Source organism: Acomys russatus, chromosome 29, assembly GCF_903995435.1.
Source record: "Acomys russatus chromosome 29, mAcoRus1.1, whole genome shotgun sequence".
Taxonomy (NCBI): domain Eukaryota; kingdom Metazoa; phylum Chordata; class Mammalia; order Rodentia; family Muridae; genus Acomys; species Acomys russatus.
Window position 1 is genome coordinate 47,270,631 of NC_067165.1, and position 56,260 is coordinate 47,326,890.

Here is a 56,260-nt window from a genome sequence, read left to right on the forward strand (position 1 = left end):
TTTCATACAGTTCTATGGCTCAGTCCTTCAGCTCTGGGGATGTGGTCTGCATATCTCCCAGTCCACGACTGAGACTGGTAGAGCGGTGATAAGCCCCCATGAGTTGGACTGGATGTCCGTCACAAGTTCCAGACCTAGAAGACGGGCTCACCTTGTGTTCAGGTGTCAAGGACAGCTGTACCTGGGCCTCAGAAAGATGGCGACGGCCTGAGTCTTGCAATACACCCTCCTCTTAGGGCCTGTGTGCTGTCCAGTGGGCAAACAGTCTCTGAGGCCCCCCCTACGATTCACTTTGGCCACCTAACAATTCTGCGGCTAGGCCTTTCTGCCCAGGGCCTGAGCCAGACGCCAAGTAGCCTCTTAGAGCTGCCCGCGGTAAACTGGCAAGAACAGGAAGGGAGGACAGTCCACCAGCTCCCGGAAGGTGATGCAGGACACCTTTAAGCCGCCCCTACAGAAGATCAAGCTAATCAGGATAGTCAGCCGGGAGGAGGCCCACAAGCCGGCACATAGCACAGACACCTAGGCGTAGCAGGGAGCCGGGGCGGTGCAGAGCAGTCTGCAAATCTCACCTGGTACGGGTTTCCTGTGGCGGGGGACCGGGTCGTCTCTACTCCGGCGGAGGCCAGTGATGGGCGATCTAAGTTACAATGAGATTGCTGAGGGAGCCGAATCTTTGCCCGTGTGTTACAGACACCCGACTCCGCCGCCAGGATCTGGCCATGCCTTCCTCCGAGCTCGGAGCCGGCTCCGAGCCTGCGGTTGGGCAGAAGCCTTGAGTTGCAGCCCACAGCTCAGCCCCTGCCCCGCCCTTCGCTGCCCCGCCATCCCAATTGGTTGCTGGCCATCCAATTAGAACTCGACCTCTCGGCCTGCGTTTCCGGCGCGAGGGCAGGAAGGAGGGGGCGGGGTCTTGGCGGTTGCGCCTGCGCGGCGTGTGGAGGTCGCCGTCGCCGGCCGTGGCGGTGGAGCGGCGCGCGAGGTCCGAGGCCTTCCTGCGGGCGGTGCACGCGAGCTGTGGAAGCCTGGCCCGAGATGCCTGAAATCAGAGTCACTCCGTTGGGTGAGTGCGAGTCTGAAGCGTCTTCTGCGGCGTCCCGTTCCTCGCCACGGTCTGTCAGCTGTGCGCCCCAAGGAGCGGAAGTGGTGGTCGAACATTTCGGCGCTTCCTTGTCTCTGCCTGGCACGGGAGCCGGAGGGGTGTGGGCTTGAGTCCTGGCCCTGGAGCTGGGTATGAGTTATGGAGGCCCGGCTTCTGTAGCTCAGGGTGGCCGTGAGGCGGAGTGGGTCTTGGGCAGGTGTCGCCTCTTGTGTTTAGCCCGTCGTTGGTGTTGCACCCGGCACAGAGCGCGTCCTGGCGACTTTTCTGTCCTGACCCCCACCTCCACCCCCATCACGCGCCTCTCGTGCTCAGGGTGCTTGCTATTACCCCTTAGTTCACTCTTGGTGTCTGGCTATATCCCGGATTTTTGTTTTTGTTTTTCGAGACAGGGTTTCTCTGTGTAGCCTTGGCTGTCCTGGACCCCTTTGTATACCAGGCTGGCCTCAAACTCACAGCGATCCGCCTGCCTCCCGAGTGCTGGGATTAAAGGCGTGCACCACCACGCCCGGCTATATCCCGAATTTTTAAAAAGTGTATTTGTTCATCGTAGAAAACATAAATCTAGACCTCCAAAAGCCCTAGCAACGTACTGTGGTGTGTAGAAGGAAACAACCGTTTGAAGTCTGGGGCTCCCAAACCTCCCCAAATGTTCTAAATGTTCCTGCCTGCGTTGCCAGGGCGTTGGATGCACCTTCTCGTTCATATGCTCCGGGTCTCCAGGTCACCTTGGCCAGATCTGGGAGTTTCCCCTACACGCTGCATCACGGGATCTTAGCGGGACCAACGTCTCATACCGACTAACACACCATCCCGTCTAAGTATTTACTAATTAGCTTACAAAATCACGCATCCTCATAGGCCTGGCTCTCTGACTGCTAATGTTCTCTGCCACAATTCTGAGATTTTTGGCTTCATCATCTAATTGCCACCTAATGTACTCAATATTTAATCACCTCATTTCCCCCCAGGGTACAAATCTGCACTGTGCAAAGATGAATGGACAACGTAGTACCCTTTGCTTTCTCCTCAGTTTTTTTGTTTTTTTGAGACAGGGTTTCTCTGTGTAGTCTTGGCTGTTCTAGACTCACTTTGTAGACCAGGCTGGCCTCGAACTCACAGCGGTACGCCTGCCTCGGCCTCCCGAGTGCTGGGGCTAAAGGCATGCACCACCACGCTCCGCCTTCTCAGTTTTGTCTTCTCATATGTCTACATTTCAGCACAGTATAGGCTTCTTCCTTGTTTCCTGGAATTGTTAAGTCTCTTTGGGAAGAATGTTTTTGGTTTGTTTGTTTTTGGTTTTGGTTTTTGGTTTTTTTCTAAAGATTTATTTATTATTATATATACAGTGTTTTACCTGCATACCAGAAGAGGGTATCAGATCATGTTATAGATGGTTGTGAGCCACCATGTGGTTGCTGGGAGTTGAACTCAGGACCTCTGGAAGAGCAAGACAGTGCTCTCAACCTCTGAGCCACGTCTCCAGCTCCCTCTTTGGGAAGAACATTTACCAGTGCCTAAGAACTGGGCTTTGTAATTCAGAAAAGCATCCTTTGGCACCATTCTTGGTAGCCGTGTGATTGTAGGGTCCTCTCTTGTAAGGGTGTAGCCATTCCCCATCAGGGCCTAGCACAATCCAGGGCTAGGGATACTATGAGGAGGGGTGCTGAGACCTTTCCTGTAGGAAGCACACATCTAGGGACAGGAACAGGCCTGCAGAAGAACCTGAGATCAACTCCTCACCAACCTCGTTGTGGCTGGCTACATAAGGAAAGCAGACTGGGTGGTGGCTGGTCACCATGATCTTTGTGGCACCGATAATGGTGGGGCAAGGGTGTTTGTTCTCAGACACCTGTTGAGGCTTGGACCATATCTCCTTATGGACCCAGATCCCAGAGGAGATAGCTAAATGGGGAGATAGGTGTGTCCTGTGTGGTCCGTGCCCTGGGCTGAATGGCTGGCGCGTTGCCTAGTCATCAGGAGCATGGGAGGAACTCCCATTGAGGCTGAGCTAGGGATTCAGTGGTGTGGGGCCTGTGCTGCCCACTGGCCAGCATGGGCCATCTGTGTGGCCGAGAGTTATTGGTCAGTCATGTTTCTTTACGGCTCGACTGAGGCTACGTGGATATGGCACCACTCAACACTAGAACTCAGCATCCAGGGCTCAGCCCCTTAATGAAGAAACCTGAGGGAAGATGGCCTCATCGGTTTGCAGCCCCATAGAGGGTCAGGAGTAATTTGACTAAGGTCTGGGGAAACAGGAGTGATGTTCCACAGAGCAGTGGCTTGCTTCTGTTCAGCGCTGGGGACCACAGCCAGTGCTCAGTGCTCTGCTAGCAGTTTGCTGCAACTTTGAGATGTGCAGGAAAGCATGGCAAGGGAGGGCATGTGACCCAGCACTGTGGCTCCCTATTGTGCATGCTCCTTATCCGTGTGCGAAGGCAGCTGTTTCCTAGCCCATGATTCCATCTACCCAACAGTCTTAGCGTCTGCAGAGCTGAAAGTAGTGAGTGGTGCAGTGGACGTCAGCCTTGCAGTAGTGAGGGAGGGAAGCTTGGGGGGAAGGAGGGAGGAGCCATGGCTGGCCTCTCACCTGTCCTTCTCTTTGAACAGGGGCTGGACAGGATGTAGGCCGCAGCTGCATCTTGGTCTCCATCTCTGGCAAAAATGTCATGTTGGACTGTGGGATGCACATGGGCTACAATGATGACGTGAGTGCTTTGGGTGGGTGGTCTGGAGGGCAGTGAGGGCCGTAGTTTACTTCCTAGCCATGCTCTTTCTGTCTAGATGTGTGAACCCTGGGTGACAGTGGGGGGAGTGGGCAGTAGGGGCATGCCTGGACAGCTATATCCATGCAGGTGGGCACAGGTGGCCCCGACACACAGTACTGAAAAGAAGAGCCCAGCTGGGACCAGCCTCTAGAGGGTTCTTGAGGCTGGTCATAATTGGACCCTTTGGGCTTAGGTACTAGTTCAGATAGTAGTTTGTGAGGTCAGCTAATTGCCTGACCTTCCCAAGAGGTTATGAAGAGCCAGTGGCCTGGGTGACACCCACCAAAGCAGGGTTCTCTAATCCCTTGCTGGGGTCACTCCCTGCAGGGGGGGTGGGGGAAGCACCACTCTTGCTGGATGGCCTGTTGTATTCCAACTTTTCTCTTGTCTCCTCATCAGAGGCGCTTTCCCGACTTCTCCTACATCACCCAGAGTGGCCGTCTGACTGATTTTCTGGACTGTGTAATCATCAGGTAGGTTTGTCAGGGTTTTGATGGTCCTTCCTTGTCAAAGGCCATGTGTGCTACCCAAGCACATTATGGGTCACTCTTCAGGATGGCCATTATCCCCTCAGAGCCACCACCCCTGGCTAAGACTTACTTATTTATTTATTATGTATTTTAAAGATTTATTTTTATTCTATGTGAATGAGTATTTTGCCTCCAAGTGTATAAGGGCACCACAAGCACACACGCCTGCTGCCTGCAAGTGTGTAAGGGCACCACAGCACACACGCCTGCTGCCTGCAAGTGTGTAAGGGCACCACAGCACACACGCCTGCTGCCCGTGGTGGCCAGAAGTTGGTGCTGATCCCCTGGGACTGGGGTTATGGAAGTCTGTGAGCTATCATGTGGATGCTTAGAACTGAACCAGTGCCCTCCACCAGAGCAGCAAGTGTTCTTAAATTCCAGTCCCCGCCCCCTCCAGCCCAGAACTCTTTGGAACTAGAGTGACATGGTTGTGAGCCACCAAGGTCCTTTGGAAGAGCAGCCAGTGTTTCTAACTGTTGAACCATATCTCTAGCCCATTTTTCTTTTAAAATTAGCATGTGTGTCTGTGTGGGTATGTGCCTATAGAGGTCCAAGGCTTTGGATCCCCCTTGGATCCTCACATGGGTGATGGGAACTGAACTTAGGAATGGAAACAGGATTCTCTACAGAGAGAATGAGTGCTGTAAACCTGAGTCAACTTTCTATTCCTTGTTTTGCTTTTTTTTTTTTTTTTTTTTTTTAAAGACTAGAGTCTCAGTTAGCTCAAGCTGGCTTGAATTCCTAATCCTCCTGACTCTACCTCCCAAATGCTTGGATTACATGCATGTGCCACCACACCCTATTCTAGTTGATGTTTAATTATTAATTGCATGTTGTTTTGCTGAGCATCTAGACTGTTCTTTTGGGAAGGTTTGCAGCTTTTGTGTTTTGTTCATTTTTATTCTTTAGTACCTATGATAGTGATACACATTAGGTTTCAGAATGAGAGTGGACGGTGAGCTTAGGGCTGGGTGGGACAGCTGGGCGAGGAGAGGGTGGTCCCAGGCTGGGAAGGAGAGGGTGCTCCCAGGCTGGGAGAGGAGAGGGTGGTCCCAGGCTGGGTGAGGAGAGGGTGGTCCCGAGTGGGTGAGGAGAGAGTGGTCCCAGGCTGGGAGAGGAGAGAGTGGTCCCAGGCTGGGAGAGGAGAGGGTGGTCCCAGGCTGGGCGAGGAGAGGGTGGTCCCAGGCTGGGCGAGGAGAGGGTGGTCCCAGGCTGGGCGAGGAGAGGGTGGTCCCAGGCTGGGCGAGGAGAGGGTGGTCCCAGGCTGGGCGAGGAGAGGGTGGTCCCAGGCTGGGCGAGGAGAGGGTGGTCCCAGGCTGGGCGAGGAGAGGGTGGTCCCAGGCTGGGCGAGGAGAGGGTGGTCCCAGGCTGGGCGAGGAGAGAGTGGTCCCAGGCTGGGCGAGGAGAGAGTGGTCCCAGGCTGGGCGAGGAGAGAGTGGTCCCAGGCTGGGCGAGGAGAGGGTGGTCCCAGGCTGGGCGAGGAGAGGGTGGTCCCAGGCTGGGAGAGGAGAGGGTGGTCCCAGGCTGGGCGAGGAGAGGGTGGTCCCAGGCTGGGAGAGGAGAGAGTGGTCCCAGGCTGGGCGAGGAGAGGGTGGTCCCAGGCTGGGCGAGGAGAGGGTGGTCCCAGGCTGGGAGAGGAGAGAGTGGTCCCAGGCTGGGCGAGGAGAGGGTGGTCCCAGGCTGGGCGAGGAGAGAGTGGTCCCAGGCTGGGCGAGGAGAGAGTGGTCCCAGGCTGGGCGAGGAGAGGGTGGTCCCAGGCTGGGCGAGGAGAGAGTGGTCCCAGGCTGGGAGAGGAGAGAGTGGTCCCAGGCTGGGAGAGGAGAGAGTGGTCCCAGGCTGGGCGAGGAGAGGGTGGTCCCAGGCTGACGAGTGTTCCGTTCCCCCAGCCACTTCCACCTGGACCACTGTGGGGCACTCCCCTACTTCAGTGAAATGGTGGGCTACGATGGGCCCATCTATATGACCCACCCCACCCAGGCCATCTGCCCCATCCTGTTGGAAGACTACCGCAAGATCGCAGTCGACAAGAAGGGCGAGGCCAATTTCTTCACTTCTCAGATGATCAAAGACTGTATGAAGAAGGTGGTGGCTGTTCACCTGCACCAGACAGTTCAGGTCAGGGTCCCTGGCCCGCTCTGCACATAGTCTGGAAGTCCGTGGGGTCCTGGTCTCAGGCCGCCTCATCTCACTATTCTGTCTAGCACTGTGCAGTAACGAAGCAACAATAGTGGGCTAGTGTCCAGCCACGTTTGGCATTTAGTTTGGGAGAATATGCATGGTATGTCTGCATGTTTGTGTGCATACCTGTCTAGTCAAGGCTCTGCCCAAGCAGCTGTTCACAATCCAGGCTGCGTCCCTCCCAGGGAGAGAAGGGCTCTGAAGTATATGCAACTTGTTGGTCTGTTATTTGTTTTGGTTTGGTTTGGTTTTTTGGTTTTTGTTTTTGTTTTTTGAGACAGGGTCTTTCTGTGTAGCCTTGGCTGTCCTGGACTCACTTTGTAGACCAGGCTGGCCTTGAACTCACAGAGATCCGCCTGCTTCTGCCTCCCTGAGTGCTGGATTATAGGGGTGCACCACTGTGCATGGCTATTTTTCATGTTTTTTAATCTTAGAGAGTTTTATACATGTATATTTGATTATATTCTCCCCCCAAACCCTCCCAAACACATCTCAATTCTAACTTTATGTTCTTTTATTTAAAAAAAAAACCCAGCCCTCAATTCCCAGCAACCACATGGTGGCTCACAGCCATCTATAATGTGATTTGATACTCTCCTCTGGCCTCCAGATGTCCACGCAGGTAGAGCTCTGTATATGTAATAATAAACAATAAATCTTAAAAAAAAGACCAGCCCAACTCCCACCCCACCCCACTGAGTCCAGTTCATATATCCAGGGAGTTGAAGCCACTAACTGGATCATGGACCTCACACCTTCAGGGGAAATGACCCTCTCTGTCCCAGCAGCTATCAACTGGCCAACATCTGAGCCCCTGCCTAACCCGTGTTGGGATTGTGGTTGTACAAATCTTGTGCAGTTATCACAGCTGCTGTGACTTCATGTGTGCAGCAACTTTGCTACATCCAAAGGAAGGGTTGCCTAGTGTCCCTCCCCATCCATGGGCCTCCCCTTCTTCCCTCCCCTCACTGTCCCTGAGCCTTGGGCGCAGGGAATGTGATAGATGTCTCGCTGAGGGCAGAGCACTCACAGTCACTTACTCTCAGCCCACAGGGTGCTTCATTTATTTATTTTGGTTTCCTGAGACAGGGTTTCTCTGTGGCCTTGGTTGTCCTGGACTAAGTTTGTAGACCAGGCTGGCTTTGAACTCACAGTAGTCTGCCTGCCTCTGCCTCCTGAGTGCTGGGACTAAAGGCATGCGCCATCACTCCCAGCCTTGTCTTGCCTTCTTTCTTTCTTTTTTTTGATATTAAACTTACAAAGATCCACTTGGCTCTGCCTCCAGAGTCCTGGGATTAAAGGTGTGCACCACCACTACCCGGCTTTGTCTTGCCTTTTTTCTTTTCTTTCTTTTTTGCATGGTTTCTGAAAATTCTTTTTGTTGTCTTAGTGACTATATACTTTTACAATTAAAATTACTTGGAACTTTTTCTTTTCTTTTTTTTTTTCTTCAGGATAATACAAAAGTCTTAGAACATCTTAAAATGTATAGCTCTCCTGGTTTATTATTTATTTTTGAGACAGGATCTCATCTATGTAGCCTGGCTGGTACAGAACTTGGTACGTAGAGTAGGGTAGCTTCGAGCTCATAGAGATCCAGCTGCCTCGGGCTCCCGAGTACATCACCACAACTGACTCTTTATTATTGTTTCCATGTGTATGTATGTTGATTTTGTTGGTAGGGAGAGGTAAGGGAGCAGGAGACAGGAGTGTATGTGTGTGCTGCCTTTTTCAGACCATGTTTTGCTGTGTTGTTGAGGTTAGGCTCAAATTTGTGATGTTTCTTCCTGTATTAGTCTTGGGTATTAGGACTGTAGGTTTCTGCCATGCCAGGTTGACTCTCCTTATTCTAATCTGCCTGCTGCCTTCTATGGAAACTTTGCTGCAAGGACTCCTTTGACAGTCCTAAAATAGAGACCAAAGGTACACACCTTGTTTTTCTGGTCTAATGCCAGGATGTTTGCCTGGGTGTCTGGTTAGGATAGAGGTTTTACTGGGGCCCACAGACCAGGAACTGGTCCCAATCCCATCATTCTTTGAGTTATCCCTTCCAGGAGTGTATTTTTTAGCCACTGCCCTAAGTCTAGACCTCCTGGTGATGCCCTGCTGCTGATCTTATGGAAGCCAAGCCAGCCTGCGGTTAAGCTAGCTGCATGCTGCTGAGGCCCTTTGGAAGGGGTGGCCAGCTTGGATTTTAGAAACTTTATTCTGTTCTCCCATTCATCGGGATTTCTGTTTTTGAGTCTTGGTGGGGAAGGCCTATATCTGGAAGGGTCCACGCTACTAAATAAGAACGGTGAGGCCTGGTCAGCTGTTGGGACATCATGTGCTCTGGCCTACAGAAGACGACGTGTTACAGTGTGCTGGAATCTTACATGCTCTGGCAGACATTCCTCTCACCAGCCTTTGTGTGGCAGACTTTCCTGAGGAGATACCACACACATGTCTATGTGTTCGTGTCCTGAGTCTGGAAGGACAATCAAAGAAAGAGAGTCACTGAAGGATGAGTTAAGGTTTGGCTGGCAACAGGGAGAGATGCCTGTGGACTGTGTTAAAACTACCACACAAAAGCATAGTTATTGACTGTTACACAAAAGTTGTTTTTTTGGGTAAAACAAATTATTTATATTAAATCTAATCTAATCTATATGTTTCCTAAAAGGAAACCTCACACTCGGCAACCTTAGTCCTTATTGGGTACTGTTTGCCTCATCCTCTCTGCAGCACCCAGTAATGCAAGACATTCCGGGGTGCCAGGACTGTCTTATGACCAGAGTCACGCAAAGGCTGTGAAGTTCCTTTAGAAAAACAACTTGTTAATCACAAAAAGAAAAGTAACTGTTTTCCACAAATATTTGTTCAAGGTCTAAGCACCTCTAGGAAACAAGTGTCATTCCGATGTTTACCCTAAATATAACGATTCTGTTAGAATTCCTACCACATCTGTGCACCCTAGAAAAGCTGCACCAAAGTCCAATTTATCGATCCAATGAGGTTTTTTTAATTGGGTTTACTAACAGGAGTATGGCTGGGATAGGGATACCTCAAAAATTGCTACTTCACCAGAATATGCATGACGCTTTCTTGGCAGTTTCTATCCAGCTTGGAGGCAGCTCCACCAACGTAACCCAGCAGGCCATCCAGTGACAAGGGCCTGAGAGAGAGTATGAGGAAATAAGATGGAAAACCTTGGGATCAGGAGGTCTTCGTAAGCTGTCTTATGCCAAGCAAGATCATTCAGAAGTTCAGCATCTTATATGTCCCCTCTCCAGGAGAGAAATGGGGTAGAGTTAGCAGGAGTTATACACCTGATTAGCAGGAAGCTAATCAAGCAGCATTGCGCAGAGGGAACACAGGGTACCTCAAGGGCATTGCAGCAGTGCGCTGTGTCTCTTCAGGAGGAAAAGCCACGTTCCTAGGAACTGAAACTTCACTTGGAGGTGCAGGTCCCAGCCCACACAGCGCCTCACCAAGTCTGTTCCTATGCAAGGCCACAGAGGAGTTCTTTTTATCCCTTTCATCAGGGCCTCTGAGAAAGCCTTGAAACTGGCTCTCAGCACTCCACAGTCAGACCATTTCTCATCTCTGATATCTTTGTTTTTGATTTTTGAGACCGGGCTTCTCTGTGTAACAGCTCTTCCTGTCTTGGAACTTTATAGATTTATAGACCAGGCTGGCCTTGAACTCACAGAAATCCACCTGGCTCTGCTGGGATTAAAGGCGTGTGACACCATGCTTGTCTCATCTGATTTCTTAATTTCCCCCCCAAGATAAGGTTTCTCTGTCCTGGACTTGATTTGTAGGCCAGACTGGTCTGAAACCCATAGAGATCCGCCTGCCTCTGCCTCCCGAGTGCTGGGGTTAAAGGCGTGCGCCACCAGCCCAGCTTCTGATTTCTTTTCTTCTCACAATTTGGCTGATGGGAGTCTCTAACCCCAGCGACTACTCACTCCCTTTTATGCTGCCTCCCAAGGGCTGGGATTAAAGGTGTGCGCCACCACAGCCTGCTCACCTATTGGATTTTTAACTTGGGTCACTGTGGTTCCTAGTGTGAGTGTTTTGTTTTGCAGTATTTGGGGCTTATTTGTCCTCAGTGGTCGAGAAGTGTGGTTTCTAGACCCTTAGATACTTAATCTGGCTTTGTTTGTTTTTACTGTGCTACAACCCTTAAGCTCTAGACTTCTTGTGAGAAACAGGAATTGACTGGACAGGCTTAAGGTAATCACCTACTTCCTGCTGGTCCCTGCCCTGTAGACCTGACAGCACTCTTCCTTCTGCAGGTGGACGATGAACTGGAAATTAAGGCATACTACGCAGGCCATGTGCTGGGGGCAGCCATGTTCCAGATCAAAGTGGGCTCCGAGTCCGTCGTCTACACGGTCAGTGGAAGGACTTGGCCTGGCTGGGTTTGCTGAGAGTAGAAAGACACCTTCCTTACTGACATTTCCTTTCCAGGGTGATTACAACATGACCCCTGACCGGCATTTGGGGTGAGTAGGCCCGGGTCCCACCCTGTAGGAGCATCCTGGGAGTTGGCAGCTCTAAGAGGCATTATGTGGCATCTGAACCCTCCTGTGTGGTGTGGAGAGGCCCGTCCTCCCTGTTGCTTCCCCAGACTATGTGGCCATGATGTTTGGTGCCAGGGGCTAGAGTCTACTTGTCACTCTCAGTTGTTTTTTGTTTTTTGTTTTTTTTAATATTTTATTTAATTTTAATTTTTATGTGCCTTAGTATGAGAATGCCATGTGGGTGCTGGGAATTGAACCTGGGTCCTTTGGAAGAGCAGGCAGTGCTCTTAACCCCTGAGCCATCTCGCCAGCCCCGTCACTCTCAGTTCTGTCCTACCTCTGTTCTAGGGCTGCATGGATTGACAAGTGTCGCCCCAACTTGCTCATCACAGAGTCCACATATGCCACAACCATCCGAGACTCCAAACGCTGCAGAGAGCGAGATTTCCTAAAGAAAGTTCATGAGACTGTGGAGCGTGGTGGGAAGGTACTGACTGTAGGCGGCTTCGGGCATGTGCCCACTCTGGCTACTTCTGCAGGCTTCCCTATCCTACATGTGGTCAGGTTCTGGGTTGGGGTGGGGGGTGTTACAATTTGTTTAGGACTAAGAAGACAGATTCCAGAGTCTTCCATTTTCTTATGTTTGTATCCTATCCCCATATGAGCCCTATCTCGAGGGCTGCTCAAGAGCCTCCCACAGTTCCTGCTGTCTCTACATATGGCTAGGGTACACACAAAATCTATATTTCTTAGATGTCTTAGATTCCTTTGCAGTAATGCTGTCTCTGATCTCTTAACTTGCCAGCAAGGGTATAATGAGCATTTCGCTACATGCTGTTTTCAGGGAACAGTAGCATGGCAGCGGCTCCCCCTAATCCAGCCTCACCTACCCTCAGGTGCTGATCCCTGTGTTTGCACTGGGCCGAGCACAGGAGCTGTGCATCCTGCTGGAGACCTTCTGGTAGGTACAAACAGGGATCCCCACAGGTAGGAAGAAAAAGATGGAATACACCCTGCATAGGACATAAGTCTCACACTGTTAAGCACAGTGGAACTGTTAAGTCAAGACAGCTGGGCAGTGATGGCACACACCTTTAATCCCAGCACTTGGGAAGCAGAGGCAGGTGGGTCGCTGCGAGTTCGAGGCTAGCGTGGTCTACAAAGTGAGTCTAGGACAGCCAAGGCTACACAGAGAAACCCTGTCTCAAAAAACTAAAAAAAAAAGTCACGGCCGCACTGACTACCGCTGGGTGCTGTTCTGTGTCTAGGATACAGATCTATTAGACCTGCTGTCCTGGGTGGAGCTGTGTGTGTGTTGGGACATCACACTTGAACCATCATTTGCAAACTGGGGACCCCATCACTCTAAGAGGCCTGGCTTAGTGGTCATCAGTGTAGAGACAGCACAGATTTCAGTTTAAGGGACAATGGACTCAGCCCCGGCCATAGCTACTGAGCTATCTGTGCAGCAGAGGGTCACATGTTGCAGGCTAACCCTGGGCCCCTGCACTGACTGGGCTGGTGGGCACACAGGGAGCGCATGAACCTGAAGGTGCCCATCTACTTCTCTACGGGCCTGACGGAGAAGGCCAACCACTACTACAAGCTTTTCATCACCTGGACCAACCAGAAGATCCGGAAGACATTCGTGCAGAGGAACATGTTTGAGTTCAAGCACATCAAAGCCTTTGACCGGACATTTGCCGACAACCCGGGTCCCATGGTAAGGCCCTGGCAACGTAGCTTCTCCACCTCTGGTGCCAGGATCCCTGCCGGTGGAGCTCTGGGAAAGACGGCTGGCCAAAGGCCTGGAAAGGTCTACTCTTCTGACCCTTGTCAATCCTGCAGGTTGTGTTTGCCACACCTGGGATGCTGCATGCTGGCCAGTCCCTGCAGATCTTCCGCAAGTGGGCAGGAAATGAGAAGAACATGGTGAGGCCTTGGGGCCAACTCCCAGGGGCTCCTTACAGCTTTAGGGAACCAGAGTACAGAAGGACTGGCTCTTGAATTTCGTGTGTCCTGACCCCATGAGATGCCCCTGCTGCTGCTGCTGTGCCCTGCCACAGTGGTTGGCTGAGGCATTCAGGTCAGAGGTCACCTCTGTTTGCAGGTCATCATGCCTGGCTATTGTGTGCAAGGCACTGTCGGCCACAAGATCCTTAGTGGGCAGCGCAAGCTGGAGATGGAGGGGCGCCAGATGGTGAGTGTCCCCCTGTCCTGGCTCAGCAAGCCTCCCAGGCTCTCAGCTGCTCTAACCGTGCCTGCATCTTGTGATGCCACAGCTGGAGGTGAAGATGCAGGTGGAGTACATGTCCTTCAGTGCCCACGCTGACGCCAAGGGCATCATGCAACTGGTGGGGCAAGCAGAGCCAGAGAGCGTGTTGCTGGTGCACGGCGAGGCCAAGAAGATGGAGTTCCTGAGGCAGAAGATCGAGCAGGAATTCCGTAGGCAACCGGTGGGCGGGGTGACCTGTGAGATGGTGTAGGCAAGGCTGGCGCCTAGACTGAGGCTCTCTGCACATCTTTCCTCAGGGGTCAGCTGCTACATGCCAGCCAATGGTGAGACAGTGACGCTGCCTACAAGCCCCAGCATCCCCGTGGGCATCTCCCTGGGGCTGCTGAAGCGGGAGATGGTGCAGGGTATGATGGGCAGCCTGGGGCTTGGGTCAAGGGGGGCAGGTAATTGGTGGCTTGTGTTGACTGTGTTGTTCCTTTCCTCATAGGGCTGCTCCCCGAGGCCAAAAAGCCTAGGCTCTTGCATGGCACCCTAATTATGAAAGACAGTGTAAGTGTATAAAATGGTAGTGGAGTGGGGACAGCGTTCATTATGTCCCCTGACTTGTTGGCCTTTACCCTACAGAGTTTCCGGCTGGTATCCTCAGAACAGGCCCTTAAGGAGTTAGGCCTGTCGGAGCACCAACTGCGCTTCACCTGTCGTGTGCACCTGCAGGACACACGCAAGGAGCAAGAAACAGCCCTCCGTGTGTACAGCCACCTCAAGAGGTGCGCTCTGGCCTTGGCCCACCCCTACAGGCAGGGCGAGGCAGGGTCTCACTATGTCTCTCCACAGCACCCTCAAGGACCACTGTGTACAGCACCTCCCCGACGGCTCTGTGACTGTGGAGTCCATTCTTATCCAGGCTGCTGCCCACTCAGAGGACCCTGGTACCAAGGTGCTACTGGTTTCCTGGACCTACCAGGTAAGGAGGATGGGCATCACTAGTACACCTTGAGACCCATTTTCTTGGTATTGTGCTGTCTGTGGTGGGTAACTGCTTCCCTTTCTTACAGGATGAGGAGCTAGGAAGCTTTCTCACAGCGTTGCTCAAAAATGGCCTTCCCCAGGCTCCCAGCTGACATGTAGCCACCGGTGACTCTTGTCTCTTGCTGTTTGCCCAGCAGGAGGACCAGGGCTCCAAGACCGGGTCACAGACTCTGTTCTAGGGATGAGACCAGAGTCACAGGCTAAAGAAATAAACAGGCTTTTTTGTTCTCTATGTCTTTTATTCCTGCCCCCCTTTCTTCAAGATGGGCCTTCCAGAAAATGCTTACAGCTGTTAACCAACCGGTACCCCATGTCAGTCCCTTTAGTAACAAAGGGATGTTCAGGGTAGAAAGACTGGGGAGGTGGGAGCTGCTGAAAGGTAGACAGGACTGCCAGAGCCCCACACAGTTGTGGAATAATCTTTCCTGAGTGCAGTGCCTGTTGGACAAGGCTGACGGCCAGACTTAGTGTGGCTCTTCACCTCCACTGAGTGTACAGTCAGCTGGTTTCCAGTGTGGACCCCATAGGGGTCAGGATATAGGACCTATGGATAGACCCCAGGTCAGAGTACAACTCCTCCCACATTTGCATTGGCTTACCCCCCAAAATCTGGCCCTGTGGCCCACTCAGTCCATGCCACCACGCTCTGACCACCGGTCCCTAGCTGAAGTCCGTTCTCCCTGCCACTGGCTTCCCCACTAGGTGCCTGGAGTCTCATCTAGTACGAGGGGCTTTGACAGCCTCCAAAGGCCGTCCTCAGTGAGAGCCCAGCTTCGGGGAGCCAGGCTCTTTCCCACCCACCCCTCTTACCGAAGTTCTCGTATAGCACTGACTTCAAGAACAAGCCTCGGGCAGGGGCGACTTGAGCCTGGTACTTGCCCAGGGGATCTTGACTCTCCAGAATCCCTTTCACCTGTGTGGGTGTCAGGGTCCCTAGTCCCACAGCCACCAGCACAGCTGTCATCCTCCGCACCTGCAGCAGAGAGCTCAGGTTGTCACAGGTGTCTGCCTGAGCCACCTCGGGAGGGTCTAGGATGGCTTACCTGTCGGTATAGGAAAGACTTGCTTTCAAACTCCAAGGTCCAGAACTGCAGCCTCCTAGGAACACAGACAGCTTTGAGGTCCAAGCCACAGGCCAGCCTCAGCCACCCTAGCCCACCATGTGGCCTCAGACAAGACAAAGGTTTAAGTGCTGGTTTAAAGGCTCAGCCATCCAGGGTGGGCTCTTGCTTCACTGACCATCAGATCCAGAGGATGAGAGTTTTGCGTGATTTTTCTGGGAGCCTGTACCTACCGTATAAGGAAACAACTGTACGACAGCATTAGCCTGTGCATGGGAGGTAGCAGTGTGCTGAAGCCGGACATAGCTAGCCTACCATCAAGATGGAACCCTGGTCACACTGAAGCCCTCCTGCCCTTGGGGCCGGTTGCTGGTGGGAGGCCCACTAGGCAGTGCTTGAGGCAGAGCAGTCTGTCAAACTGGACTGGAACCTTTTCAGTGACTGCCAGAACCCATCTGCTACAAAGACATGTAAGGCAACATTTCTTCCCCGTGCTCCCAGCCACAGAGGGACCCTAGCCCAACAGGAAAAAGACAATTTCTGGCCAGTGCCTTCCCCTCCGGGCCCAGTGGATGACAGTAACCAGATCACTTTATTAGGTTATTGTGAGAACTAATTTAGCCCTGGTGGCCCCTAGACCTGCATGGGGCCACAGTGGAAGGCCACTCTTCTCACCTGCTCTCCTGGGGGAGGACAAATGGGCTGGCTGGACCAGGAGACACAGAGAGTCTTTGTAGTGTGCGCACAGCGCTTGTGGACGGGCTGCCAGCAGACTGGAAAGCACTAAAATCGTGTGTCCCAAGGAGATGCCGGGCAGCTTCCTGCATGGCAGCCACATCCAGGGACCTGTGGAGCCAAAGGAGCATTGAGGAGGGCGTCGCCAGATGGATGGCGAACCTTTCCCTTCCCATTCTTACTTCACTCACTCTGTCGGCAGGGCCCAGCATACATTTTGTTCAAACACAGGCAGCTGCTCTGGCCGGGGGCAGCCTGTGGCCAGGCGGTATAGGTAGGTTCTGGATGTAGCTGCATAGCGAGCGTGGAAGTCGTTGGGCACTCGGAAGGCTTTAAGTACACTGTGGCAAGCAGATCTGGTTCAGGCCAGCAATGAGTCTACCCAGCACTCTGGAAATCTCCCGCTCATCTCCAAGTTGCTCAGAATAATGTCTTTCCGGACCTCAACCTCCCTCCACAATGGATGGTGGGGTGCATCAGTAAAGGACAAACGGCTCAATCCTCGGGCTCACCGAATGGCCGGGTGCTTCAGGTGGGTGTTGAGGGCCTGGGTCACGATCTCCGGGGAGAAAGGCGGCAGGCCTGAGCGGCGCTGTATGTCCAGGTGCGCCGCGTTGCTCAGGGCATGCACTCCGGCATCAGTGCGGCTGGAGATAGTAAACCTGACCGGCTCGACCGAGTTCAGCCGCTTGGCAGCCTCCTGCGGGGACACGGTGCAGGCAACCAGCCAGGCACAGCGAAGGCCGCAGCCCGTGGAACAGTGCTAGGAGTGCGGGCAGGGACTGGAGCTACGGGCGGCTTCACCCTTCCCGAACCTGTCATCGCAGTAACCAAAAGAAAACAGTTTACCTCCAGGAAGTTCTGCACCCCAATAGCGCGATGATTACCCCTCACGGCTGCGACCCCACTGCGGAGAGAGACGGGAGTGAGTTATCCGCCGCGGCTGTGGGAGCTGCCCCAGCTGGGTCCTCGGCCCTCGAGCGCGTTCGTAAAGCGCAGGCCAGTGTTCCTAGGCTCCGGACGCCCCGGTGCGGATCGTGCCTCCCTTGGCCGTCTTGCAGACCTCCCGTGAGCCCAAGTGGAGGAACCGGAGGTAATAGCGGGGAAACGTACTTGAAATCAGTGCCCAAGTACTGGAAGAACACAAGGTAGCGCGCACGCACGGAGCCCACTGCCGGGCAGGAGCCCATATTTGAGTGGTTGGCGGGCGGGGCGGTTGCACGTGGCTGGCGGTCGGTCCTGCCCAGCTGGGACGGCGCCTGCGCACTCGCTCGGCCCACCCCGCCCGGCCGCCAGGACGGGAGGGACGGAGGCGGGACCAAGCTTAGGGAGCGAGTGCGAAGTGCTGTCCTCTGCCTCACAGGGGCGGGTTGCTTCTGCACGACTCTCCATAGTTCGTTCTTTCCCTTTCGGTCCTTCAGTCCGGATCTCCCCGGCGCCGTCCCGCTCTCCCGGAATGTGTCTGTCAGCCGCGTTCTAGCCGAGCGCTCCCAAATGTAGTTCCTGTAAACTCCTCGAGTTTAACCATGGCAGGCATGCCCAAAGTCAGAGAGCCGTGTTCTTTCCTTTCCCGCGACCGGGCGCCGCGGCCCACCCCCCTCCCAGACCCCGGCGACTGAGACCCGAGCGCACGGCAGGCACGAGAGCGCACGGTGCCTTTAGCGACGCTCCCCAGCGCCGCGCCCCCCTCCCGCCCCCCGCGAGGTGACAGCGGGCGGCGCGGGCGGCCGTGGACTTGAGCGACGCTCCCCGGCGGTGACAGGCGGGGCGGGGCCGCGGCGCGCCGGCCTCATTCCGAGGCGGGCGGGCAGCCGGGCGCGGAGCCCAGCGCGGGCGCGGCGGACGGTCTACCGGCCGGGGATGCCGCTCGATGCGCCTTGGTCCTCTGTCCAGTGAGCGCCGCTCACCGCAGCCATGACGGTGGAGTTCGAGGAATGCATCAAGGACTCGCCGCGTTTCAGGTGTGTCGCGGGCCTCGGGTAGGGCGCGGGCGGGGATGGGGAGCCGCCTTTGTGCCAGAGACGGCGTAGGGGCGCCCAGCATGGTGACCGTTCCGAGTCCAGCTGGACGGAGCGGAAGACTTGGCCTAAACAAACCGTCTGGAGCCGGAGTCGCGGTCCCCTAGCTGCGCAGCTCCGCCTCTGGCCTCCGGGGGGACCGGAACAAAAGACGCCCCTGTACTGATCACCTCGCGCGCGGGGAGGGGTTGAATGCTCGGACTGCCTTGGGCAGCTGTGTGTACCACGGGGCATTTGCGCGCAGTGCCATCTCTAGAGCTGTCCACCCTTCTTTGTGTGTGTGTGCTTTCATGTGCCACAAGTACTGAGCTCCCCCTGGGCCCTGTAGTGCAGTTCTGGTTAGGAATGTCTGACATCCTGCACCATCAGTCTCTGTCTCTGTCTTGGTCCATATGTCCAGCGCAACAAATAGGTGGAACCAAGGGAGGCCATCAAGGCCTGAGATGGACACCTTGGTGAAAGTGAACGGTGATGTGATGAGTGGGCTGTGGGGATGAGGAGGCCAGGGTTAGGTGGGAGGAGGGTATGGGCCTTGCTCACTTAGGAGTTTGTTTCTTTTGTTGTTCCTGGACATACAGCCATGCACATCTGTGTGAACCACACGGACACACACACACACACATCTGTTTTAACTGGGTGGCATTTGACAGAAAGTAATGGAGTACCTCTCCTGTGTGTCATTTGAAATTGCGCACCTCCCCGTATGTGCTCCTACCTCCATATGTGCTTCAATACAGGGGAGCGCGTTCTGCCACTCTGCCCCTCCTCTGAGGAGGCGCCAGACCACGCACATGAATGTGTGGGTGAGCTGTGACATTGGGTTGGTGTGCTTGATGCGTGCACATAGCCTAATGAGGGCGCACACATGTGTGTGCATGTGCCACTTCTCTGTGGATTCATGAGTCATGCTACTAGATACGTGTTAATGTATGCAGGTGTGTGTTTCGTAGCACGGGTGCACACTTCTGTGCACGCGTGTGTGCCATGTCCCTGGAACACGTCTGTATGCCCTGTGCTCCTATGTACATGCATGTGTTTATGTATTAGCATGCATGTGTGGACATGCGTGTCTGACCACATGCATACGTGCGGGGGACTACCTCAGCAGCTCTTTTGCAAGACCACCTTGCAAGGGAGTCAGCAAGACACACCTCAGGAACCTTGGAGCATTACACTTAGTCAAGAGAGTCTGCCGACTGTAGGCAGGGGTCTTGAGGCAGTCGTCTGCGCTCTCCTGTTTCCTGTTGCTGAGTGATTGGGAGGAGTACTCTGAGAGCCTCCGATACCCCACAGTCCTACATCCAGGCTTGTTAGGAGTCATGGCCAAGATCGCTGTGCTGAGAACTTGGCCCAGAGTTGAAGCGCTCCTTTTGAGAAGCTCTGGCTCCGCCCTGATGTATGGGGGGTTTGTGCCTGAGCAGAGAGCCAGTCACCTCTGGGCCTTGGTTGCCACAGCCAGCCAGTTGGACTTGTGGGGCCACAGTAGGCGTGGTTGCTACCTAAGGCTCAACATTACTTCTTTTGGTGGGTGGAGGTGGGGGGTGTTGAGGTGAGGGCTGAGGATGACTCTCTGGACCTTGGTCTTGGGGTCATGGAGACCTGGCTTTGTGGGGTTTGGTGGGCTTTGATTTGATGGGTGGGAAGAGTCCCTGTCCACTCTAAGGTGTTACCGAGGTTATAACTTGAGCTTTTTGGCCAAGAACCTGTAGGTGGGGCAGGATAGGGCTGGCAGGAGGACGTGGAAATGAGGTGGCGCGTAGACCCTAACCTGGAAATGGCTGGTAGTTTTGCTTTGGAGCTCTCGGCCTAGGATAAGGGCTTGTGACAGCCTAGGAATGCCTCATAGTCCCTGGAGCTGTGGGTGGGGGTGCAGGGGAGCCCAGGAAGAGGAGCCAGCCCAGCCTTGACTGCAAGCCCTGCCCTGGGTGGGGCTTCAACCGCTGAGTCATGGCTTTGGTGAGGGGGCTCCTCCCCAGCCTCCAAGCTGCTCAAGTCCCTGACTGGCAAAATAGGCCTAGGGCAGGCAGGAGGGGTTGCCCTCAAGTCCTTGTCCGAGGAAGGGAGCTCTGAGAGACTCCTAGGGCAGAATGATGCCCAAGTGAGCCTCTAGTAAGTGCCCACCACATTCCCACGTCCCTGTGAGTACTAATGTCAGCTCCTGGTGCAGCCCCTCCCAGTTCCTGGCTCCCTGGCCAGCTGCAGCTCTCCATGCAGCTGCCTGGGCTGTCGGGCCTGCCCTGGGAAGCCCTGAATCGCTCTCTCCAAAGTAGATAGTTACATCTGTGTTCTGGGAACTGCTGGCTCTCCTAGTGGCCAGAGTCCCGGAACAGAGCCTCCTGTGGTGGCCTGTGTTAGGGCTCATAGCTAAAGGGCATTTTTCCCTCCAAGCAGGACAGGCTGTGTAGCATCCTTCAGAGACATGGCTGCCAATGGTCCAATCAGATGCTGCAGCTCCAATCCTGTCCCCTTGCTGCTTTAGAATTCGTGGCCCTTTGGCCCTCAAGAAGGGATGAGGCTAGTGGCCAGGACCTTGGAGGGTTCATGGTCATTTCAGCCCCAGATCCTAATTGAGGACACCCTAAACCATGTCTCCTCACCCAGCTCTTTCTTGTTGGCCTTCTAGAGAACAGGATAGAAAGGGGTGAGGAGATGCTAGAACTGGATGGCTTCCCCTCTGGTACCCCACCCTCAGCCAGTGTGAGACTTGTTCCTAGATGTCTGCCTAACCCTTTGCCTCTACCCACGCAGGCCAGATGGGCCTAGCTCACCAGCTAACTGATTGTATGCGGTGGGGGACTGCTGGGAGCCTGCCCTTATTTCCTGTTCCCAAGTTGGAGATGGGAGGGGGGGGGCAGTCACGTGCTTAATCCATCTGCCTTTGGCTTCCGGGATTCTCCCCGGTTTCTCCTGATGATGTCATCATTAACTCCTCCCTCCCCAGGACATCTTCTTTACCAGGCTGGACTGGTAGGAGTGGGCTCTAAAGAGAACTGACCCATCTCTCCTTCTCGCTGGACCGAGCTATATGGAGTTTTGTGGTTGAGAGAGATGGAGGGCTTTTCCCTCACTGGCTTGAGGCATCGTCCCTTAGCTGATGGTTCATAGCCAGCCTGCTTTGGAGTCATCTAGCTGCAGGCCAAAGTGACCTGCATTGGAAGCAAAGAAGTAAGGGACAGGCTCTAGTTGTGGAGAGGCTCTGCAGTGAGGTTGAAGTCCACCTTTGAGCCCCAGAGAAGGCTGCCGTGGGCACCAACGCCGCACCATGAGACTTCAGGGTTATTGTGCTTAGGGAATAAGGACTTGATTAACCTTGTTTCGTAGAGCACAGATACAGTGTAGGGTCTGTGTGTGTGTTGGGGGGCCTGTGATAGCACATGTGGTATGGCTAGGTGGCTTCACCCTGCCTGGTGGGCTCTGGGTAGCTCCAAAGTGCTGGACCTGGGTCCCAGTTATGTCCATCAGGTAGGGTGCTTGCCTCTCTCAGCCTTGGTTTCTTGGCGCTCCCTTCTGGCAGCAAAACCCATGGGGAGAGACAAGAGGACATGAAACTCCAGCTGATCTAACTGCCCAATTCTTCTTCTAGGGCAACTATTGATGAGGTAGAAACAGACGTGGTTGAGATCGAGGCTAAGCTGGACAAGGTAAGAGGCGTACCTGGTGGTACATAGAGGGCCCAGAGTCACTCTGCCCACTCCAAGCCCAGCCTGGAACTTTGGGGTGACTCCAGGTATATGTACCTATGTCTGAGATGCCAGTTGGACGGGAAACGGCTGCTGTGCTTGCTGTGCCTAGTGTGGCAGGGGTGGGACCAAGAATCAGGTTAGGGAAGGGGAGAGGGAACAGGCTTCAGAGCCAGGAGGCAGGGGCCGTGTGCCCTGTGGCCCTCTGACCCTGTGAAGCCATTTCACACTCCAAGCCTGTGCCCCCTGCTTGAGGTTTCTCTGTCCTGCCAGCCTATCGGTGGATCTGAGTCACCATCTTGGAGAAACTCGGGCCCTCATTTTGCCCACTCTGTCCCACTTGCAGCTGGTCAAACTGTGCAGTGGCATGATTGAAGCTGGCAAAGCCTACGTTACCACCAACAGGCTCTTTGTGAGCGGCGTCCGAGACCTGTCTCAGCAGTGCCAGGGTGACACCGTAATTTCGGTGAGGGGCCGATGTGGGGGTGGGGGAAGCCCCCTAAAGGGTGTCTAGATCATGGGTATTGGGTGTCTGCATTCCGCTTGAGGACACCTAACCCTGGGCAGGGAGGAGTCTTAAGTGACATAAAGGAGACACTAGCTACATGGCCTGTGTGGCCTTAGCCCCACTGCTCTTTCCAGTGTGGTCTTCCCCATATTTTTCTTCAGGAATGCCTGCAGAGGTTTGGAGACAGCCTGCAGGAGATGGTCAACTACCACACGGTGAGCCCCATGGGCCATGTGCAGTGTCTACATCCATTTAGCCTACACCATGTCTCTTGAAGGCCCTACCTAGACCACAGCAAAGCTGACTGGTTCATAGTTACCCAAACTGGTAGCCATGAGTGAGAAAGACCATCTTCTGCTCTTTTGATCTACAGAAATGGTAGCCACCCTGCGTCTATGAGTCAGTGCAGTGTGAGGAATATTTCAAGGAGAGGTTGCCATGTCCCCAACTGTGGCCAGTCCAGATCCTAGGGCAAGGAGGCAGCACACAGCTCAGACCTGTGGGCAGCAGTGTCTTGGGGTGAGGAGACCATGGAAGGTTCTTCTAGACTCCAAGCTGGGCAGAGCTTTTCATCCCAGGCCAGCTTATTTCTGGGTGATAGCCTCACTGCCATCCAGGCAGGCATGGTAGCCTCCTAAGGCCCTGGTATTGATGCGTATAGACACAGTAGAACAGGCCAAGTGTCTGTGGGTGGGAGTAGAGCACGGCCTGGGAATCAGTGTCCTAGACTAAACAAGGAGCTTCCATTTGGCCAGACCTGGGGAAGCTCAGAAATAAACCAGTCTGTTTATCTACCCCTGGCCTGGCTCAGCCATCCTCTATGTGTCACTGTGGGTCAGGAGTGCGCATGTGCCTGCGTGCGTGCGTGCATGCGTGCGTGTGTGTGTAGGGTGATATGAAACCACTTCAGTTCCCAGCAATCAGCTACCACCTTCCCCAGGCCAAGCCCTATGGGAGCTCAGTGCTGGTAATCAGCCTTGAGGCAGCCCATGTGTGCCACCCATGCAGATGTTGAAGGCGGAGTTTAGAGGCCTGCCTGCCATCACAGTGACCTCCAGACTGGCTAAGGGCCAGATGGGAAGATGAACAAACGCTACAGCTGTTTCCCCCCTCCCCCCCATCCCCAAGAGGCCACCCTGGTACACGGCAAGCTCTGCAGCTAGTGTTCACTGTAGAGAGCTGGGGCCCAGGAAGATATGGGCAGGGGTCTCAATGTTCACCTGTTGGGGATGGGACTTTGTCTGTGGGGTCTTGCTAGTGGTGACCCTAATAGCCTCCGTCCTGCCTCTATCCCAGATTCTGTTTGATCAGGCCCAGAGATCGGTGCGGCAGCAGCTCCACAACTTTGTCAAAGAGTGAGTGACCAGAACAGCCAGCCAAGCCCTTAGCCCCATAGCCAAGTGCCATGGTGAAAGCTGAATTCCAAGTTCCATCTTCAGGAAAAGAAGGGCAGCAGGTCCTTGGCCAAGGCTTCAGGCTGTGAGAAGCCTTTGCCCTCTGACAGGAGGCTCAACCAACAGGGGCAAAGGCCAGGAGACCGGCTAGACAGGGAAGGGTGGAGTTGTGGTTTACCCCCATACTGTAGAGGAGATGCAGGCTGATGTTTGGCACATGGGGTCTGGACTAGACAGATCTAGAGTAAATTGGTGAAGGGCTGGGAGGTCCTAGAGCAGGGAAGAGGGAGGAAAAAGCTCGGTAGAGCCCAGGCCCTTCTCAGGAGCCGCAGGGGGACCGTGAAAGAGAGCTCAGGGTAGCTAAAGCCTGCTGCGCACTGACCCCTTCTCTGACCTCTGGTTCGTGGCACCTACGCTGGCTGGCATCCAGGGATGTGCGGAAATTCAAAGAGACGAAGAAGCAGTTTGACAAAGTGCGGGAGGACATGGAGCTGTCTTTGGTGAGGAATGCCCAGGCGCCAAGGCACCGACCCCATGAAGTGGAAGAGGCCACGGGCGCCCTCACTCTCACCCGGAAGTGCTTCCGCCACTTGGCACTGGACTATGTGCTCCAGGTTAGCTGTGGGTCAGTAGCAATGTGGATGACACCCAGCCAAGGCCTGGACTAGGGTAGGCAGCAGGGGTGGCTGCCGTGATCTGATCCAGGAGGCTCTAGGGATATGGCAAGGGTTGGGGTTCTCGGTTTCATCCAGATGCGACTGTACATTCAGACAGAGGGAGGGTGAGGCTGATACCATGCAGATGTCTAAACACCACTTGAGGTTTCAGAACTCTGAGCTGTCCAAGCAGATTCTAGAAATGTACAGGCCACGGGCTTCTGGGCCCTGACACCTCCTCTGTTTGCTCTTCCTCTGACAGATCAACGTCCTCCAGGCCAAGAAGAAGTTTGAGATCTTAGATTCTGTGAGTGCTTGTGTGGGGAGATACGTGTGGCGTGGCGTGGGCAGTAGGAGCCGGGCCTCACTGGGACTCCACTCTCACTGCAGATGCTGTCTTTCATGCACGCCCAGTACAGCTTCTTCCAGCAGGGGTATAGCCTACTGCACCAGCTGGACCCCTACATGAAGAAGCTGGCAGCTGAGGTGAGCCTATAGGAGTGCCTCAGTGAGTGAGCTTCAGGGGGGGCTCCTGGTTAAGGCCTTGGGAAGGGGTCTACTGCCTTCCTTTGACCCCCACAGTTGGACCAGCTCGTGATCGACTCTGCGGTGGAGAAGCGTGAGATGGAACGCAAGCACGCTGCCATCCAACAGCGGGTGAGGCCCTGCAGCCCAGCTCCCTGAGTACAGGCGAATGCCATTGAATGCCATGTTTTCCCTCGTCGCCACTCCACAACTCTGATCTGGGACACCAATAGACACTTCTACAAACTCTGCCCTTCTTCCCAAAACTGTCCACTTACTACTTGTTAGGCCTCACGTCAGCCGCTAGCTGAGTCTGCTCTACCCTTGGCATACAGCAGCAGAGTGAGGGCTCCATCTTTAAGGGTATCAGTACAGTAAGCCTGGTATGGGGAAGGGTTGGAACGCTGGGACCTGGAACCTCCTCACTCAACCTTCCTAACGCTGCGACCCTTTAATACAGTTCTTCATGGTGTGGTGACCCCCAACCATAAAATTATGTTGTTGCCTCTTCATAACTGTAATTTCATTATAAACTATAACATAATGTAAATTGTAATGTAAGTATCTGATATGTGACCTCCCCAAAGGGCTCATAACCCACAAGTTGAGGCCACTGCCGTAGAGGTTGTGGAGTGCCTCTGACTAGTTGTGGGCTCCTTCTGGGGGCCTTTGCTCAACTGCTGAACAGTGGTCCCATCGACTCTCCCCGCCCAGAGCAGAGATTGGCTGCAGGTGGGATAAGAGAATCTGGTGGTGTTTGGGAGCAGAGCCCTCATTCATCAGTTCTCTCTTTCTCTTTCCCCTCCCTCTGCCTTGGGCCTCAGACACTGCTGCAGGTAAGAGCTGCACACTGCACGCTGGGCTAGTCAGACCCTCCCTTTCAGCACCGAGGACACCTCCCCACCTTAGTGCTCCCGCTGTACTTTGGGAGGAGCCTGTAGGTCAGCTGGCTGCTGGAACCAGCAAGATGAATCTAGCCAGTCCCCTGCAGGAGTGGTGGCAACTGTGCCTTCCTCCCCTGCTCAGGCTGAGAGCAGGTGATAAGGCCGTCCCTCTACTGGCCTGGCCTGTCAGACAGTGGGACACACAGGACACCCAAGGCTCTCTGGCTTCTGAATGGAGCTCTGTCAAGCAGCTGGAGAAGGTCCAGCTGGCAAAATGCATGAAACACTCAGGATGGCAGGGGGTGGGGGGAGGGAGTGCAGCTTCCTTCCTGACCATTGCCTGCTTGTTCCTGCGAGCCTAGAGATGGGGGCTGGAGTGCTCAGGGCCAGCTGTGGACACAAGGGATCTTCCGACAGTGTCTTTGGACAAAGGGCCTTGCTTGGTCAGGAAATTGTTGTGGTGTGCTGAGGTTCCCTGAGCATGTGCCTCACCTTAGCTTTTATTTGGGGTAAGCCTGGGAGGGGGGCTGGGTCCTTCAAGGATGGGCGTTCCCCAAGGGCCAGCTCTGTCCTCCTTAGGACTTTTCCTATGATGAGCCAAAAGTGGAGTTTGACGTGGATGCACCGAGCGGTGTGGTGATGGAGGGCTACCTCTTCAAGAGAGCCAGCAACGCCTTCAAGACATGGAACCGGTAAGGAACAGGCAGGGCTGAGGGCAAAGTGGATGTGGAGCCAGCTCTGCCTGACCTCCTGTCTTCCGTTCTCTTCACCCAGACGGTGGTTCTCCATTCAGAACAGCCAGCTGGTCTATCAGAAGAAACTCAAGGTACGCGGGGGTGGGGGAGGAGGGTCCTCTTTGGCCAGACCCCTCCCCATCCAGACTATGTGTCCTGCTGCTTAGTGGATGTTGGCACAGGGCTGAGGACACAGACAGGCACCAAAAGGTCGGAGGAGCAGGGAGCCAGCGACACATTGCCTGAGACTAAGATAAAGGAGGAAATGTGTATGAGAGCGGTAAGCCTGTCATGCCCACAGGACGCTCTGACTGTGGTGGTAGATGACCTACGCCTGTGCTCTGTGAAGCCGTGTGAGGACATAGAACGGCGCTTCTGTTTTGAAGTTGTGTCACCTACCAAGTGAGTAGGCCCAGCCCAGGGCAGGGTGGGGAGAGCCCTGCTGACTGAGGCTGACTAGCCCCTCCCTACAGGAGCTGCATGCTGCAGGCTGACTCTGAGAAGCTTCGACAGGCTTGGGTTCAAGCTGTGCAGGCTAGCATAGCCTCTGCCTACCGGGAAAGTCCAGACAGCTGCTATAGCGAGGTGCACTGCTTCTCTCCTTCCACATGAGTATACGTACCTCAAAAACAGCTCCCGTAGGCTGTGTCCATGCTTGTGCGGGCAGTTTACAAATGTGTGTGTATGTGCAGTGTCTGCATGTATACACGTGTGCAGATGTGTGTTTGAGGGGCCCTAGCCTTGCTGAGCCTTCTAACTCGGGGTCTTCTGGGGAGTTGAGACCTCCCAGGGCTGAGTGGCTCCTCACACTGTCCACCAGAGGCTGGACCGCACAGCATCACCATCAACAAGTAGCATTGATTCCACCACGGACTCTCGGGAACGTGGAGTCAAGGGCGAGAGCGTGCTGCAGCGTGTGCAGAGTGTGGCTGGTAACAGCCAGTGTGGCGACTGTGGCCAGCCAGATCCCCGCTGGGCCAGCATCAACCTGGGAGTGCTGCTCTGTATTGAGTGCTCAGGCATCCACAGGTAGCCCTTCTTGACCCCTGCTGAAGGGGGCAGGCTGAGGTTCCGAGTAGAGCCACACCTCGGTCCACTTCCGTCCTCTTTCTGTCCAGGAGCTTGGGTGTCCACTGCTCTAAGGTGCGGTCCCTGACACTGGATTCCTGGGAGCCGGAGCTGCTAAAGGTGTGTGAAAGGGCCCCCTGGAGGCCCAAGAAGGCAAGGGTGGGGTGTCGGTCTTTGAACTTGGACTAACAGCCACATACGCTGTGCCCCACAGCTGATGTGTGAGCTAGGAAACACCACCATGAACCAGATCTATGAGGCCCAGTGTGAGGGCCCAGGCATCAGAAAGCCCACGGCCAGTAGTTCCAGGTGAGTGGTGGGCAGCAAGCCTGGCCACGGGAGCCCCAGCCGGTGAGTGCAGTCTCACGTTCACCCTGCTCCAGGCAGGACAAAGAGGCGTGGATCAAGGACAAATACGTTGAAAAGAAGTTTCTGCGAAAAGTGACCTCTGCGCCAGCCAGAGAAGCCCCAAGACGCTGGAGGGCACAGAAGTGCCAGCGCCCTCACAGCTCTCCCCATGCCCCCACTGCCCGACGCAAGGTCCGGCTCGAGCCTGTCCCGCCCTCCGTTGCTGCTCTGTCCTCAGGTGGGAGGTCTGCCAGCTGCTGTACCTGAGCTCATGTACCTGGGCAGGTTTGGGGGCAGGAGTGGTGCGGCCCTGGGAAGAGTCACCAACCCCTCAGTGTTGTGGTGGGGTTTGGGTAGTCTGGAGGCAGGGCTTCACAGGGCACCTCGGAGCTCTGCCTGTCTGCCCTGAGGCCTTCCCCGTCCTGAGCCTCAGTTTCACCATCTGAGCATGCGTCCTCTCCCTTGCAGCTGGCACTGTGGAGCGCAAGTTCCGCCGAGACTCCCTCTTCTGCCCCGATGAGCTGGACACCCTCTTCTCCTATTTTGATGCAGGGGCTGCTGGGGCTGGTCCACGCAGTGAGTGCTGGGAGAGACTCCTTTCCTGTGCTGTGTCCCTCAGTGGCCACACCCCACTCTCAGCCAAAGTAACAGGGAACAGTTGAGGCTCCTCTGTACAAACGTGGACGACACTTGCTCAAGAATTTGAAGAGGAAACTGGGGCAGGGTGGTGATGCCACAGAGGGTTAGAGAGCAAGCAGCAGTTCTCGACCGTGGGTTGTGACCCCTTTGGGGATCACATGTTGGACACCCTGCATATCAGATGTTCACATTACATTCATAACAGTGGCAAAACTACAGTTGTGAAGTAGCAACGGCTGTGGTTGGGGGGGGGGGCGGCGGTCACACAACATAAGGAGCTGTACTGGAGGGTCTCAGCATCAGGAAGGTGAGAACCGCTGGGCTGAGCATGCGCCTGTCAAGAGTAATGTGTGTAAGCCATTTATAACATTATAAGTGGTTTACATTGATAACTCCAGCACTCAGCCGCTGAGGCAGGAGGATTGTAATGGATTCCAGGCCACCCTGGGTACATAGTGAATTCGAGGCCATCTTGAGTACATTTGTACGTCCCTCTCTCAGGGGGAAAAAAGAAAGTGTAATGTGTGAGATGTGGACTGTGTGTGCACATGTAAGGAGCAGTTGCATGTGTCTGCGTTAATGGGATTGAGTGGTGACAGCAGAGGGCACTGTAGTGCCGACTCTAAGCCAGGCTTTAAAGCCTAGCGGGCTGGGAGGGGCCGCTTTGGGCTGTTCTGGGTAAGGAGGGTTTCCCTGCTCCTGTGAGCTACTGTTTGGTTTTCTCTACTTTTCTTTCATGCTGGACAGCAGTCTTCAGGGTGTTCCCTAGTTCAGGGCTGTCTTTGAAGGGGAGAATCTTCTAAAGGGTGGGTGGGCTTCAGCCTCCCTTCAGTGTTTTGTGACTCCTGCCCCCCATGGTAAGGATCCCCTTTCCTGTGGTCCTATAGGTCTAAGCAGTGACAGTGGCCTAGGAGGTAGCTCTGACGGCAGCTCGGATGTTCTGGCCTTCGGCGCAGGCTCTGTGGTGGACAGTGTTACTGAGGAAGGTGGGTTGTGTGCCTCTCTGCCTCCATGCAGCCCATCATCCTAACACCCCTGAGGGTTCCAGCTCCCTGACCCCTTGTGCTCCCACAGAAGGCGCTGAGTCAGAGGAGTCCAGCAGTGAGGTCGATGGAGAAGCTGAGGCCTGGAGCCTGGCAGATGTACGTGAGCTCCATCCCGGGCTCCTGGCACACCAAGCAGCACGTACCCGAGATCTCCCTGCACTGGCCGCAGCACTGGCCCATGGAGCTGAAGTCAACTGGGCTGATGCAGCAGATGAGGGCAAGACACCACTGGTGCAGGCTGTGCTTGGGGTGAGAACAAGACAGCAGACCCATACGGGCATTCTGTTGTCCTAGATACAGACCAGGCTTGATCCTGCTTGGGGGTGCTCATGGCAGGAGGTCAGGACGCGCGGGCCCTGCCAGTGTTCTTTCCTTGTTCACTCTGGTTTCCCTGATCTCCAGGGCTCCTTGATTGTCTGTGAGTTCCTGCTGCAAAACGGAGCTGATGTGAACCAAAGAGACAGCCTTGGCCGGGCACCCTTGCACCATGCTACGCTCCTGGGCCGCACTGGGTGAGTTCTATGGGTCTCTCTTGTGCTACCATCCCCTCACCTTTGACCCATCTCAATAAGCTCCTCCGCCCCCCAGCCAGGTCTGTCTGTTCCTGAAGCGGGGGGCTGACCAGCACGCCCTGGACCACGAGCAGCAGGACCCATTGACCATCGCAGTTCAAGCAGCCAACGCTGACATTGTCACATTGTAAGTCAGGCGGGGTCTTGGGGGCACGGTCACTTTCAGAAGGGACAGAGATTATGTGGGGGACAGAGTCACTTTACATTGTTCCCCACCCCCAGGCTTCGCTTGGCCCGCATGGCTGAGGAGATGAGAGAAGCCGAGGCACCCCCTGGTCAGCCAGGCCCCCTGCCAGGCAGCAGTCCTACAGAGCTGCAGTACCGCAGGTGCATCCAGGAGTTCATTGGCCTCCACCTGGAGGAAAGCTAGGGCCTGGCTGGCCGGGCGGCTGAGGGGTCCCTACCCTGAACCCAGCCTACCCGGCCCAGAAACCCTGCATGCTCCTGAAGACCCTAGCCCCTCATCTAGCCACAGCCCTGCCTGTGACATCTGTGGGCCCGTCCCAACAGCCCAGGACCCTAGTGTTCCTGGCTGGAGCCCCCACTTTCTTGCTCAGCCAGAGGACAGGGACCCAAGCACTGAGTCTTTTGAAGCCCCACATTTGGGGGCCTCAGGTGCCCCTCGTCTCACCTTCAGGTGGTCCTTCAAGGGTCTGGGCTGTTCACGGCACAAACCACTCTTGAGGTCCGTGTCACCGTGTGCCCCTCCGCCCTCAGGGCCTATTTCACCTTGTGCCCCTATATTTACTGCCCCAGAACACTGACCTGCTAGCTAGGTCCTTTCTACATACCCCCAGAGCCCTTCCTCCAGCCTGGGGCTGGCGGCTGGCCACCAGCCCTTCCCTGGCAGGAGTGGCAGCCCACCCAGGGAATCAACCTGAGTACCTCGCTCAGCGACCCCAGCATCCGGGTTGGGCTTTGATGGTGCTGGGAGGTGGAGCTTTGGCCCAGGTCTTCCACCCAGGCTGGACGCAGGCGTCCCCAAGGCTACGTGGCTGGCCACTTGGGTCCGTGTGCCTGAGGGCCCAAGTCCATCCTTGTGTCCTCCAGAGGCACTGTCTGGTTTACCTGGGCCAGAGCCCGTGCCTGAAAAAGCAACTGGTACTTTCCACCCCGTGCCCAATGTTCTTTGTAACTGACTGAGAGGGTGTTCTGCAGCCACCTCATTCTAACTTTGTCTGCGTCTATTTTTTTCTGTGGACGCTCAAGGACCATCCTGATCCCAACTCTGCCTGCTGCTGGGGAGGCCCATATAGATTCCCCCCATGCCCTGCCCCCGAGCTTCACTCCTTGGGCTGGGCCTCCAATAGGTCCAGTGGTCCTTTATTTGGGGGTGGGGGCTATGAATGCCTTCAATTTCCCTTTTTCTAGAGGAGTCCCAGGATAGAGGCTGCCCCCCCCCCCTGCATACTATGGGGCCCTTCGTTAGGCCAAGGGCACTCAGCTGGTCACTATGCAAACACTGCCCTGGGAGCATCCATGGGCAGTAAGGTAGGCACTGGGTCAGCGCCTCTGACTCCCTTGCTTGATGGCTGTGGCCCTAAAAAGCAGATTGAGCTTCTTCCTCCTGCTTGAGCTCCACCCACCACCTCCCCTGTCCACCTCTGGGCTGGCAGGACCCCACTCCTTCCTGCTCTGATCACACTCACTTAATAAATCTCTGCCGCTTGCATCTACTGCCTGCTCATTGCGGGATCAAGCCTTGCTTGGCTCTGTCTCAGCTGGAGGTTTGTCTGGGGGCAGCTGGAAGCAGAGTCCCAACACCGTCCCTTCCCAGGAGGATGTGACCCAGATAAGCCAACAGGGGCCTGGTGCCTTAGGAAAAACTGACGCCTGACACCCTTAGCCCCTGTTCCCTGGCTTCTCCTCCCTGCATTTCTCTGAGTTAGACGCATTCCTTGATAGGGACAAGGGTGGACACAGTGGGATTCGCTGGGGCTCGTGCCCCTCACGTGCAGTGTGTCTGCTGTGCTCTGCTCCAGGGTGGCACTAAGGTACAGTCTGAGGTTTGTAGGTGACTGGGGACAACAGGTGGAATGGCTGATTTTATGGCAGAGCAGCCCAAGGACAGTAGATGGCTTGGACTTACCTTTTTATCTCTGCTTTCCCAGAGGCTGCCGCAGAGCCAATGCAGGCTCTGTCTGATATGCACATGTGTGTGTAACATGCACATACAAATGTGAGACCAAACAGACTCCACTAGTACCGCCATGTATCTGAACAAAAGCTCATATTCAGAGTTTAGGGGTGTAGAGAAGGGACACTTCTCAGCCCTGTCTTGGGGTCCCCCTCAACCCAAGAGGCCCCCACCTGATGGGGGAGGAGGGTGAAAAGAGTCTATGCCTGGCTTCTGAATGGGTCAGGTGGTACCGCTTTTGGGGCCCTCAAATTACTAGTCTGGCCCACTCTGAGCAACCAGGGAGCCCACTGCTGCTATAGCTCCCAAAATGAGGCTGAGGGATTGGGTGGCTCTGTTGGGGTTAGTTCAGTTGTCAAAATCTCCAGGGAGCTCCTGTGGTGGTGGCACACACCATTGATCCCAGTGCTTAGGAGGCAGGGGCAGGAGAGTCTGGTTTACATAGCAAGGCCCCAGGGCTACACAGAGGGACCAGCTCAAAAACAAAACAGCAGCAAACCACAAACTGAACCTGGACCTGGAGTTCAGCTCAGTTCTTACACCCAAAACTTCCTCCAAGCCCCTGGGAGCATCTGTGTGGGGCTTATCTCCAGCTGGACCTCTGCATCGCCCCCTGAAGCTTGGGGGTGGAGGTCTCTGGCTGTCCTCTGGCACGGTGGGACTGCCCTGAAGCAGTACTGACTCCTAGCCAGGGCGCCTTTCCCCAGCAGAGCCAGGGGAAACAAGAGGCTTTGGCAGTGACGCGCAGTAGCAGCCCCAGCACAGGCAGGGCAAGGTGAACTGAATGAACTACAGTCGCCAGGGGCTGCCCATGGTATGGCGCAGCTGTGGAACCTGTGGGTAGTAGCTGTCCAGCAGGGCCTCCTGCACCCCGTTTATGAGCAGGAGTGTCGGGGGCTGCCTCTACCCAACCACCTCAGAAAAAGTGAGTTGTTAGCCGTAGGCCCCACTCCCACCACTGCTAGCTCTGGGTCTCTCCAGCCACTCACAGAGCATAATGCTGCCTCATTCACGACAGGCAGTTTAGCTCCTGGTGGAAAGTGCTCACCTTGGCCACACTGCTCCTAGGGAGGGGACAGACAGGAGAGACAGAATGTGTGAAGATTGCCTGGTCCATTCCACCATGCCCTGTGACACCCACAGTGGACTTGGCTGGAGGTCCCTGCAGAGTCTCTATAAAGACACTCTGGGAGAGATGTGTTCTCAAGTGAGGCTTGGCCTGGAGGCATGGCCGGTATTCCAGCGGAGAGCCATGGTTCCCCCAATGCACAGAGCAGGGTGATCCAGCATCCTTGTGGCTTCAGTGTCCCTGTGTGTCCAGTGTCCAGCAGGCCATCCCCCTTCTCAGCCCAAGAGAGAAGCTTTGAATTAGGATCTGAGCCTATGCACTCTCATGACTGGAGAGTTGCAGTCAGGTCCCCAGCCTGGCCATTTCCAGGGCCACCTGCCCTCCTGGCAGCTTTATATCCACTCCGTACCTGGAATTCTACTTGGTCCTTCCTCCTGGGGTACTCCACAATTGCAACCCAGCTCAGCCTCATAACCCTGGGCTCCTAGCAGTGTCTGGTTGTCCCTTTAGGAGTGAAACTGAGAGACCTGAGAAGTCCTGACTAGGAACAGGGGTTGGGAGGAACCCTGAGCTATCACCTGAGACCACACCCAGGGAGATATTCCAGGCTGACATAAATGTTGGAGAGCCCGTACCCAAGGCTGACAGCTCCCAGGCCCTCCCTCATGTGGGTTCAGGTGGGAAGAACTTGGCACGGGCACTGCCATGATGACTGTATATAGAAGCACACGCTGCCAGTGGAGCACCTCTGAGGTCCCTAGCAGCAGCAGCTTCCCCCAGAATTCTGTCCTTAAGCTGATTCTGATGGGAACAGGCAAGGCAGATAGATGGTGCCGTGGATGGTGGCATCGGCACAGAAGAAAATGAAGGAGTACGGATTTTGAGAGCCATGGGGCAGACCTGAATACAGACTTCAGAGGCCCGAGACATGTTAGGAGCTGAAATGACAGCCCTTGGCATGTATATGAAGTCACGCACACATACACATATGCATGTGTGTACTCACACACACTGGGAGGCATGTCAAGTGTACACCAAACTCTCAGTCAACAAATACCATAGAATGTTAAAAAAAAAAAAAAAGGAGCCAGAATCTTGTTCCATGTAAGCTGTGTATTTGTGCTGGCTTCTTTCATGCCTGGTTCCATGAATTTATGGTGTGGTCAATATGCATAGTTCACACTTGGGCATCCTGCATGACATGTGACACCTAGACATACACGGTGCCACCCTGCAGGCTACCCCACACATTTTCTGGCATGTTTTTAGAGACATTTTATTATTGTTGGAGGCGGCGGCAGTGGCAGTGGTGGCGGCAGCACACACCCTTAATCCCAGCACTCAGAAAGCAGAGGCAGGTGGATCTCCGTGAGTTTGAGGCCAGCCTGGTCTACAAAGTGAGTCCAGGACAGCCAGGACTACACAGAGAAACCCTGTCTGGAAAAAAAACCAAAAAAAAAATTATTATTTACATGTACACATGTGTACATCTGTATATGTGCATGTGCCTGGGGCATCCCTTGGAGCTGAAGTATCCAAGTGGTTGTAAACTGCCTGATGTGGGTGCTGGGAGTTGAACCCGGGTCCTCTTACCTAGTGAGCCCATCTCGAAGGTTTTTTGAGGTTCAATCCAACATGTCCTGTACCCCATCAGGGGAGACAAGCTAGTTCCCACCTCAGTGTCCTGCAGATCTGAAAAATGGCCCACCCAGATTATCGTGAAGGGATCCCCACCGGACCCCAGGAGCCAGCACAGAAAGCAGAGATTGTGTTCATGTTCGGGGCCCCCACTCTTCTGCTGAGAGCCTGGTGTAGAGCCAAAGTGGTGACAGTCGCAGCAGATCATAAAGCAGCAGGTGCCCAGAGGCCACTGGGAAGTCTCTCTATAACCGGTCACAGGCTAGGTGAGAGGGGAGGGGCCCAGTTGGGGTGGAGATGGCCATACCTGCTCGGCCATAGAAGGGAGTTCTTGGGGAGGCAGAGATGTAGGGTCCCCTGCCAGTTGGGCCTTTCTCACCCTGAGCCTCGTAGAAGAGACTTGGGCTCCTTATCCTAGCTTTGGTGATAGGGTGGCAGATTTTAGAGGGGCCAGGTCCCACTTGGGAACCCCTTAAGCTCAGAGTTGGGCTCCCATGGAGCTAGAAAGGACTTCTGCGTGCCACCATTGCTTGGCTTTTGTCTCCAGCAGTAACCACAGGGGCGGGGGGTGGGGGCGGGCGTATCACCCCCAGAGCACAGGTGTTCCCTGAGACCAGCCACACAGCTGCTGGGATGGGAGCAACCTGGGGCCTGGGTGTGCAGATGGCGCCAGGTGCCCTGAGCAGGTGGGGATAGGAAAGCCACATGTACACTAAGACCCCACTCCACACTCAGAGACCAAATCACACAGTTGGGGTGTGAAGCGAACGGCAGGCTAGCCAGATGCCATAACCCCAGGAGCCCTAACTAGTCCTGTCTCTTCTGAGGAACCTTACATGTCTTACCATATCCTCCAACCTGCTTTGTGGGGGGAGCACAAGCCTTACCATTCCTCACCTAGGACTTATCCTGCCTTCCTGTACACTCCCATTGCAGCCAGCCGAATTTTGACTGCTAAAAGGGATGAGGTCATCAGCTTCTGAGCTTCTGGAGGCAGGCGGCAACCTCCGTTGAGGAAGAGTGGCCAGGGCTTAGCCAATCAGCTGGGAATCAGAGATTGTCACTCACCAACTTTGTGGCCTTGCCCAAATTATTCAACCTCTCTGAGCCCATTTCCTTTCACGTAAAATGTGACTAAGGCACAGAAAAGGTACAAGTTAATACGGCTGGTGATGGACTTGCAGGCTCAGCACAGGCCCTGCAGTGTCTGCCCACATCTAAGAACTGTTCCTTTGGAGGGACCGGAGTGGACTTGTTGCTCTGTGACATCCAGCAGCGGAAGAAGAAGAGCCTGGGCTAAGTTGTCTGAACTAGAGCAACTCAGACCTCCCAGTGTTGCTGGGGCTGGAAAAAGGGAGAAGGAGGGGGAGAGAGAGAGAGATAGAAACAGACAGAGAGAGACAGAGACAGACAGAGAGAGACAGACAGAGACAGACAGAGAGAGAGAGACAGACGGAGACAGACAGAGACAGGGAGGGAGGGAGGGAAGGAGGGAGGAAGAAAAACAGAAGAGAGAAAAGTGAAGGAACAGAAGAAGGAGAGAAATGAATGAGCACTGGCCTCTAGTTTAGCCCTCCTCACTTCTTCCTGGGAAAGCCCGAAGGGACAACTATGGTGCAGGGATGGCACAAGGAGAGTCAGCTTTTATTCCCACTGACAAAGACCACGCCCCCACACGAGGTAACGAGGCAGTTCCCAGCTGACAAAGATCACGTGCCCTCTCAGAAGCAATTATCAGCTGTGGACAAACTGGAGCAGCCCCCATATCCCACACCTAGGATTAAAACAAAAGCATGTTTACATATAGCAAAGCTTTACTCACGGAAATGTGGAGGACAGAGCCAAGAAAGGCTAGTCTCTGAGTTCAAAGCCAGCCTGATCTACACTGCATTCCAGTTTAGCCCTCTTATTATTTTTTTTTTAATTACTGCTGGATGCATTTAATCCCAGTACTTGGAAAGGAGAGGCAGGCTGATTTCTGAGTTTGAGTTCCAGGACAGTCAGGGCTACACAGAGAAAGCCTGTCTTGGAAAAGAAAAACAACACAGCCGGCGTGGTGGCGCACACCTGTAATCCCAGCACTCAGGAGGCAGAGGCAGGCAGATCGCTGTGAGTTCAAGGCCAGCCTGGACTACAAAGTGAGTCTAGGACAGCCTAGGCAACACAGAGAAACCTTGTCTCAAAAACAAAACAAAACAAAACAAAAAAGAAAAGAAAAGAAAAAGAAAAACAATACACTTATCAGGGCTGCAAAATGGTTTGGTGGCTAGAAGCATTTGCCGCTCTTCCAGAGTATTCAGGGTCTGCTCTTAGCACCACATAAGCTAAGCTAACAACAATCTGTCATTTAGTTCCAAGGGACCTGTTGCCTTCGTGGGTACCTACACGCATGTGCACATACCCACATGAGAACACACACAAGTAAAAAAATATTTTGTACAAACTTACAGGTGTGTGTGTGTGTGTGTGATGCCACAATGCAGATATTGCAATCAGAGAGCAACTTGCAGGAGTCAAAGCTCTCTTTCAAGGAGGCTGGAGAGATGGCTCAGAGCTTAAGAGCACTGACTGCTCTTCCAAAGGTCCTGAGTTCAATTCCCAGAAATTGGCTCATCTGTAACGAGATCTGGTGCCCTATTCTGACATGTAAGCATACACCCTGGAAGAATATTGTATACGTAATTTAAAAAAAAAAAAATTAGTCAGGTGTGGTGGTGCACGCCTTTAATCCCAGCAGAGGCAGAGGCAGGTGGATCTCTGTGAGTTCATGTCCAGCCTGGTCTACAAAGGGAGTCCAGGACAGCCAAGGCTACACAGAGAAACCCTGTCTCAAAAATAAATAGTTAAATAAATAAATAAAATTCTCCTTCTAGCATGTGGGTCCTGGTGCTTGAACTTGGGTCATCAGGCCTCGTGGCATGTGCTTTTATCTATTAAGCTATCTTGCTGGCTCATGGAGTGCTTTAAAAAAAAAAATCTCCTTTCTTGGTCTTTTGGAAGCTATTGCAACACTGAGGAGAGAACCCCAAATACTGAGCAGTGGTCATATTTTTCTTTCCTACAACACAGCCAGCTGTAAAACGGGCTTGGCAGGAGGTAGATCCTAGAGGCCATCCTAGCTCTCAGGGGTTGGGTTCTGGAGTTCACGGATGTTCAGGTCACCCCCTGCTGCTAGCCACCTCTTCTCAACTTTTCAGAGAGAGAGCAGGGTGGCCTGAGTCCTGCTGACTGTAAAGACGGGGCTGTGTGTAGTAAGATGAGGTCTCTGGTTCTGGAAGGACCTGCTGGCTACGTCTGTCCCCATATAGCCCAATGTTTTGTCTTTTCAGGTAGGAGCCAGGTGTGCTCAGGGTCTGGGGGGCTCTAGGCTGGGTCCTTTCTGCAACCTCACCACCATGTTGTGTGGTGGATATATGTTAGTGCTCCATTTTACACAAGGACAAGCAGATCTGGGCATGGTCATGACCCAAGCTCTGGCTGCTGTTTGCATTTGTGCTGTTTTAGGGTTATTATTACTGTGATGAAATGTCATAATCAAAAGCAACTTGGTAGCCTGGCGTGGTGGTGCACGCCTTTAATCCCAGCACTTGGGAGGCAGAGGCAGGCGGATCGCTGTGAGTTCGAGGCCAGCCTGGTCTACAAAGTGAGTCCAGGACAGCCAAGGCTACAGAGAGAAACCCTGTCTCAAACAACAAGAACAACCATTTCTGTTTCTGTGATGAGACACCATGGCCATAGCAATGGAGGTGCCAGGCAGACATGGTGCTCGAGGACAGGAGCGTTCTTCTGGATCGGCAGGCAACAGGAAGAGAGAGGCACACTGGGCCTGGCTTGAACATTTGAAAACCAAAAGCCCACCTCCAGTGACACACTTCCTCCAACAAAGCCACACCTACCACAACCCCCAAAATAACCCACCTGAGCCTATGGGGCCATTCCTATCAAACTACCACGAAAAGGTTTATTTGACATGCACTTCCATGTCACTGTTCGTCACTGAAGGAAGTCAGGACAGGAATCTGGAGGCCAGAGTGGATGCAGGCTGTAGAGGAGTGCCTCTTACTGGTTTGCTCCTTATGGCTTGCTCAGCCTGCTTTGCTTGTTTGTTTGTTGAGATGGGGTTTCTCTGTGTAACCTAGGCTCTCTTTGGACCTCACTCTGTAGACCAGGCTGGCCTGGAACTCAGAGATTCCCCGTACCTTTAGAGTGCTGAGATTAAAAGTGAGCACCATTGCTGGAGAGATGGCTCAGTGGTTAAGAGCACCGCCTGCTCTTCCAAAGGTCCTGAGTTCAAGTCTCAGCAACCACATGGTGGCTCACAACCATCTATAATGTAAGCTGATGCCTTCTTCTGGCCTGCAAATGTACAAGCAGACAACACTGTATAAAATAATAATACATAAATATTTTGCGGGCTGGGGAGATGGCTCAGCGGTTAAGAGCACTGTCTGCTCTTCTAGAAGTCCTGAGTTCAATTCCCGGCAACCACATGGTGGCTCACAACCATCTGTAATATGATCTTCTGGAGTGCAGGTGTGAATGCAGATAGAAGACTCAAATACATAAATAAATAAATCTTTAAAAAGAAAAAAAAAAAAGTGAGCACCATCACACCCAGCATCAGCCTGCTTTCTTTCTTTCCTTTTTAAGATTTATTTATTTATTTATTTTTTATTATGTATACAATGCTCTGCCTGCATGTACATCACATTATAGACAGTTGTGCGCCACCACATAGTTGTTGTGTATCTCCATACCCGTCTTCCTGACTTCCTCTTTCTCTATATCGTTTTTTCCTAGTAATCCTATGTTCATTTCCTGTCAACTGGCTTCTTGTTCTGCCTCTTGACCTACGGCTAACTTATTTAAACCTATTTACCATATTCAAGCAGAAAATTCTTGCATTAAAGGTATGTGCTAGGGGCTAGAGAGATGGCTTAGAGGTTAAGAGCACTGTCTGTTCTTCCAAAGGTCCTGAGTTCAATTCCCAGCAACCACATGGTGGTTCACAACCATCTAGAATGGGATCTGGTGCTTTCTTCTGCAGATAAAGCATTCATATACAATAAATTTAAAAAAAAAAGGGGGGTGTGCTAAGGTTGAGCCCCACCACAACTATATTTTTGGTTGTGAGCCCAGCCTTTAATGGCTTACCCATCTCTCCAGTTCAGGGTTAAGTATTTTTTGAGTTCAAAATTCTGTAGGATGTTCATGTTTGTCTCCTATGAACTCAGGAATTTGAATGTCCTGAGCATTTTGGGTCGTGTTTGTCAGCTTAGTGGAAATACTGGCTAAGTAGAGCATAGTAGCCAACCCAAGGGTGTGCACTGTTTGCACAGAACCTGGTAGCAGAAGAGTCACGGGGCAGTTTTTCCCAGTGGCTAGCATTACCACAGTCCAGGTGGATTTGTAAAGTTTTTGTTTCTTTGTTTTCTGAGATGGAGTTTCTCTGTGTAACAGCTCTGGCTGTCCTGGAACTTGCTCTGTAGTCCAGGCTGGCCTCGAACTTACTGTGATCCACCTGCCTCTGCCTACAGAGTGCTGGGATTAAAGGTGTGCGCCGTCGCCACCCGAACTCTACCAGCAATATTTGTTTGTTTGTTTTCCAGTCAGGGTTTCTCTGTGTAGCCTTGACTGTCCTGGATTCACGACATGGGCCAGGCTGGCCTTGAACTCAAAGAGATCTGCCTGTCTCTGCCTCCCAAGTGCTGGGATTATAGGTGGAGCCATCACCAGAAAAAATTGAAAATCATTAAGAGTTTGTAATTGATCTCTCCTGATTTGTACTTTCTGTGGTTGAATCTTCAGTAAACCTACCTTATATCCTAGATAATTGATAGAATCTTTTCTTTGTAGTTTTTTTATTGTTGTTGTTGGGGTTTTTGTTTTGTTTTGTTTTTTGTTTTGCTTTTTCCAGACAGGGTTTCCCTGTGTAGCCTTGGCTGTCCTGGCCTCGAACTCACAGTGATCCACCTGCCTCTGTTTCCACGCCCGGCTCTCTTTGTAGTTTTTTCAGGAGCCAATTGGAATCCTCAGCAAAACAAAAGTCTCTTTACTTTCAAACATTTTTCTAATGTATCGGCACCTGAGTCAGCCAGTAAGACATCATTCAAGTACGACCACTTTTAGATCTAGGAAACTGCTTATGAATTATTTCTAACAGCTGTTGTACAAAACACTGACACAAGGTGGGGCTGTTTGACTTTCCTTGTGGAAGAACATTCCACTGAAACTTTTTAACAGGTTGAGCATTGTTTTGTGTGTGTTTCTCTGTGTTGGCTAGCCTTGACTGTCCTGGACTTGCTTTGTAGAGCAGGCTAGCGTCGAACTCACAGCGATCTGCCTGCCTCTGCCTCCTGAGTGCTGGGATTAAAGGCGTGCACCACCATGCCTGGCCCAGGTTGAGCATTATGTTTTTTGGTTTTTTTTTTTTTTTTTTTTTTTTTTTGGTTTTTGAGACAGGGTTTCTCTGTGTAGCCTTGACTGTCCTAGACTTGCTTTGTAGACCAGGCTGGCCTCGAACTCACAGCGATCTGCCTGCCTCTGCCTCCCGAGTGCTGGGATTAAAGGTGTGTGCCACCATGCCCGGCCCAGGTTGAGCGTTATGAAGGCATTGTGAAGGCAACTTTTTCTTTATCCTGTCATTGTAAAAGTAGAGTAAAGAAGTAGTCTTTTAAATCAATCACTGTAATAGACCATCCCTTAGGTAATAAAGAAGGCAAGGATGTAAGAGCTCATTGGCTAAATCACCTTATTTATATATCTTAAACCTGTTAACATTTTCCATATTTTTTAAAAATGACAAATATAAGAGAATTCAAAGGACTGGTTGATTCTTCCATATGTTGAGGATTTAGTGGCTATTGCTCTGCCCACACAGGTTTGTCAGTTAACTATCGTAAACACAGGGCAATTGGTATCTTTGAAAGTCCAAGAGCTGTTGTATCCTGCTTATGTACAACCTGAACCGTTTGTGACTGTTCTTGATAATACCTTCTAATAGTTCTCTCAGAAGCATTCTTTATTTTATGCTTTGTTTCTGAAATTGGAGGAATGTTAGTCTGTGTTTTCTATTGCTGCAACAAATCACATCCCCATAAATCCATGGCTATATTAGCCACGTATGGATTTAATTTTTTTTTTTTTTGGATTTAATTTTCTTATTTGTTCTTCTGGCCCTATACATTTGACCCATGTTGCACTTTGTTTTACCTGAGATAAATATCCAGTCTCAAAAAAAAAAAAAAAAAAAAAAAATCCAGTCTCTAGAAACTGAAGGGCCAATGTGACTGCTAAGATTTTGGTGAAATTATTGTTACATCTGCTATTATGTCTACTAAACCTTCAATTTCAATGTTTTTTTTTTTTAATTTGTTTTTGAGGCAGGGTTTCTTTGTGTAGCCTTGGCTGACTCACTTTGTAGACCAGGCTGACCTCAAACACAGCCATCCACCTGCCTCTGCCTCCTGGAGTGCTGGGATTAGAGGCGTGTGTCACCACGCCTGGCTATTTAAAGTTTTTTTTTTTTTTTTTTTTTTTTCTGAGATAGGGTCTCTTTGTGTAGCTTTGGCTGTCCTGGACTTGCTTTGTAGACCAGGCTGGCCTCAAACTCACAGCGATCCACCTGCCTCTGCCTCCCAAGTGCTGGGATTAAAGGCGTGCGCCACCACCGCCCAGCTGACCTATTACATTTTAAATAAGCTTCAAACACTACAGCTGGACAGAGACTCATCTTCTAACCTGACCATGCTGGTCTGGTTTACTTCCAAGCTGCATGTCCTGTTACCTGCCATCTTAGACTTGCCCTGTTGTTCCTACTTCATTCATGTCATCATGGTGACCTTCTCCTCTTCACCTGGGACCCACTCCCTGGGATTGGAAGTCCCGCCAACTCTCCTGCCGTGCTATAGGCTGTTCAGCTTTTTATTAACCAATCAGAGGTGATAATAAACAATTTTTATATAACATTGAGACAGGAGATGCTTTAATAATAATGACAATGCCAACATCTGGGCTGCAACCAGATCTCTGGGTACAGAAAGCAGCATGTGAATACACAGTGCACAAAACCATCTCCCAACAGGTGGGCTCAATGGCCACCTGTGCCTTGAATCAGTATCCGCTGCTGGGCCCACGGTGCTGAGTCCCAGCTATGAGTTGTCAATGATCAGTTAGTGAGCCCACTGCTGACACTCAGGGCAGTCTGGGGCATGGTGAAGATGAGGAGTTGAAGTTGAACAGCAGCTCTGCCCTGCATAGCTGGTTGACCGGGCACTGCAGTGTCTCTAGTACAGGCTGTTTCTGCTTTACAGCCCAAACTTGCATCTCTAGAGAAGCCTGGGACATCCCAAGCACCACTTGGTTCAGTCTTCAGCTGTTTCTCAAGTGACCAAAGAGGATGTGAGGCCATCCAGGTCTCCTTTTGTCCAGCCCTGCCTTGTCCGGCAAGGGGGGAGTCCCAACACTTGCCTGTAGCAGAATTTTAGCAGACTGGCATCTTAGTATCTGGCATGACTTCTGGAGTGATGGCACCTAGGCTTTGAAGTAGGCTTTTGTAAACAGCCAGTGATTGTTACCTGAGGTTTACAGGGTTGCTCTGCAGAACGATTTAGTCCTGAGACATACCTGACAACCAGGAAATGTCTCACGGCTGAGAACGGCTTAGGTAATGGTTCCTTCAGACAACCCTACATCAGGTAAGAGGTTTGGGGTACAGAAATTGACTCCCTAAAAGTGCCTTTTGTGTAACAATAAAGAGGCTCTGCAAAGTGGATTCAGGGTTCAGCCCTGCAGAGTCTCTCTCTTCTATCAGTTGTCCCTCATAACCCAAAACACTGACACTTGCTGGAGCCTATACTCACTGAGGTCACAGGCAAATGAAAAGGGAAGGTGCTGGGTCAAGGGCATAGTTTTGTGTTTGTGTGTGTGTGTGACACGTACGCCCTGAGAACAAACGTTAGCGTGTGAACGCGGAGTATTGGAGAAGGCTGGACATCTATCAGCCTCAGCTCAGCTTCTCCAACGGTCCAAACTAGTACCCAAAGCATCCCCACTGGCAGCCTCCTGCCTAAGCCCCAGCCAGATAGTCTGGCCAAATGACCGAGCTGTGACGCCTACCCTCCCCAGGGCCAGGAAGGGGGCCGTGGGACAGGAAAACCCTTCTTAGAGCACTGTCCTCGAGCATAATGATGGTATTCATGAACTGGGTGGAAAACTTGGTCCAGAAACACAGGGACTACTTTTATAAGAACGGCTATCCCCAGGGCTCGGGGGGGGCAGTCGCGAGGCTTAGGGGGGCATGCCTATGACCACCATGTGTGCTGTGCGCTAGAGGGGCAGCGAGGTGGGCTTAGTGACCCCCGGGGCCCGGAACCCACGCATAAAGAGCAGGCAAGAGCGGATCCTGGGCCAGAAGGTGGCCAGTGACGGTCCTAAATCGTCATCCCAGAGTGGCCCGAGATTTGGGGTCCGGAGCACTGCGGGATTTGTTCCTGGGGTGCCGACCAGACTGTATTCAGTCCCGGGAGCGTCCCAGAGGCGTCAGGCAAACAGCCCACTTCATTGCCTGAGACAGGAGTCACAAAGCACTACGGTCTGTTCTCTAGTGCGCACGCGCACGCCAGCCCCCCCCCCCCTTTTTTTTTCTCAGTAGCGGGATACAATCGCACCCGATAACGGAGCCCTCCACCACGCCGCCGAGAGGAGTGCTCCCGCCCGCAAGCAGCGCACCGGAAGCGGAAGCGCCTGCGTAGGCCGTCCCTCGGGCGGCCATCTTGGAGGCTGACCGGCGGCGGCGGCGGTGGCGGCGGCGCTGCGGCGGGTGCGGCGGGCTGAGTCCCAGCGCGGGTGCGGCTCACGGCGCGGGCCCCACTCTTCCGCACCCTGCCCGGGCCTCGACCACGGCGAACCTGAACGCGGCGGCGGCCTGAGGGAGAGGGCAGCGCTCGTGCGCCGCGCGGGGCCTGGGGCCGCTCGTTCGCCCCGCCGGAGCCGGCCGCAGCGACGGGCGGGGACTCCTCGGGCACTCGGGGACGACGCCTCGGCACGTCCGGGTCCCGTTCGTTACGTCGCTGGCTGTGCCCCGACCCGGAGCGTCCCCGCGCGGACCCGAGGTCGGTTACTGAGGGAGGGCGCTTGGGGTTCCTGCCTGGGCTTGGTCCGCCGGGCGCTTGAAATTCTTCCCGGAGGAGCCGGGGTTGGCCTTTAAAAACGTACCGGGCGAGTGGTGGGGGCTGTGGGCTCGGCGGCCGTTGAGTGCCCCCTCTCGTCTTGAACAGTCAGAACCGCAGGCTGCCTAGTGAGCCCAAACGGAACGGAGCGTGCCCACGGTTATGCCCTTGCGGGGAGTAGAACCCTTGACAGGAAGAGCGGGACAAGACCCTGCCCTTTTCGCGGGGCAGAGTGAGGCCGGCGGGCGCTCACTAACTCGCCTTTGCTAACCGCGGAGTCCCAACCAGTGATCTCACTTCAGTTTTAGTGTACATCACCTGGTGTATGTTTAACAAATCACTCAAGCTCCCAACAATTTATCGGGTCCAGATAGACGAGGCCACAGGCCATTGTAAGCTAACAAGTGCATACGAACACGTACGCCTTTCGGAAAGGTCGTGGTACAAGGCTTCATTATCCATTCCAGGTGTGTGTAATGGTAATTTACCTTCAGGAGAAAAATGAATTTCAGGATTTATTCAATTGGACAGTCTTCTGCATGATCTTCAGGCAGGGTTAGGTTTAGGTCCTAGAACTTGGGATCTTTAGTCTGCACACCATGGTGTCCCTGAACCCAGTGTCAGCTCTATTCTCAGGTGTGTGTGAGAAAGTGGTATGAGCCTCTGGCTTCCTCCAGCTGTGAAATAATCCTGGAGAAGGTAAAACTCCCTGAAAATCCTGGCCTCGGGTGTGTCATGTACCCTTCTGATCAGTTAGGCCGAGGTCTTAGCCTATACTGTCACCTGACCTGTCAGTACTGATGTGGGAGAGTGATGTCTGAAAGAAAAGGAACTACCATCTTGGCAAAGCCTGTCAGTGTCAGATGCCTTTGACTTTGAGGCCAGTCTGGTGTACATAGTGAATTCCAGGCCCGCCAGAGCTATGTGGTGAGACCTTTTTTTTAAAAAAAAAAAAAAATTTTTTTTTAAGTTAAAGCAAGTATGAGAGGGACTTTTGCCCAGTGAATTACTAGGCAAGATCTTTTTCGTTTTGTTTTCTGTTTGTTTTTTTAAGATTTATTTACTTATTTAACATATATATGAGTGCTCTACCTGTATGTACATCTGCATGTCAGAAGAAGGCGTCAGATCAAAGTATAGATGGTTGTGAGCCACATGTGGTTGCTGGGAATTGAACTCAGGACCTCTGGAAGAGTGGACAATGCTCTTAACCTCTGAGCCATCTCTCCAGCCCTGTTTGTTTGTTTGTTTGAGACAAGGTTTCTCTGAGAAGCCCTGGACCTCACTCTATAGATCAGGCTGGCCTTGAACTCATAGAGATTTGCCTGTTTTTGTCTCCCAAGTACCAGCATTAAAGGCGTGTGCTGCCACCAAACTGGACACACACTGCCCCTCTCTATCCCTCTCTCTCCCCAGCCCTTCCTTTAAAGACAGTATCTTCAAGAAAGAAAAGATAAGAAGATGAATTCCAGGCCATCAGACTCTTAGCCTGGGATGACTTTGAACAATGATCTTCTGCCTCTACCTACAGATGTGCACCACCATGCTCTGCTTATGTGGTGCTAGGGACCAAACCAGGGCTCTATGCATGCTAGGCAAGCACTTCACCAACTGTGTTGCATGTACAGCCTGGCACAACTAAATACGAGCTTCCTGTGTGTGTGCCCTGGCTCGATTACACGTGCTATCTGGTTGCTTAGCTGAATCCAAATACAGTTGTGTCTGTTCTTTACATGCAGGAGCGTTAATGTCAGGGTGAACAAGGCCTGGTGTTGCGTGTGGATCATTAGATATTGCTTTGTTTCTTACTAGGTGCTGGGCAAGTTGAGCTCTGTGGCCTGCATGGCTTCTGAAGCCAAGAACTTGGGGACAGTACTTTCTGGAAGCATTTCTTTGCCATCCTGGACTGTAGCCTTGTTCCTGGTGTGAGCATTCTTGGAAACATGAGGCAAAAGCCTTTGATTCCACTGGAAAGGTCCTTGCTTGTGCACTGCACTCTTAGACATCGGAGGTGGGTGGTGTGCTTGTGAAGGACAGGGAAGGAGGCCCCCGAGGGGTGTCGCTCAGAGTAGGTAGGGAAGACTATAGCTGGATTTTCTACCAGTCCAGATGGGGCTGGGAAAGGATTGGCAAACAAAAAAAGCTGTCGTCATTTATGGAATGGATGGTTAAGCTGAGAAGTGTGAAGAGCCAGGCATGGTGGCGCACGCCTTTAATCCCAGCACTTGGGAGGCAGAGGCAGGCGGATCGCTGTGAGTTCGAGGCCAGCCTGGTCTGCAAAGTGAGTCCAGGATGGCCAAGGCTACACAGAGAGACCCTGTCTCAAAAAACAAACAAACAAACAAACAAAAAAACAAAACAAAAAGATGAAGTGTGAAGAGATTGGTGGTTCTTTTGCTTGACAGGAGGGTAGCGTGTTCTTGCACTGTGGTTATGGGTTGGAGGGAAGTGACCAAGTCATGCGTGGATCGTGGCTCACTCATCTCCAAGTTGAGAAGCCACATGGGCATGTTTGTTGAGACTGCACGTGAAAGGGTTGTGGTGGGTACCCTGGCGAGCCCTTCCTGCTGTAGGCCGTAAGGGAACAGGGTAAGCGTATGCCAACCGCTGGTTGTCATGAGCCATCAGCATTGGTGGAGGACGCAGATACAGTAGTCTAGGGTAAGGGACTCTACCAAGAAATTATTCAGGCCAAAGGCTTAAAAGTTGTTAACGCTCAAACAATATGTATAAGAAATATTGGAGAGAGTGAAAGAACACATGGCTCTCTGGTGGAAATAATTCATACTAGAACCGGTAGGTTTATCTAGTCTGGGAGATCAGGTTGGGGATCACTAGCTGTTTCTGATGTCTGTTGAGGTCTAGAGTTATGGTTAGAGTGACCAGGCAGCACTGTGTGAGACAGGTTAGGGATAGAGTGGCCAAGTAACAGTGGGAGGAGGCTGCAGTGGGCAGATCTGGGCTTCTAGTGTCACAGGTTTGGCTGTTTGTGACTGCCGGTGTCTAACCTACTCTGTTATAGCCTGCTTTTTTTCATTCAAATGTATTTATTTATTTTTAGCAATGGGGAGGTGTGTGCCAACACATGTGCTTAGAGGTCAGAGAACAGCTTGTGACAATCAGTTCTGTCATAGAGGTACTGGGAATTGAACTCAGGTCATCAGACTTGGCAACAAGTATCTTTACCCACTGAACCATCTCACCAGTCTAACATCTCCTCTCTAATTTGTATATCTCCAAATGGCCCCTTAATCGTATTTTAGATTAGTGGTATTCAAACTTTATTTCTTGTTGAACTTTTTTGTATGTTTCTGTCTTAAATTATGAGACAAGAGAAAGTAGGAGCTCTTCTGACATTTGTGGTGGTAGGAGCCCTAACCCTCCATTGCTGCCTCTTTCTCACTTTCTAGAGTACAGCTGAGAAGTCTGAGTCCCCAATTCACTCCCCCCCACCCCCCTTTTGGAGACAGAGTCTCACTGTGTAGACTGGCCTGTCCTCAAAGTGAGATCTGCCTGCCTTTGCCTCACAAATGCACCACCACACCCAGCTGGTCTCTTCTCTTTAAAAGTTTTAAAGTTATAATTGTTTGTGGATGCATGTGTGTTTGTGCATGAGCGTGCATGTCTGTGGGCATGTGTGTGAAGGTCAGTGGACAATTTGCAGCAGTTAGTTCTTTTCCTTCCACCATGTGGGTTTTGAGGATCACACTCCTTTCATCAGTCTGCCAGGAAAACACTTTTACTGCTTACTGAGAAAGCCCCAGTCCCTTCTTTGTAGCACTGTCATGGTCTTACTCCTCTATGTACCCTTCACTGACCCTATGTTGAGGTCCCAGAGTGACTTTCATAATAGATGGTCCTAGCACCTTAAGGTTAGGGCCTAAAACTCTTGGGATTCTGGAAGTTTGGCCTTTCCTCTCTGGCTACTCTTATTTATTTATTTTTCCTTTACTTTGTTTCAGCTCCTGCCTCACATGGTGACTAATGTGGTCCCCTAAATATGCCTTCTTTTCTGCTTAGTACCTGCATCTAGGTCTCTGAAAATTCTCATTTCTTTGGCCTCACATTATCTCTTTGCCTGCTGCTGTTACTTTTGACCAAAGATAAATGTATAACAGGCTTCCAGGGCCAGGAGAAGGGCCGTGGTGCTCACTAACTTCCTGTTGTGAAATGCCCACCATTGAGGTGTTGCTGAACAGAGTTAAAGGATGTGGTGCAAGCTGGCTTCAGCATGCTTACTCAGGTCCCCCTGAATGAAATGGGAATGCAGCTTCATTGTTATTTCTATCTTGCGTCTGTGTTAGGCACTTGGAATCATGTTGGATAAATGAAAGCGTGGTGGTGGTTAGGGATGTGTAGAAAAGAGAGCTGAGGGAAGGCCTTGATGTTAGTAGGCTGCAGAAGGAAGGCAGAGGTAGTCATCTGCTGAAGTTGTCTAGAGTAAGAAAATCCTGTCTGTTCTGTTCTCTGAAAATAGAGATGCTTTTTTTCTTTTTTAACAGATGAGCAATAACAGCAGTAAGAGAGCTCCAACAACAGCAACACAAAGGTTGAAACAGGACTACCTTCGAATTAAGAAAGACCCGGTGCCTTACATCTGTGCGGAGCCCCTTCCTTCCAATATTCTTGAATGGTAAGAGTCTGCGTTCCTGCTCCCCTGCATCAGTCACTCTTGCAGGTTCTGTAGTGCTCTAGCTGGTAGGCCTGGGCATGGCAGAGGTAGTCTAGTGACTGGAGTCCTGCTTGGCTGAGGCTAGGGCCAAAAAGAGAAATCTTGTGGGGTGGCCCTCATCGCAGGCTTTGGGTACAACTCTCTGAGGTGTTGCGCATGTGCATTAGGGTTAGGCTGCACATTGCTTCCTGACACTGGGAATTAGCTGTCTAGGGGGCATTGGGGGCAAAGTCTTGACATTAATTCCTGTCTTTGACCCAAGCCAGGTAAGTGCTCCTGACTCTTGAGCTGGCAGTGATAGAGCCTGCAGAAAAGTTTGTTTCATAGTAGTTCCTTTCTGTGCTAAAAGTGTGGAGTCACTGGGTATGGTGGCAAACATCTTTAATCTTAGCACTTGGCGGGCAGAGGCAGGCTGATCTCTGAATCTCTGAGTTCAAGGACAGCCTGGTCTACAGAGCAAGTTCCAGAACAGCCGAAGCTACACACATAGAGACCCTGTCTCAAAGAAGAAAACAACAAAAGACGAGCTCCCCTGAGTTCCAGGTGCTGTGAGGCCCTGTTAAGTTTGTTTTTAAAGACATGCTTGCTTTGAGGGATTTGATTTAAAAAAAAAACAACAACAACAAAACAAACACAACAACTTTAATACTTTTAGAGTCTTCCAAATCCAGGGAAAAAACCTTCTGAATTAAAAAGAAGTATTTGGAGATTGGATGTTGTTGACAAAAGAAATACGTGGAGGGCGCTAGAACCAACCCTGTTCCAGGGTGAACATCAGATGTGGTCCCTAGGAGGTGGTGGTTGCTATGGGACAAGTTTCATTAATGGCTTTCTTCTTACCTGGTTTGTGGGGTATCTCTGTTGCATGTAGAACTCCTCTTCATGTGCTGGTTAGAGGTCTCTCGGGCCCCCTCTTTGACTTGCTAATGTGCTAGGAAGGATTTGTTTGAGATTTAAATTAAAGCAATTTAAAAAAAAAATCATATTCATTGTGCTTGTGGGATGGGTGCACATGTGCCACCGTATTCATGTGGGGGTTAGGGGTCAACTTTGGGAGTCGGTTCTCTCCTTCTACTGTATGGAGTCCTGGGACTTGAACTCAGATGATCAGATTGGCAGTATGTGCCTTTACCCACTCATCCATCTTACCCGCTCTCACTTAAGATTTGTTAGAACGAAAACCCAAAAGAGCAACAAATGGAAGAGATGCGTGGGGTGAAGTCCATAGGAATGCAGACAGAAGCATCTGGATTCCTGGCTCTGGGCATTTGCTCAAAGCACATTTAGTTCCTCAACAGTGAACTTGGACAGCACATGTGACATGTCACTAAAGAAGCTCAACAGACCCTTGGTGCCCAGGTTCTGTGTGAGTGGCCATTAGTGCCTGCCATCCACTAACACCAAACTCCTAGGAAGAAGGGTTCAGCATGAGTCATGATGTGTGTTTGTTGTCTTTTTGCTGAGGGTGGTGGGTATTGCCCCCAAACAACAGTGTCAGGTCTTTTGTGAGAATTTTGGAATTTTACTTAAGAGAATGCATGGTACACAGATCTTTAGCAGGTGTTAGCTACTTTGTGGGTTCTTCCTTACTCTATCCTTGTCCACCCCTTTTTTCCCTCCATTTCACCCTAACACTAGTAAGAGAAAAAAGGATAGAGGAAAGGAAAGAGATCCCTGAATAAAGTGAGGGTCCAAGGCTACACTATCGTTAGACCACTTCCTGCTGTTTAGGGGTGTTGAGCCCCTCGGGGCAAGTTTGATCTTCACCATCAGGATATGTAATTTCCTCTTTGTGCGTGACTGCTTATCAAACTACAACCAACAACTTAACCTATTGGGGCTCTAGCATTTATTATTTATTTATTTATTTTAATGTTTTATTTAAATAATTTATTCATATTACATCTCAATTGTTATCCCCACACTTTTATCTTCCCATTCCCCCCTCCCTCCTTCTTTCACCCTTTCCCCTCCCCTAGGCCTGTGCAGAAGGGGACCTCCTCCCTCATGGCCTATCAGGTCTCATCCTGGTAGCCTACTTACCTCTGAGTGCCACCAGGCCTCCCCACAAGGGGGGAAAAGTGGTCAAATAGGGGGCACCATAATTCATGTCAGAGTCGGTCCCCACTCTCCACACAGCTATGGAGAATGTGCTATCCATTGCCTAGGTTTACTGCATGTATTGTCCTTGGTTGGTACAGTAGTTTGAGCAGACCCTCATGGGGGCTCTAACATTTATATATCTTCTGAAAAGTCTCCAGAATTCTAAACATCACAGAATCGCAGAAGCTATCTGCAGCCTGCAAAACCACATCTCTGCCAGAGCAGGAGGCAAACCATAGCTGCTGCGAAGCGGCCCCACATCCCCACACCTGCGATTGAAACAAAAACTTATTATATTTCTATGCTTCTTTTTAAAAAAGAAACCAAAATTCTCACTACACAGATCAAGTAATTTGGTGTTCTCTCTCTCTCTCTCTCTCTCTCTCTCTCTCTCTCTCTCTCTCTCTCTCTCTCTCTCAGGCATTATGTTGTCCGAGGCCCTGAGATGACCCCTTATGAAGGTTAGTAGAAAAAAAATCTGAATCCTTTCTATCAATGTAAACAACAGTCTTTCTATTTTGATTATGTAGCAGTTAAATCATATTTACCTGAATTGAATCTTAGTATTTCACTAAGTCCTAGAAATATTTGCCCAGTTTAGTTTTGTTGGACTGTTTGTGACCGTCTGCGCTTCCTCAGCTGCTTGTGTTGGTTAGAGGTGGAGATTTTATTTTTTCGAGACAGGGTTTCTCTGTTGTAGCCTTGGTTGTCCTGGACTCACTTTGTAGACCAGGCTGGCCTTGAGCTCACAGTGATCTGCCTGCCTCTGCCTCCCAAGTGCTGGGATTAAAGGCGTGCGCCACCACGCCCAGCTGACTTTTTTTTTTTTTAATGTGTATGGGTGTTTTCATGCCTATGTGTTTTGTGCCTGGTGCCCACAGAAGAGGGGTTGGATCTTGGATTTCTAGGTGATTGTAATCTACCTTGTCGTTGCCGGGAATTCAATCTGGGTCCTCTTGTAGGAACAGCAAGTGCTTTCAACTGCTGAGCCATCTCTCCAGCCTAGAGAAAAACAGATTGTAATAAATAGTAAAACATTCTTCTGTTTCTTGTTTGTTTTTTGAGACAGGGGTTGGCTGTCCAGGCTGTCCTGGAACTCACTCTGTATACCAACTGACCTCAAATTCAGAGATCATCTGCCTCTGCCTCTTGCATGCTGGGATTAAAAGTGTGCACCACCACTGCTGGCCTCGTTATTCTGCTTATAAGGCCAAAGGGGGAAATTGTGCTAGGTACTTTTTAATGTTTTCAGAATAGTCTCTTGAGTTAAATGGAGGCATGTGAGACCTAGAAACACCCTAAGGACCTATCAAGGTCTCCTCTCTCTTACTACTTTCTAGTGTTGATCTGGTGGCCTGACCCCTCAGGGAACCACATACCACTAGGGCTATCAGTGATTTTGACAGATCAGTCCTATGGCAAGACTGACGTCATCACATAGGCAAGTCCAGGGCAAAGCATGGCCTGACTTCAGATAGTGAAGACAGCAGACCTTCACCTACACATGAAACCTTGTGGAACACTTCAGAGAAGAGGCTCTAGAAACAGTTGCCTGAATGTGGTTCTGCATGGCTCTAGGTTCCACCCTCTGCACAAACAGAACGAAAAGAAAGCTACTGCCTGGGACATTTGGATCAGAGCTTGGGTGGTTGAGAAAAGAAGGGCAAACTTACTTTCAGTTTGGCTGCTACTTTTTAAAAAATTTTTGTATTTTTTGGTTTTTCGAGACAGGGTTTCTCTATGTAGCCTTGACTGGCTTTTTGTTTTTTTTAAAGATTGATTTATTATGTATACAGTGCTCTGACTGCATGTACACCTACCCACCAGAAGTGGGCACCAGATCTTATTATAGATGGTTGTGAGCCACCATGTAGTGCTGGGAATTGAACTCAGGTCCTTTGGAAGAGCAGCCAGTGTTCTTAGTCTCCAGCCTTGGCTGCTACTTCTTTAACATGTTGTCATTTGGCCCAGAAGTCCAAGTTGTGGGGTAGTTAGTGCAGGAGAATGAGTCTGTGCTGACTGTAGGGGAGGTGTGTGTGTGTGCACGACACGATCATGGTGCTGACACAGAACTTGATGGGCCCCACAGCAGCAGCGTGTGAGTGAAATGAGAGCCATGCAGGCCATGTGTCCTGAGGACTCCTTGAAATTTCTTTCAGCCAGTCTCTAACAGGTGTGATAGGTGGGCATCTAAACAGTTGGTAAAAAAAGATACACATAAAAAAAAAATACACATATAAAACACCTGATGTGTTTGATCTGCTTGAAGAATATGCAGAAATGAGGCGTGCTTATCTCTAGTGAACTATGGGAACTACTTTGGTTTTGAAGTTATTTTAGTTTTGGTATTTTTTTGTTTTTAATTTTTAAGTATTGTGTGTGTGCACGTGCGCACATAAATATATGTATGCAGCACCATGTGTATGCAGGAGCTTGTAGAGGTCAGTAGAGGTGTTAAATCCCCTGTAATTAGAGTTATCAACAGTTTTGAGTAGCTATATGGGTGCTTGGAACCAAACCCCAGGTCCTCTACAAAAACAGCAGGCAAGCTTAACTGCCTGCTTTTAAATTTAAAAGTAGGGACTGGAGAGATGGCTCAGACATTAAGAACATTGGCTGTTCTTCCAAAGCTGTTCCAAAGGCTGTTCACCCTTCAGGGCTACCCTCTTTCCTCCCCGTGTCCAGCCCATCCCCACATCAACAAACCTTGGCTGGTCTAGTGCTAGGAGAGGTCTTGTCACACAATGCTTAAATGCTATTTTTTTTTTTTTTAACATTTATTTATTTATACAATATTCTGCCTGCATTTATACCTACAGGCCAGAAGAGGGCACCAGATCACATTATAGGTGGTTGTGATCCACCATGTGGTTGCTGGGAGTTGAACTCAGGACCTTCGGAAGAGCAGCCAGTGCTTTTAACTTCTGAGCCATCTCTCCAGCACCCCTAACTCCAGTGTCTTACCTGTCAATACTGGTTCCCCTAATCTTTCATCCCTTGTCTTCTGTACATTCTCTGGGCACTGTTCCTCAGGCTGCCAGTTTACTGAACTCTTGTTAACCCCTCTTTACTGCCTCTCCTCAGCTGTCCCTACTCAGTGGGACTGACCTTTGGCAGCTGCAGACAACATTCTGTCAAAAGAACTCTTGTCTTGGCCAAGGGCTTTCCTCAGTCCTCAGTTTCTTGTCCTCTGGTTTATGTTGCCATTGATGACTACTTTGCTGATGAGCTCTTCTTTGATTTGAGGTATTCTGGTCCTTCCTCCTTGCCTTTCTAGTGGCTTCTCTGCAGCTTTGTCCTGAGTTTTGTGACAGTCCTATATCGAGTGCTCTTGGGCATACCTACCCCAAGAGTGCAAAATTGACTTCCTATGGAAAATATGCTAAAAATTTACCACTAATTGTGGATTTAATGTGATCATATTCATGCTTTAGGAATGTTAAGGCTTACTCAAAAATTTACATGAAAGAATTATGGGGGCTGGAGAGATGGCTCAGCGGTTAAGAGCACCAACTGTTCTTCCAGAGGTCATGAGTTCAATTCCCAGCAACCACATGGTGGCTCACAACCATCTTCTGGCCTGCAGGTGTATATGCATGCAGAGCATTGTGCACATAATAATAAATAAATAACTCTTTTAAAAAAAAAAAGGAGAATTATGTGGAAGAGCCAGTTTCCCATATATTGTATGGCTCTAACAGTAGGACCAAGCAGTGGTGCAGGAAAATAGACTATAGAGCATAATGTAGAACAGAAACAGTGCCATATCACCAGGGTCACGATTACACAGCCAAAGCCATAGCCAGGCGTGGTGACCCACACCTCTAATCCCAGCACTTGGGAGGTAGAGGCAGGTGGATCGCTGTGAGTTCCAGGCCAGCCTGGTCTACAAAGTGAGTCCAGGACAGCCAAGACTACACAGAGGGACCCTGGAAAAACAGAAAACAAAACGAAAAAACCAAAGCAAAAGCCATCAGTAAGGGAAGCATATCCTGACAAGATGGTCTTGAGCCTGTGGGCATCTTACGGTTCTTCTGTGTCATCTGAGCTCTGTTCCTAGGCCTTATGCTGGCCCATCCCTCACAGACTCTTCTCTGTGCTCTTCTTGGGTAGGCTTGGAGAGGGGCTGTTGCCGACTGTGCCATGGCAAGAGCTGTACTTGACATGGGAGGGGGGTGTCTGTGATATCTTTGTTAAAGTGTTTCTTGATACACCCTCATGCTTGGAGGGCGAGGCCTTTGGTTACCCACAAA

The 56,260-nt window shown here is 51.9% G+C and overlaps 4 protein-coding genes across 7 annotated transcripts in view; 3 read left to right on the forward strand and 1 right to left on the reverse strand.

The window, feature by feature from the left end:
• The first annotated feature begins 3,712 nt into the window (after positions 1-3,712).
• On the forward strand, positions 3,713-14,535 carry Ints11 (integrator complex subunit 11). The gene is made up of 16 exons (XM_051171058.1): positions 3,713-3,810; positions 4,270-4,343; positions 6,287-6,515; positions 10,859-10,957; positions 11,034-11,068; positions 11,435-11,573; positions 11,983-12,047; positions 12,620-12,809; positions 12,935-13,018; positions 13,197-13,286; positions 13,369-13,531; positions 13,619-13,726; positions 13,810-13,871; positions 13,947-14,089; positions 14,157-14,286; positions 14,378-14,535. The coding sequence occupies exons 1-16, from the start codon at positions 3,772-3,774 to the stop codon at positions 14,441-14,443; spliced, it is 1,716 nt and encodes a 571-aa protein (XP_051027015.1). The 5' UTR covers positions 3,713-3,771; the 3' UTR covers positions 14,444-14,535.
• Positions 14,536-14,881: 346 nt separating this feature from the next.
• On the reverse strand, positions 14,882-17,425 carry Pusl1 (pseudouridine synthase like 1). Its single transcript, XM_051171119.1, has 8 exons — positions 17,261-17,425; positions 16,997-17,054; positions 16,660-16,847; positions 16,339-16,488; positions 16,088-16,258; positions 15,395-15,449; positions 15,162-15,324; positions 14,882-14,895 (listed from the first exon to the last, which is right to left on the reverse strand). Exons 1-8 carry the CDS (start codon positions 17,335-17,337, stop codon positions 14,882-14,884), a joined length of 876 nt encoding a protein of 291 aa, XP_051027076.1. The 5' UTR covers positions 17,338-17,425.
• A 528-nt stretch (positions 17,426-17,953) lies between these two features.
• Positions 17,954-31,396, forward strand: Acap3 (ArfGAP with coiled-coil, ankyrin repeat and PH domains 3). Its single transcript, XM_051171057.1, has 24 exons — positions 17,954-18,108; positions 21,749-21,806; positions 22,192-22,311; positions 22,515-22,568; positions 23,650-23,708; positions 24,178-24,361; positions 24,666-24,710; positions 24,794-24,889; positions 24,986-25,060; positions 25,753-25,764; positions 26,392-26,504; positions 26,587-26,638; positions 26,848-26,948; positions 27,020-27,131; positions 27,367-27,575; positions 27,665-27,734; positions 27,829-27,923; positions 27,998-28,200; positions 28,431-28,538; positions 29,489-29,587; positions 29,676-29,896; positions 30,050-30,159; positions 30,236-30,346; positions 30,442-31,396. The coding sequence occupies exons 1-24, from the start codon at positions 18,062-18,064 to the stop codon at positions 30,587-30,589; spliced, it is 2,502 nt and encodes an 833-aa protein (XP_051027014.1). The 5' UTR covers positions 17,954-18,061; the 3' UTR covers positions 30,590-31,396.
• Positions 31,397-44,850: 13,454 nt separating this feature from the next.
• The window catches only part of Ube2j2 (ubiquitin conjugating enzyme E2 J2), a 17,388-nt gene continuing 5,978 nt past the window's right edge, over positions 44,851-56,260 (forward strand). The window contains exons 1-4 of one of the 4 annotated variants that reach the window (XM_051171047.1): positions 44,853-45,175; positions 47,045-47,207; positions 49,735-49,865; positions 52,428-52,468. In XM_051171047.1, the coding sequence (XP_051027004.1) occupies positions 49,735-49,865; positions 52,428-52,468 (172 nt within the window). In that variant the 5' untranslated portion in view covers positions 44,853-45,175; positions 47,045-47,207. Of the gene's footprint in view, positions 45,176-47,044; positions 47,208-49,734; positions 49,866-52,427; positions 52,469-56,260 lie in introns of all 4 variants that reach the window. The other 3 variants (XM_051171048.1, XM_051171049.1, XM_051171046.1) reach the window with 3 other exon arrangements.

Coding starts and splice junctions, on each gene's coding strand:
- Acap3 (XM_051171057.1), top strand. CDS start 18,062: ATGACGGTGGAGTTCGAGGAATGCATCAAGGACTCGCCGCGTTTCAG. Junction 21,807..22,191: donor TCGAGGCTAAGCTGGACAAG/GTAAGAGGCGTA, acceptor TCCCACTTGCAG/CTGGTCAAACTGTGCAGTGG. Junction 27,924..27,997: donor CCCACGGCCAGTAGTTCCAG/GTGAGTGGTGGG, acceptor ACCCTGCTCCAG/GCAGGACAAAGAGGCGTGGA.
- Pusl1 (XM_051171119.1), bottom strand. CDS start 17,337: ATGGGCTCCTGCCCGGCAGTGGGCTCCGTGCGTGCGCGCTACCTTGTG. Junction 17,055..17,260: donor TACTTGGGCACTGATTTCAA/GTACGTTTCCCC, acceptor CTCTCTCCGCAG/TGGGGTCGCAGCCGTGAGGG. Junction 15,325..15,394: donor AGTCTTTCCTATACCGACAG/GTAAGCCATCCT, acceptor TCTCTGCTGCAG/GTGCGGAGGATGACAGCTGT.
- Ints11 (XM_051171058.1), top strand. CDS start 3,772: ATGTTGGACTGTGGGATGCACATGGGCTACAATGATGAC. Junction 4,344..6,286: donor CTGGACTGTGTAATCATCAG/GTAGGTTTGTCA, acceptor CCGTTCCCCCAG/CCACTTCCACCTGGACCACT. Junction 14,090..14,156: donor GTGTACAGCCACCTCAAGAG/GTGCGCTCTGGC, acceptor GTCTCTCCACAG/CACCCTCAAGGACCACTGTG.